Source organism: Diadema setosum, chromosome 8 (assembly GCF_964275005.1).
Source record: "Diadema setosum chromosome 8, eeDiaSeto1, whole genome shotgun sequence".
Classification (NCBI taxonomy): Eukaryota; Metazoa; Echinodermata; class Echinoidea; order Diadematoida; family Diadematidae; genus Diadema; species Diadema setosum.
The window spans coordinates 38,161,609-38,233,697 of record NC_092692.1 but is presented as its reverse complement, the minus strand read 5'-3'; the positions used below and the strand labels follow the sequence as shown (position 1 = coordinate 38,233,697).

General features: G+C 36.7%; 1 protein-coding gene across 1 annotated transcript; it reads right to left on the bottom strand.

Annotated features, from left to right (window-relative positions):
• Positions 1 to 22,274: 22,274 nt before the first annotated feature.
• LOC140231655 (FAD-dependent oxidoreductase domain-containing protein 2-like) lies at positions 22,275 to 66,679 on the bottom strand. The gene is made up of 11 exons (XM_072311808.1): positions 66,670 to 66,679; positions 50,924 to 51,279; positions 50,182 to 50,370; positions 30,526 to 30,777; positions 29,525 to 29,809; positions 28,361 to 28,530; positions 27,496 to 27,661; positions 26,058 to 26,185; positions 24,542 to 24,652; positions 23,265 to 23,367; positions 22,275 to 22,541 (listed from the first exon to the last, which is right to left on the bottom strand). The coding sequence occupies exons 2-11, from the start codon at positions 51,259 to 51,261 to the stop codon at positions 22,343 to 22,345; spliced, it is 1,941 nt and encodes a 646-aa protein (XP_072167909.1). The 5' UTR covers positions 51,262 to 51,279; positions 66,670 to 66,679; the 3' UTR covers positions 22,275 to 22,342.
• Positions 66,680 to 72,089: the final 5,410 nt, after the last annotated feature.

The window sequence follows — 72,089 nt, the reverse complement described above, 5'->3', positions numbered from 1 at the left end:
TAAAATATGATATAATATGATATAATATAATAATATATTATATTAATATGATATGATATGATATAATATAATATAATATAATATAATATAATATAATATAATATAATATAATATAATGTAATATAATATTATATACTAATCGTATACAACAACCGTTATATAGTATTATATATTTGTATAAAGCGCATTAAACGTTACATGTTCAAATGCGCTTTACTATGGTATGAGTTTGTAGATTTTTTTTTTCTTTTCATTGATGAGAGATATTTGGTTGCGGAGAGTATGAACGCATATTATGGACAAATATTCCACACAATGTTTTCCTTGGCTAATTTGTCCCTTGTCTTAAAAAAACAAACAACAAAACAAAACCGCCACTTATACCCAAACGGTAGACACCAAATTATCAATGGCGTAGGCGTATTCCTTCTTTTATCATTAATTATATTCATATGGTAATTATAAATCATTATTTTTTTCACGCATTACGAATGAATGACCGTGCTGAAAATATGTACATTAAGTGAGCTTGTCACGGCTCCATACATAACGAAATAGTATATGGGATTCCCGCCAGAAGCGATCCCCCGCCAAAGACATCACTATCAACCGTCTGCGCAAATCTGTCATTTCCCGATAACAAGCAGACTCGTTGGCGAATTCCTGGAAATTTACTTCGCAATGACCAAAAAGGGAATCGACATTGGCATGCTAGCTTTCCGTATTTTCGAATATAGATGTGATTCTCAGACAGTGCATTTCTTTCATTGCTTTTCTCTCTCTCTCTCTCCCTCCCTCTCTCTTTGTGACCAATTGGTGCATCCCAGCAGTAAAAAGAAGATCGAATGATCCGACCATGGCCAAGAAATGTATTCTTAAAGGGATCGTATGGTTTTGGTTAAGACCTAATTTCAGGTTTCTAACATTTTTGGTGAGATAATGAGAAACCTCTTATGAAATATGAAAGAGCATGTAAATCGATGAGGAATTCAAAGTTTACTTGATGAAAAATGGTTTTGAAATGACTGAGATGTCCAAAACAAAGCAATTCTAATAAAGTGTGGGACCCACCGTTTATTACGATCGCATTGTTTTTGGATGTTTCAGTCATTCTAAACCCGATTTTCATGGGTATCTTTTTCTTGGTATCTCTCAAAAAGTTAAAAGCCCAATTCTCATCTCCACCAATATATACTGTACCATCCCTTTAATGTGATCAGGATGAAATGACGCGATACTTGATGCATTCGGGGGAGGTGAGTCCCAGGAGAGTAGATAAGTTGAGTAGTCTTATCTATTTTTTTAAATAACTATCATTTACAAACAGATCGACATTCCGAATACATAATCATCCACATCGGCATCAAAGAGACACAGGAAAATGACGTCTTACTAAAAGCTCCTCTCTATATACATTTGTGACTTTTAAAGGAGGATGTAATATATATATATATATATATATATATATATATATATATATATTACTCAATATGTTTATTTATGTATATATTTATTTGTATATCTATCTATTTGTTTATTAATTTATTTTAAATATAAGCAATATCATGTAAGCAATTACATTTTGATGCTCAATTTTTATCAATCTGGGGATAAGAAACTAATTTAGCCGAACAGATAAAAGAATGATTATGAATATGTTATGACATCACAAGGAAAAAAGACCGAAGACACATGACCAAGACGGTGGAGGAGACAACACAAACTGAAAACAAACGTGAAAACGTCTTAAAATCGAGGTAAAAAGTCAGGTATAGAAGTGAAGTTTTTTTTTTTTTTTTATTTTGCACAAAGCTAATGTGTCAGAATCGGTCACACTCACATGCATAATAAGATTAGGCAACTATTTAAAGCCATCACCGTGCAGCTCTCTCATTTTTTTTTCACTTAAAATAACGTTATTCTAATAACTATATTTCTCATCATTTACCCATAAACCCTTTTACAAACCATCTTCCCTAAATCTTTACAAACGCTTGGAAAAAGTGATTTACCCTTTTTATTCTTGTTCTAAAGTGTGCACATCGATAATAACTATCATCCCATTTTTATATTGGTGGAAAGGAAACCAGAATCAATGTCACATGTAGTCATATAAAGAAAATTATATTTGCTGTATATTTATTACAGCTTCGGCTGTTCTTTGGTATTCGCCATTAGAATAATCTGAAATAATTATGTTGTTGTTTTTTGTTAATAAAATTCTTACGTCGAGTTTTTGTTTGATTGACAAATTGCTCTATTACAGACTACATCGACGTAAATCAGCACCAACTTAATAAGTGTTTAGTAAGCCGTGATAAAAAATCTCGGGCATATATCCTCCCGAGTATGTTTGCCTATGATTTTTTTTTTTTTTTAAATCATGGCTTCTACTACAAACACTAATCAATACGGATCAATTCAGATTTTAAGATCGGATCAATTTAGATTAAAAAAAAAATGTTTGTGCTTCCCTGTATATATCAATGTTATTTCGAAAATGTAAAATTAGAAATCAACGCTCTGTGTTCAAGGTTACGTATACATAGAAAAACCGACAATCAAATAACAGAGCGATACAAGCTTCAACAAAATCAGACACAAAAATGAGAAAGGTTTTAAATGTTGAAGCTTCTTGCTTTTACTCAAATATATTGTTTTGTCAAATTACATAGGCCTACTTATACAGATTAGATGAGATGATGTTATCATGGGCTAACAAGTCTTTCAACGATGTGTTCACAAGTCATCAAATTAATTTCACTTTTGACATTTATAATAAACAAATAGATAGTATCCTTGAAAATGGACACGTGATAATGTAGCAAAGAGAAAGTTTTCTGTAGTCATTCGTTTAACTGTAGCTATAATCGACCACTTACATGATTTCTATGGTACCTTTCATGCTCAAACTATAGGAATATATGAGTCGATGATAATATTATCATTCCCTTATTAAACGTACATCCATGCTTGCAAAATAATGATATCACTCTTTCGTGTGAGGATTTTGAATTTTACAACTTTTTTTTTTTAATTTTCACGTCCGAATGGGAGTTAAACTTCTGTAACCATTCTTCTTAGCTGTTTGAAATCTACTCCAGTGTGCAACTTAAATTGGCCATAGGCTGACATTTAATTTGAAGCGAATATAATGACATGCAGACTTGTAATATGCACTATACATTTGCTAAACTTCTAAGATAGGTGTGTGGGTAGAGAGAGAAGAGACGCAGGCAGTCGATCGTTTCGAATTTTAACACAGCTGAATTCATTTTGCGCTGTTTTGGTGAATCCATTATACAAAAAACTGTAAAGAATACTGCTGAAAGTATGACAGTTTAATATACAAGCATAAATCGTGCACGGTCTCGAATGGATTGCATTGAATTACAAGTGTACATGTACTCTAAGTGCATAAGTACAGCTTCATTCATCTCGGTCCGGACCGGTGAAACAAGGCTGAACGAAACTGAACGTAACTATATAATGCTCTTTACGTGCATGTGGTCCATATTATGTTATGTTGAATGACAGAGTACACATTATTTGTCATAATGATATACAATGGAGTTGATGCCAGTCTTTACATTGATTATAATGTTTTCATGGAAGAACTCATTGTTCACGTCGAATGATCGTGCACCTGAACAAAAGCAATGTTTTGCATTGTTGGAAATGAAATAAAAGAAATAAATGAATGAAAAGCAATGGAATACGATTATCACAAGCAGGGACAGACAGACAGACAGACATACATACAGACAGACAGACAGACACACACACACACACACACGCACTCCCACAATTTTCATAATGTGTAGGTCCCCTATTTAACAGTTATCTTGACATTGCGGTGCAGGTGATAGGGCCTCTATCCGGTAGTATTCAGGACAAGGAAGGATTTCATTTTATTTCATTTATTTTATCTTATTTTCTATTCTATTCTTAACCCTTTCTGAGCTAATGAATCAAATGTGCACAAATTTCACACTCAAACCGATGGACGAGTCATAGTTACACGCAGGGAGTTAAAAACTGCAGAGACGCTGCTCTTTTGAAATGTGGATCATGCAGGATGATCGGATCGAAAGCACATTTGGACAATTAGATTTCATCGAGATTCCTGCACGCAAATTCCACTGCACTTATATCCGCATAATGTGCAATGATCCAAACGTCAAGCAGGATAAATCATAATCTTGCCGTGGTTCCCTGTCGTTATGTAGACATGTTTCAGATATGTCATGTATGTTGCGAATCTTTGGAAACAAGCTTAGTGTTTTACCCCCGGCACACATGCTTAAATACATTTATTTAAATGTGCACAGAGCAGACTCATATAAGCATAAAGATATGAATCATAATAATGTGCCTGTGTGTATCTGTGTTGAACATTGGTCCACCACAACAAATCTTAAAGGGATGGTATAGTTTTGCTTGAGATGGGAGTTCAGGTTTTAACTTTTTGCGAGATGATAGAAACCATGCGTATGAAATATTGAACAACATACAGTTCTGAACGGCATGACAAGTTCATTTGCTAAAAATCGGTTTTAAAAGACTGAGAAATCCCAAAACAATGTAAAACAAAGTGATCCTAATGAAAGGTGGAAACTACCTATTATTAGGACAACTTTGTTCTTGGATATCTCTCTCCTTTTCTTTTTCTTTTTTGAGGATCGGTTTAATTTGTTCCTTCTCCTTTGTTAGGAGAATTCTTGTTCTGACTCTGACTTGACGAATAATTTGATTTTTATTGAATTTATAGTTTGGGTTCGGCAAACTTTGAAGGGGTGGGAAGGGCTCTCTTTTTTGCATGTTGTTCACTACTCATGAATAAGAGCTGTAGAATTATGTGTTATAAGCTGTATTTTTTTCTTGTCTTTGTGTTGTCGTTGTTTATTGTCGGTAATCTGCTCTCTTGTAACCCTTGCACCTTGTCTTCTCTTACTTCCCTCTCCCCCTTCTACTATTCCTACTTGATTCTTTCCGCAGCGATGCTTGCATTCTTCCGTTATCCCTTATCTTCTCTTCTTTGGGTCATCGCCTTGTGCACTCGAACGCACTCTGCATGGTTCTCGCTGAAACTGAGTTCGGTCTTGCCATTCATCCTTAATACTTTCGATGATGCGAATTGAAAACGTCGCTTTCAGTTCACTAAATAACGACGAACTTTTTGAAATGTTTCGTCAAGATCCAGTATCACATACAATTAATGACCTCCAAAATGATGAGTATTCTGCTGTTTATGATCTCGATTTTTATGAAACAGATGTAGAATTTCATGAGGATAACCATGAACAATATTTAAGTTCCAAGTGCTATACTATGAATCAGTTCAAATCTTTAACCGGAATTACTGATTGTTTTTCACTATTGCATTTGAACATAAGGAACTTGAACAAGAATTTTGATAATTTTTGTTTTTTTCTGGACAATACTCATGACATATCTTTTTCTATAATAGGTCTTACTGAAACATGGATTGCTCAGGATTCATCATTTTACCACAGTGACGTAACAATTAATTGTATCTCTGTTGATAATTTACCTGTATCTCTTTTGCAATGTTATTCTGTTCATCGCATTGTGGTACTGATTTCCTGACATCTGTATATACGATTGTTTCATTGTATTTCTAATTATTTGTTTGTTGGAAATGAAATAAATCAACTTGAACTTGAACTTGAAGCCATTGTAAAACCGATTTTCATCAAATAAACTTATAATTCGGTTTTTAAAATAGATCTTAACATGGCTGAGTGAGATATCCAAAAACAAAGTGGTCCTAAAATAGGTAGTTTCCACCTTTATATAGAACCACTTTTGTTTACCTCGTTTTTTGATAATATCTCAGCCATTTTAAAACCGATTTTCATCAAATTAACTTTTATTTGCTCTTAGAATTGCATGCTGTGTAATAACTATTTCATACACACGATTTCCATTATCTCGCAAAAAAAAAGTTACAACCTGAATTTCTTGAAGAATGAACGATTTTATTCAATACTGAAAGAAGGCGAGACAACGTTGCTGCATTGAGTCAGAATTCATTTCATTTTCTTTTCTGCTGCGATATGATCTTTTTTTTCTAACTTTGCAACATATCAGAGCAAGAAACTACGAGGCAGATGGTTTTGAGTCTCCAGTAGGATAACTGTTAGGCACTGAACAATCCAAAGAAAGAAAGAATCCATGTTTTTCTCTTTTCCCATTGTTCTTTCCACGTGAACCATCACAAGAGGTTAAATGATGCTGAAAGTGGCAAACAATGAAACAATATTGTGTATTTGCCGAAGAAACGAGAAAGAATGAGCTACATTGTATCAAGCAGCATACTCGGAGCTAGTTTCCAAAAAGACATGTGCTGTGCAGTAGAAGGGTTTGTAGTTATGAATGAATACATCTACAGGGGATTAGAAGCGCCTTTGTAAAATGTCTAGACGAAGATTCATCAAAATTTGTTACATTCTTGGGATTCGGCAGTCTGCAGACAACAGCTGTACCAGTCCCCCATTGCTCAAACTGAAGGGAGCTTCGTGAAAGACATCGCCTGATCAGAAGTATTCCTCCTATATAAAGTGCGCAAACGAATAGACGAAACGACTTGATACCAAAATGGAGAGAAAATCACGCAAGCATGCACACATTAGGAATTTTCCCTACTCTTGTCAACAATGTCGAAATCCATTAAATGAGAAAAGTAGCTATAAATACAATGTCAGGTTTTGAATAATGTAAGTGCTCTGAGTCAAAAGAGAAGAGCTCACAAATTTGTCATTGGTTGTGTTTTTTTGTGTTTTTTCTGCGAGCTCCAAAAATGTTTCTGTTCTGAAGATCTATTACTTAGCGAATTTGGGAAGCAACAATTCGATATTGTCAAGTTTTGGACGAAATGAAAAATTAACATACATATATATATATATATATATATATATATATATATATATATACATGTATATATGTATATATATATATATATATATATATATATATATATATATATATATATATATATATATAGAGAGAGAGAGAGAGAGAGAGAGAGAGAGAGAGAGAGAAAGGTCCACTCATCTAGTTTTTTCCCTCTGGTTTAATCTGAAATATTGGTGGTCTGGTAAAAAAAAAAAAAAAAAAAATGTAGTGGCCCTACATACATTCTTATTGGCCTCTGGCCATCAGACCTCCATGCTTTCATGTTATTGATTTTATATATGAACATACATTTTCGTAATAGTTTTCACAAAATCCTTAAACAATATGAAAAAGAATACTTTTGTTCTTGTTTTCCTTGTTCTTTCTCATTTGATTTCATGTAAATATAGTTGACCGGCAAACAGATGATTATATGGATATATAGGCCTACATGGAGTGAGATTAGTTTGTTTGCACGGATGTTCAAATGTTCAAGTTATGGAATAAAATCAGTGCTGATGAATACAATTATTGTGAATATATTGAAGAATCGATCATTTCAATGTCATTATTACTGCAGAAACAATATAATTGTTAATACTGAATTGGTAATTTTGGTTAATTTCGACCAGAGACAAGCAGAAAGTGACCATGAGGAAAAGCAAGCCGCATGAACATCGGTTTATGATGTAATACACATTATAGGACGTTGCTTTTAGACTTTTAGACTTTTTGAATATTGAAGTCGTTGAGTGTTTTTAGATGAATTAAAAGGCTAATTACTCCATGAAGAGAAGGGAAATTCCGAGGAATTGTAATCAGTCAACTAACCTGCAGTGCTCCCCTCCCACCCGCACACACACACACACACACACACACACACACACACACACACACACACATTCATACACACAAATCAAGCCAGTAAAACCTTTGAATACATCAGCAATCTGAGCCCTGAACAGCTCTATAGCTCCAGACGACATGCGCAATTTAAGTCGTGAATCTATCGTTTTGATTTCATAAATTTCTGCAAAACAACTGCATACACATTAAAAAATAATAATCATCGCCCAGTAGCAATATCTGTCTCGCAGTGTCTTTTTCTTGTCGATTTGCACTTGCTTAGACACGACGGGTCAGAAATACAAAGCTTGGCCTAAACAACAGTTACCAAAACGCATGGAGATTATCTGTCACTGATCAATATCAGTGTAACTATACAGACACATATTCTTTAAATCTATCCACAGCTAAGACAGTATACTAGTAGTTGTAAGACGCAGTTAAACCTTATGTAAGTGCACGCGTAAGCATGTGCCCTTGGGTGTGTGTATAATATGTGTAAAAGCTGCCAGCATATTATTCATAAAGAGGTGACAACTGTCGTTCAAATGGACGCAGTGCAGAACACATTATTTTTAGCTAAAAAATATCTGACCCTGTTCGAGATCCTCGATGCAACGTCAAAATTTCACTTCACGCATTCTGCATGATTGGCGTTTACCTCATATTTCGAGTACTCGCTCGGTAACAAAGGTCAGGGTTAGGATTTGAGAACAATGCCCACTGCGCCTGCGCTCAAACTGGGGACAAAGGGCAACGAAAGCGAGGCTAAACCACGCGTTGGCCTTGGATCAGTTCCATCATTAATACATGCTCTTTGTTAATTCCCCCACCTCCATTTTTTTTCCTGTTCTTCATAAGAGGGGCGGGGAGGTCATTAACTTCCACAATTATTTTCCACATCTCATACATAACCTACCACCGTAATATACAGAGCACAAGCTACCTTGAAACAACAACAACAAAAAGAAGACAATAGTAATCATTGTAATGGTGGAAAAAAAAACCATCAAAAGAAAAGATACGTTTCCTCTAAAATCAAGCGAAAAATGGAAGTTGTATCAATAAAAGGTGTAACTTTGTGGTAAATAATAATTTTAATTGCTTTGATGGCATGACGTGCACGTATACGTGTAAGACAGGGGGAGGAGAGTAAAACTATATTATTCGATGTGTCTATATTCGATTGATTAGTACTTTTATTTTCTTATTAATTTCCGGAGGAATTTACTAAAAGCTATAAAGCTGGAAGCCTGGGATTGTTCAAGGAATAAGGGACCTCCAAAAATACAAAAAATAGAGCGAATGAAAGTAAGGAAGTGGAATGAAAATGTCTTGAACACAAACAAGTACTCATACACGTTTATTACATTCCCAACAATACAGTACACCACGATTTAAACTTGATCGAATCATGGCGTGTGAATAAGTCGTGTTGTTAAGCACATAGTGAATTCATTCGAATTAATTTTGTGTATGTAATCAATTTTCACTAATTTCCTAAAATCAGCAAAGTATCCCGAGGAACAGAATTAAATCAAGTGACAGCCAATTGTGGCAAATATAGTGAATATGGCAACTGCATGCACAGTGACAGGTGTAGAGACATTGTTAAAACGAATCTTGGTAATCTGCGAACTCAAACTCAATGAAGATCCCCAAGTACAAAATATCATAATCATAATGATACAATATTCGTTGTGTAGACAATACTGCAGGACATTCAGGACAGCTCCTTACCAAAATTGTTAATCTGCATGTGCACCAGAGAATATTCAGTCCAGACCTCCTATCATAACATCAGAGTATGATTTGCAATAGACTTTTACTATTTGATCTCTTCAACCAACCAAGACACAACATATTTGCGTTCTGGTGCTGTTTCTTTCTTTCAGTATTTTTGCAATTCATCATAAATTTAAAGGTATATAGAAAAAGCGGTTACTGTTCATTGTTTCGATGTTTCGTCAATCCGAAAATGAAATAAGGTTTGTAATCCCGAAGGTTTGTTATTCCGAAACACACAAATCTCATGCAATGCCCAGATGTTCGTTAATCTAAAAATGAAAAGAGTTCGTTACAACGAATCTTCGCAATTACGAATCTTATTTCGTTTCCGGATTAAGGAACCACTTTTCTTTTGGATTAGAGAACCTTCGGAATAACATCTGTAACCGAAGAAACAATAGCTTCTTTCTTCTTGAGCCCTCTTTCGTTCATTCAATTAATACGTTTATGTGCTGTGGTTGTATAAATTTCAAAGCTATTTTTTTTTTTGTAATACTTAATTCGACATTTCAAATTGAAAAAAAAAACAAAACAAAACAATGCAGAATATGATAAAGTTTCTACTTTACTCTAAATTGGCAAAGCGCGGCTGACTTCCTTTTTTAACCTTGCACAAATTTCATGATTTTAACCAATTTCATTTGATATCTCTCTAAACACGCATTGAAATTACGAGTTGTCAAAATTGATATGATGAATACAAGTTGATATTTTTTTTTTTTTCTGGCAAAACTTTCTTCGACATTTTGGCGGATTAGCGGATGTTTACATGAAATTCCGGATTTCTTACATCAGAATTCGAGTTTCATTCAAAAGTTGCGGTTAGGCAGCGATATAGGCTTGGTCTCATATTGATGGATTAAGTCATCGTGTTCATATTTTCTCAAATTACATTTTGATTAAAAAAAAATACAAAGCTGAGATGATTTTAAACGTCGAATGCTATTGAGCTGCACTGTATTGTTTGTAGAATACGACACGTCAGACTAATAGGTTGTCAGACAGAATGGATAGCATATGGTTTTATTTTTCACTTTATGTAGATATTCTTGCGGCATTGTCAAGCACAAATTATAATTATGATACTAAAATCTGCAGGAGAACATAAACACATACATGCTGTGTTTCCTTTATAAGTGGTGCAGCGGATTTGAGTTTCCTCATTCGCTTTACCAAATCTTTCACTTAATTTCTACAAGTTTCTGATTATTCTGAACAGCTTGTGTGTGTGTGTGTGTGTGTGTGTTTTCAGCTGACAGCTATAAAAAGGTAGGGCTTAATGTTATTTGACTATCAACAAATTAACGACATCAAAACGAAACCGATGACATTAAAAAAACCCCCAAAACTAAGTTCTCCCTAAACATGCCCAATACCATGTGCAATACGAAATTCGTAATTAAAAAGTTTAATATTCATATTTTCGCAAAGTCAGGATATACTCTGGACAAAATTAAGCCCTTTCATTTCAGTAAATCATTGTCTTGTAATTACCTTCAGTTTACCCCCATGTTCCTTTTTCCACTGGCATAACATGTTTTGTGACTGCCATTGTGCCATGCTCGTACGAGAAAAATGATTATTCAGAGTTGATTCTAGCATTGTTTCATATCATTTTTCACTGTAATCCTTGATCTCAGTCAAGACATCTTAACTAGGATCAACATGCAATTTATATATTTTGGTTGTGATACCTCTATAACCTATATGGAGGTATATATCTGGTATAAGCGACCCCACACTTCTAAGGTGGAAGTTAGTTTTTATTACAGTTTTATTATTATTATTACTATTATTGTTATTATCACTATTATTATTATTATTATTATTATCATTATTATTATTATTATTATTATTATCATTATTATTATTATTATCATTATTATTATTATTATTATTATTATTATTGTTATTGTTATTATTTTCATCATCATCTATTATGGAAGCAACAGATTGCTAAACTTCCGCAGGACACCCTGCCGACAAGAAAATATGATATCTTCTTCCTAAACGAATTAAAATATCTCCACAAATCAAAACTTATATCACATGTATGATAGTATTTAGGAAGTACATTAATGAATAGGTTAGGAACGATTTTTTTTTTTCGATTGAAAGGTAACATACTTTTATTGTCATTTTCTCTAGCGCTCTGTATGCATTCATCATTTATCATTTTATAGATAATCATGGTACATGTATATCATTGTATATTGATATCAATTACTAACTACCACTATACGGAAAGGCTCTTTTGCTACCCATCATATTTCATATCCTACATTTTGAAAAAAACAAACAAACAAACAAACAAATAATAACGGCAACTTCTTTGTGAAAGCTAATGTCAATGAATGACTTCAAAATATTAGAATGACTTGCTACCAACCCCCGCCTCTCTTCCAATTTTGATTAGATGACGAAAAGATGATGAAAAAAAAAAGCTAACTAGGTTAGCATTTTCATCAACGTTCTTTCATCAGTGAGCCCTGCCATTACTATTATCCCAGCGCTTCTATTACCTAATCGTCAGATTCCCGGGTGAGTTAAACATCACACAGCCCAGAGACGTACGCAATAGCAAGGACTCGAACCTCATACATGATTATGTCATGTTAAGAGCGAAGAGCCTTGAATATCCACTGCACCACAAACATAATCCCAGATGCTTCGTTGTATTTCAGTCGATACTAAAGATTAATCCTGAGTTTTGTGTTTGTTTGTTTGTTTGTTTGTTTGTTTGCTTGTTTGTTTGTTTGTTTGTTTGTTTATTTATTTATTTGTTTGTGCTTTTCACTTGTTTGTTGAATACTGTTTGTGGTTGACTTCCGTGGCCGGCTTCACTCAAGGACGCGGCAATTCTGAGTCGCTTTTCGTCGGGTTTTTTAAATCATACACGGTTCAGCTTCTGAGATTGACCATCCCCACTGTCTGTCCTGAAATGCAAGTATGAATTTAAGGGGCGGCATTCCAGACGATTTATATAATTTCACATCGGGTAATGTATAAATTAATAGTGCCATGTGTAGGTATAGATTTGTGGAATTCATTGTGGTCCTTGAGCAGATAAGCCAATAGTCTGCTATTAAAAAACAAACAAACAAACAAACAAACAAGCAAACATAAAAACCCCACACACTAAAACTTCACCGAACAAGGGTAATAAAGGAGACTCACATAATATTGCAGTAATGTAGCAAAATTGCAATTCCATTAAAACACCATTTGCTCAACAGTATTCACCTGTGTAGAATTTATGCATGCTTTCTTTCTTTTTGTGTTTTTTCTTTCTTAAACAACCAATCATCGTGATCGTGCACTAATATGTGAAGGTGCCTAGTCATCCTTGTTCCTTGTGATTTGTTATGAATTTGGAAAACATTCTCTGTACTAAGTATCATGCACACGTGCAAAAACGCACAAGTCTGAAAATCATCCGGAAGTCTCCTTTACTATGAAGAAACAAACAACGCCAAAATAAACCCAGTTTAATTCAATTCTTGACGGTCGATCTGTGCTAATTTTTATGAATCTGTGATTAAAATTCCATAAAATTATATTTAAAAAAAAGAAAATAATTCAGATTTCTACGTAAAGTACGCAATTAAAAGACAATCATGGAAAATAGGTTTTACAATAAAATATAGAGTTCGTATTTTCCCTCACAGAAACTGTTTTTCACTGTACCATGATCAAAGTGGTGTCTCTTTAAACTTTTAGTAGCATGCAAATGCAACATACTGCCTGCAACTTGCTTTCCCATTTTATTATTTCCTCACTGAGATCATGAAATGAAACAGCAGCTATGCTTTATTTACGATTTTTAAGACAATTTTCTTAATATTTCCGGAAATGCAACTAAAAATTATAACTTTTACTGGTGCATGCAAATGTAATTTCTTTGGTCTGTTCGTTGAGTGGTCGGCAAGTGCAAAGTCAATGTATGGGGATCTCTCTCTCTCTCTCTCTCTACCTCCTCTTGTTATAGTTTTGTAGTTTTAATTCATGTGTATAAGCTATACAGGCTGTTTTAAAAGATATCTTCCATCACCGTCATGAAATGATACATTGTAAGATTACACTGAATAACTTCTTTACCGTAACGACGCTTTGCAATCTTATGCCCATTCCGTCATCTACATGCCCTACAAGAGTTAGTGGGAGGAATATCAAACGCACACACACCCACACACACACACACATACGACACGCGCACTCATAATATAATTACAATTGTACCATTAAAATAACGAGATTGGGTAAGGTTATGATTCCTTTAAGAAACATTAAAGTAAAATCAGCTTCGTCCTTTCGTATTCTTTTCTTTCGTTACCTTGACTTGATTTTTTTTTTCTGACGCAGACTTGCGGATTAATGAATAATGAAACAAGGAAGAAAGAATACTGTACAAATTTTATTTTTCTTATAATTTTTAGTTTCTTTATTCCCAGCCACCAACACAGACGACAAAACCAAATGTTAAACATTATCACTGTGGCCAATGATACCACAGAACTTCAACTAACATTGAACATAAGCGCGCCTTGTTCGGACGTAACAACAATCACTGCTAACAATATTAAGTAAAATGAACTTTGGGCACAAGGAACAACTTGATTTTTAAGAAGGCTCAACGGATATTTCATAAGTAAAGGAATGAAGGGATCAATAACATGAAAAAAATACCCGTGATTAAGTATACAAAATACAGAAATGAAGCAGTAGATACGGGAATTTTTGTTGGGTAAAACTGGAACCTTCCAAAGATGAAAGATTATGTAATGCAAGTTGATGATCACATCGGTGAAATTATTTGACATCTATGTCACTTGATAAGCCGCTTGTGATTTGTCCTTAACATTGTGTTGTTATTCTGCTGTACCTTTCTCGACAGCTAAATTGTTGGTAAATAGCAAATTATACGAGTGGTAAAATATTATCATCTCTAATTTTATAAGGTTTTGTGCAGGATTCAATCTTCATTTAAAAATTGATACAAGAAATATTTTTCACTTGCGAAATCAGCCGTAAAGGTAATCCACAGACATTATGCACATACACAAACGACATTGATAACTGCATCAACTCTAATTCTAGGCAACAATTCGCAGGAAAAGAAACAAAAATCGTTATATCTTTTCATCAAAAACAGAAAAAAAACACACACCCCAGATTAACCATGCAATGAGAGGGTGAAAAGATTGCATGTCTTCCACAGATATCGCAGTAGGCAATGGATAATAAATGTATTCTCGCTGAAGGCATTGTCCACAATCGTTTCCTTTTCACGTAGTACTGATGAGGATGATGGTAGATTGGGGAAAAATGCCCAGTGCAAAAGCATGTCCGCTCGTATCTGTGTGAATAAAGTACAGATTTCTTTTTTTCTTCCCCGGAGTGTGCGCATGTGTGTATAGTTTGAGGAAGTTTAGGAAGCAGTGGCGTATCTAGGGGGGGGGGGCAAGGGGGACACGTGCCCCGGGCGCCACTCCTTGGGGGCGCAAAAAAAAAAGAAAAAAAAACGAAGAAGAAGAAGAAAAAAGAAGAAGAAGAAGAAGAAGAAGAAGAAGAAGAAATGAAAAAAAAGAAAAAAAAAACTCGCCCGGAAGGGGGGAGGGAGAATGGTGTGTGTGTGTGTGTGTGTGTGGGGGGGGGGGGGGCAGAAAACCAAATCAGACAGGATAAAAACAAACATGATGATGACGCGGACAAAATTACAATGTTTATTGTGTTCACACAAAAATTCCATGTTCTGTGAGCTGAAATACAAAAATTTTCGGCTCGCTCGCTGCGCTCGCTCGCCAGAATTTATATAAAAAAGAAGGTAAGATCAAAACGTGATGATGACAAAATGACAGTGTCTATTGTGTTCACACATGTCATTTTATATCTAGCAGGGAAAATGTTTCACGGAGCAGCGGCTGCAATTTCTTTCGTTCTGAAGCGATTGCCAATTGGATCAAAAGAAGGCGCCAACAGGGGGGGGGGGGCGCAAAAAAAAAAACCCAAATCAAACAAGATAATAACAAAACGTAATGATGACGCAGAAACATACAAATTTCGGCTCACTCGCTCGTACTAATTTAGAGTATTTTTTCAAGTCCTCAGTCTGCTGGTATAAATCGTCATCTAGAAGGTCGTCACTATAATTGTGAGATTTAATAAGCAAAAAAAATTACAAGAATTCCATGTTTTGTAAGCTGAAATACAAAAATTTTCGGCTCGCTCGCTGCGCTCGCTCGCCAAAATTTATAAAAAAAAAGGATAAGAACAACACGTGATGATGACGAGGACAAATACAAATTTCAGCTCACTCGCGCGCACTAATTTTGAGTATCTTTTAAAGTCCTCAGTTTTTGGGTATAAATCGTTATCTATAAGGCCGTCACTATATCTTGATTAGAATTGTAAGATTTGGTAAGCAAAAAATTACAAGAATTCCATATTTGTAAGCTGAAATACAAAAATTTTTCGGCTCGCTCGCTGCGCTCGCTCGCCAAAATCTATCAAAATTCATTACATTTAAATCACCCTCAAAAGATCCCTTTTAAGTGCTTGAAAAAGCATCATGTGGACTTAAAGTCCCTACCGGGATGGGGATGGGGTTGAACACTTTTTCAGAAATTGGGGGCGCAATTTTCGTGCTTGCCCCGGGCGCCGTTTTCCCCAGATACGCCACTGTTAGGAAGGGCCATGTCTAGTTTCAAAACAGCCCGGCAAACTGCCACATCGAGCGTGAAATTAATTACCAACGCCATCTTAACAGAACAAGGGGAAAATTAAAACAAGATCATCGTCCATAGCCAGAATAAATACTTTTAAATCATCAAACTATGAAACGGAGACAGCAACAGAATAATATAATATCATATCTGAACAGTAGTCAACGCTTCAAATCCCCATCACTACTCTAAAATGCGTTTATACAAAACAAACTTAAAACAAACACATTGAATGAAAGCAAGAGATAATCTAGCAGAGGGGTGAAGATAGTATGAGGTATGAGTTCTCTTCAATCTGTCTGCCTTCTGTACAAATGAAATAAGATCGTAACTGTTGATCTACGTTTTAACAAACATGTCGGAAATAACGAACAAGTGGCAATCGAACCTGTCATCTACTGCTTTCCGGGCAGCGACACTACCACCAGGTTATCCCTGGTTGACTGCAGTGACACGATGAACTTGGAACAAATACCTAAGCCCCGAAATCCCGACATTGTTACGTTAAGTAGCAGAAGGCTAACAAGGCATATGAAATGATAATAAGAGATGACCGCTTCGATACCAGCTGGTTCCTTTTTTCCGACATGTTTGTCAAAAACGAAATGTAGATCAACAGTTGGGATCTTATAAATTGAACAAGCACATTGTATGTGGATGTCAAGAACTCAGAAAAAAACACCATCCACACCTCATAATAGGTCATAACAATGCGATAATGATCTAGTGAGAAAAATGTAATTGCTTCCTTACGAAATCACTAAAATCAGGACAATTTTGCAAAGATTTTGTGTCCAAGATATAATTGCGAGTCTTGCGGGGCCCTTGACATCATGAAACTACTGGCCTACAAAATATCTTTATTCTTTTATGTATACACACAAAATGATGACGTACACAGCACGAGAGTGAAGTTAAACGGGCAAAGGCATGGTTTCATTCGTTAGTGTACATGATTTTTGTAGAGATAAAAGAGTACGCTTTAATGATAAGAAGAGAGAGAGAGAGAGAGAGAGAGAGAGAGAGAGAGAGTTTGCTACTCTAATACGTGAAGTGACAGAAAAGCACACAATCGTATGTGCAAAGCGAAAATATGCATTTCGTCCTCAGAGACTGCAACGTCCGTCAATACCAAGACACATGAGCCGAAACGGAGAAAAATCCTTCGGGCCAAGAAGCAATTAGCTGAAGGTCCGACATGACGCTTAATAAATCTCGAACTTTGCGAGACGGTAATAGAGTCTCGCAATTAAACCTCAGAGACACATTCGAACTAAATGAGCGACAATGTAAACTCTACAACACGGCTTTTCACCACCCTTAGGGTAAAAATCGCCCTCAAGTTCATTACACGCTGATGTCCCATCGCTGCATTATAAATATACACGACCGCAAAAACCATGATTACATTATCCGCCGAAACTCATGTCAACGACGAGCATTCGACAGCACTTTCGGTAAAAAAAAAACAAAAAAAAAAAACAAAAAAAAAAAAACCAAGATTGACAATAAATAATGATAATAAATCAATAAATTTATCAAATAAAGAAAAATGATTAAACAATACAACCCGTATTTACGAAACTTAATCTGTTATGCATATCACAGCAACTCGTCAGAATTAAAAAAACAAAAACAAAAACCAAACCTACTAAACAGGGGAAAAATAAACATAGTACGCTCTATTTCCTTGTTTGCATTTCACTTAGGAAAAGCTCAAAATATGTAGGGTAAATTCCTTTCAACGAACACATTAGATACAGAGAGCATCGATCGTGCAGCATCATTCTGATTGTAGAATTGTTAGTTCTTCGTAACCTGCCATCAAAATGAAAGCATACTAGTATTCGTCTTCAAACTATTTCATCTTTCATAAATAGATTCACTCTAATATGATAAAAACACACAAAAACTAACCAACCAAACAAAGAAAAAAAAAATATCCCGCCGATTCTGCACAACCACGCCATTTGATTTGATTTTCTTGTACACATATACATGACTACTACCACATGCTCATGTGCATACAAAAAACAAAAGCAGTACTGATTACAATAATTTGTTGTATTCACATATATATATATATATATATATATGACATATTCCAAATAGTTCACTTCGATAATAGCACATGGACCTCATAAAAGGTAATGTCTGTGCTCGATTGAAAGGCCGTGCTGCCATTCTAAGAATAATCATACATTATTTGACTCTTCAAACAAAACATGCATAACAAAGGAAACAAAGCATATACGAGTCACTATTACGTATGCAAACATAGTGCAGAATTCAAGCCAGATATGTTGTTCTGTTTCACTGCGATAGGTTTGGATAAAATCGACGCTAAACGTCAATTCATGCAATACAAAAAGAAGAAGAAGAAGAAGAAGAACATAACAGGTTTCATGATGCTCATAATAAATTGTTTACCTCACAGGAGCTAACTCATTTTCTTTCATGTAAATGTCTTTCTACCCAAACAGAGTGAAAGTAAACTCATGATTTCCACTATGCCATTCAAACAGCCCAGAATATAACTTATGAGTCTGACATGTAATTAAGAGAACTGTGCCACAACTTTGCAACCAAATCTGCTCCTGATCCAGTATTCCATAATTTTCTTGCTCACAGGATAGCATTGTCAAAGGCAAAAACACTGAATGACACTGTAATACCTAATGGTAAATGAAGCCATACAACCTTAGCCCAAAACACAGCTAATTGGCTACTGCCCGGTTTATTAGCTGATTTTCTAGGACGTTACCTGGCTGCCATGTCTTAATTCTTCTTTGTATCTTTGAATTGATTTCAGAACATCAACCACTTACATCAAGGTCTATTCTGCAAAACAAGACGTTTGCCACAAACAAGACTACACAGAAAGAAATATATGTCTTCAAAACTGAATCCACACACACACACACACACACACACACACACACACACACACACAATAAATATGCCAGATTGTAACAATTGTAAACAACAAGATCTAGGAATTAATGAATGACTTGTCGCAACGATGTTATTAAAGACAAATAACAACAAAAACAGTGACACATAGAAACCTAAATGATGATGCATGAAGTTTACAGGATTGGATCACTGTTTCCTTTCTGATTTCATCTTTTCATCTTTTTTTTTTTTTTTTTTTTTTTTTTTATAGAGGGGAAAAATGAAGGATGCAAAATGTTACGAGTACGGCCTACAGGATATTGATATAGGGCCTAATGGAGTATTGTCTGAAACAACATTTCCTTCTGAATGAAAATACGTGCATAAGAGAGAAAAAGAGAGACAGAAAACAATACACTTATATAAGCCAAAAACCAAGTATTTAGAGGTTTGGTATATAGTCATAGCACTGTGCAAGTTAAAAAGAATTCCATTGTTGGATTTGGGAAATGAAGATTTCTGCATCATAGGAAAACTACTGTATAGACTATAACAGACTCATGTAAATTCATGGATATTTCATTGTAAATTCTGTTTATTAACCAATCGTAATGGCAGAGTAGAGATGCTGCTAGTCATGGCAAATGAGTTTAAAATCCAAACACAGCAGTCTCACTAGGCTTATATAGCGATTGTCATGCTACCTAGTATGATTTCAGAAGGTTTCATCTGAAAGGAAAGAAATCTTTCAAAGCTAGTTGTTTGTGGAATACCCATAAATTCATCTCAGTTCACATGACTTTTGTTCAACTGATTCCAAGAGATTAATGAACAAAAACCAGAAAAGAAAATTCAAAGGTTTCCGGCAGTGTCACCATGAAAATATGAGTGCTTTGCTTTCCAGCAAAATTCATGCATTCTAAAAATGATTTCACATTATACAACAGGCATGACTGTCAATTTAAGACGGCTACATCAGGGGGCCAATCTTTGCCTGTACATCATCAAAATGACATATAGAAGCCATTCTTTGGCTTAAAAATACCTCCCTGGTTCATATCACGCTAGCTTCCTTCATCTACTAACTAACACAAGATGCACAGTGCATGGGCTGCTCAACATCCTTTTTCTTTAGCACAATACACATAAAAATGACATTAGAACACATCCTTTCTTTTTTTTTTTTACACACAAGCTGGCTTTTGTCACTAAAATGACACATTTGCCCACTCCCTCATTAACACATAAACGTGGCTTTCATCACTAAAATGACACATATACCCATCCTCTCTTTCAAACACGATCTTGCTTTCATCAAAATATGCCTGAAAGTCAGCATACAGAGTGTCTGGTCTACAAAGCCCTGACATTTCTCACACAATGGCCTTCTTGCACAGCAAATTTCAGGCACTTCAAAGTTGAGTTTTCTGGGTAGGACACTGAAAAAGTGTCATTATAAACTCACTTGTATAAAGAAGTGTACTGAATTGAGTAAGTGGGCGTGAAATGGAATGAATACAAGGGTTAAAGTGAGTTAGATAGGCAAGATAGGGGCATGATTATATCTATTTGTAATGCTGACTAATGGCATGATAGATTTGTGCTGATTAAATATGTAGATTATTTGATACTTTATGAAAAATATACAATATCTCTATTTGGCACTTTGAGTTGTGACTTCTTTTTCATTCTAAAATATCTTTCATCAACACTTTGCGTATAAGAGCAAAGTATCACAAGGCTTTTCAAAAATATCATTACTCATAACTACTTTCTGTATATAATTTAAAAAAAAAAAGACAAAGGCATCACTTCTATAAAGGCTTCTATTGAATGATAGAAATTCATGATTCTCATGATACACCTATATGCACTTCACTATAAAGACTGTAAACAAAAATCAACAAGTTGGGGGTAAGTAGCCAAGGCTGATTTATCAAACACAGAAGCAGAAATTGTGTCAAAGCAGTCAGAATATTACTCCCTTCCATTTCAGACTGTAGCAATTTGGTAAATGTCAGTACATAATCTAGTCACTTAAATTCAACAGAGAAGATACGAGCAGAGGACACAGACCCAAAAATGTACATTTCACAAAGACATCATTCAATTCATTCATTTCAAAGCTATTTTTATTTCATTTTCCCCTCTTAAAAGCTATCACTACCTGCATTTCATGTTCTGGAGACTGATTTCCACCTGCCACCATCTCATACAGCCTGCAATTATACAGGAACATGATTTTAAGTGTCGTCAGGTATATAATGTAACCTTGGCTGTCTGTGTCAAAGCTGCAGCATTGATAGACTCTTTGCACTGGTAGCATCATACCCCATAGAGGCATCGTGAGAGCCACGGTCTTTGATAGCTGCCATGATGAGGCAAGTTTGAAATGACTCTTCAACACAGACATGACACAATGTCTCCTACACTTCACATTTTCCCTGACTGAGGTAAAAAAACAAACAAAACAAACATGTTGGACACACCCCTCTCATAATTCATCTCTCCTTACATAAGTCAGCCAAAGCTTTTAGTACATCATTTTTTATAGATTCACTGACTCTAAACCACAATGCCTCACAGCAACATCAATTGCATGTGAGAATGCAATTAATTAATAAAATTTTGATCACAATGACTCTACACACGTATGTCGGAGAAAGCATCTAAATCTACGCACAGAGCCAACACGGAAGCACTACTAACAAAAGCCTCTTTCAAGGACAGTGCTGCATCCACACGGTTTGCTCTGCAAAGGCCCAAGAGAAACAGAGCTATTGTCATTTGAGAATGGGAAGGATGCTCGCACCTGTCAGCTTCTCAACTAATCATATTGACACAGCTCATGATTTGTATCCCATTGAAGGCCATTCCCCAAGAATTCTCAGATAGGTCTCTATGGGAAATGTGTTATGGCAAAATATTAAGTAGTCCTCAAAAGGTTAAAAAATATATTCACTTTGATCGTGGCTGTTGCAGTAGCTTTAAAATTGCACAGACCCCTTAGGAGACGACTTCATCATCGATGGAGAACCATCAAATTTTTGCGACTTTTTTTTAGAATCGAAGGAAATCTAGCGATGAAGCACACATTAACCCTTTCACACTCGCCGCTTCAAAGCGCCATTAAAGCTGTTGGCAACATGTGCTGATGACAATAATGGCTCAATTTAAAAGAACTTCATGTGGTCTACACTCTCAAGCATGGCTTCAGTGGCGGGCAGTCCCTGACCACTGGCCCAGTAGTGCTGGCAGGCTAGGGGCAGTGTGGTGTGGGTCATCGCAAGGTCAAAGCAGTGCTGGTCAAAGAAGTAGCGTAGGTCAGTGTCAAGGGCGTGCTCCAAGAAACGGCGAAACACCAGTATGTGGCTGTTACAAAGACAAATTAAAAACGAAAGGAAGAAAGAAAGAGAAATAAAGAAATCATGATTATTATATTAGAGTACCAGTGATTTCTACTCTTTGCTACAGAATATGGAAATAGCATAAGTATGACAAAAAGAGAAATCGAAACAGTTCTGTAAATAATTGAACAGGAAGAGGGGAGGTGAAGGATCATTTCTCACACACTTCAAAAACAATGATCCTCTTTATAATCCACAAAATTACTGCATAGCTTCATTTATATTTCATACACACAAGAAAGGCAGCAGCACCTAATAGTGCTGAAGTGAATATTTGACATAGAAGCTGTGTAAGAGTAATATTTCCACATTAAAATTTTTCATAGCATCCATTTGAAACTAAAATATTGTGGTTATCATCACATATCCTCACAAGTCCAATCTATGGCTTTTTCTTGTTTTTAGCTTAAATCAATGGGATCCAAACGAAGTTTAACAACACGATGTTCTTTTCTACTCAATTCTATTTTCGTCTCACATAAGCAGTAGCATAATGATGCCATTAAAAGATCTTTCAGTGATTCTTCCTATGGCTGTTTCACTTGAAAAGGACACCAAATGCCAACTCACAATTCTGCCCCAACACAAATAATTATTGAATGCAGTAGTTAGAGAGCCATAAACACTAAGGGGGGGGGGGGGGGCGGGCGGCTCAGAAATGGATAATTCTATTGCATGTCACCCTTACCTTGTAGGAGCAGTCCAGTCTGTGAGGAAATCCTCAACAAAGTGATGAAGGGCATCTGGTCGGGGCAGTGTCTCTGTCTTCCTGCGATTTTGCATGTCTTCCACTGCATGGATGAGGGAGGATAGAGTCCCGTGAAAAACGGTAGTCTATGATTTTTAAGAATGATCTCAGTGAGTATAAATCATCTTTATTCCATAAGACCAAAGAAAAGATATTTCAGGTCTGTCTTCATATATCTCACAATGTTCACCTTAGTATTAAAAAAATAAAGAAAATTAGACCCAGAAATTCTGCATCAAATTTACAATTCCTCACACAATACACCCAAGGAAAACCCTTCCATAATGAGTTTCTGAATTTTTCTTAGATGTCATCTACTGATAATGTTGCAAAATTATTTTTTTTTTTAAAAACTTGAATTTGAATATTAGCACGTTGAGGACGGGATGATTTTGCTACACCATGCATTTCCCATAGACCCTTGCCCGAGTATACTCGGGACTCATCCTCAACGGGATAATACAGTCATACAGTTATCATTCCTCATTGTTTGAAATAAACAGCTTGACAATGGGGAAACTTGAGAAGGATAAACAGTACTACATATATTCATACTCAACCACACTTCTACCTCGGGATCACACTTTATCTATCCCACAGACACCTGCTAAAAGACACCTGAGACTATTACTCTAGTCTTCAAGAGGATAAGATCACTATATCATGTAATTTTCATTGATGAACAGGCATATATATTGTAGTAAAGGTACAGGTTTGTATACCACAGGTTATATCATATATATCAGGGCCCAACAATAGTAGTGGCCTTGTGGCCCGAGGCCACTAAAAATTGATGTTCGGCCACCAAATTTCTTTTGGTGGCGCGAGCAGGCAGCTAAAATTCACAATGAAATTCTATATTTCCTTCTATTTTGGGCAACAACACTTCTTTTTTGGGCTACACTGTAAGTAGATTGGTTGCATGGTGACACAACATAGTGACAATCACTCCATTGTTATTTTCACCAAGGACTTAGGGCTAGGGTTAAGGTTGTGATAAGGTTTTAGGTTTAGTTTGTTGGAAGGATTTATAGGATTTGTGTTAGGGTTATGTTTGTGAGTAGAACTTGTTTGGCTCAGCATGCAGATATTTTTATGGGAGCATTTGTCACAGGAGCAAATGTCATGGAACCTGGTTGCATATCAGGGCAGAACATGGTTTTGTTGAGCAATATCCAATGTTAGGCTAGTACAGAAAGGGTCAACACCGGTCCCACCTGTTGGGAGTTGCTTGTAGTAGTAAATGACGGGGTGTAGGAAGTTTGAGAGGTGTGCCTCCTCGGGGTCCCCCACTGCCCGGTCTTGCCTGAAGATGTCCTTTCCTGCACCTGGTTGCCATGGTTACGGTGGAGAGATAAATTGAAAATGATATGTTGCGAAGTTGGTCCCTTTTATACTTGGCCCTTCAAATTGCCAAAACATTCTAAAGGAGAGATGGCTAGACTTTGGCAGGTATGGGTACTCCAAGATTTGTTAGGACAATCACAAAATGTTTTCAGAATGCACTTTTAGTCAGATGTTTGTTAAAGGATAAGTTCACCTTAATATATTAGTGGATTGAGTGAATGCAGCACTATTAGTATAACACATCAGTGAAAGCTTGAGGAAAATTGGACAATTTGTTCAAAAGTTATGAATTTTTGAAGTTTTAATGGTGCCATCGCTGGATGAGAAGACTGCAACAGTTTGTGATGTCACATGCATAGAACAATATAAAGGAAATATATTATCGAAAAAAATTTAAATTTCTTCACTTTTCTCGCACAATAAATGAGCACCTGACTTTCCTCTTTCAGAAGGCAGTGGGAATAACATTATTGACATCTGTTAGCTACAGAAGTATAACAAAACAAGGCACTGAATACAATCAGAAATGATGTAAACTTATAAATATGAAGTTGATAATGAAAAAAAAATATATATATTAAAACCCATCTCCCTAACTCCCCCCCCCAAAAAAAAAAATCAACAACATTGTTTCAACAGTAAAATTCCCTCACAATGCATGAAAATACAACATGATGCACTAAAATCATCCACATGATGTCACACACATACTACAAGAGGGACCCACATACTACAAGCTCTGTCTTTTTAGTGGGTCCCTCCATTTTTCGCATTTAAAACAACGGTATACATGTATTTTGCTTTGATCACTTATGTTTCTTTCTTGCAATACAATGTATGATTACTTTAGGTCCTCAATTGTTATAATCTTTTTATTTCACTATGTTCTACTTACCTTATTTTCTGTTACAAAATGAAGTGAAACATATGTTTTTTGCTGAAAAATGAAATAAACTTTGAACTTGAACTTGAACATACACACACACAAAAACCCTTACCCGTTAAAAAATTAACCATGGGACACAATATGCCTCTATCATTACCAGTGATATAACTTGAACAGTGCCATCTAGTGAGCGAATCATATACAGTCTCACATATTGTTTTTTGGAACAAGTCTTTACCGATGACAGCTGGCTACAGCTAATTGCACAGAGAATAAGAGACTGGGTTGTCTTTAGAATAGATGAAGGAAAATACTGAGCACTTCTTGCACAAAGACACATCTCAAGGAGTAGACCATTACATGCCAAAGCTCTTGGATATAGAATACATTCATATTCACAATGATGATCATTTGGTGATTCCATTCCATCACGGCACGGGAACAAAAAAAGACACACACAAAAAAATCACTTCAAATCCTGCTCACACCTCTCATCTTACCGGAGTAATTCTTGCCATACTCCATCACCATGACGAGAAGCTCGGTGTGGTTATGACCAGATGCCTGCTGTAACCATGGTAACATGAGAATGGGGAACTCCTCAAGATACTCAAATTCCATGGTATCTCTGAAAGGTGAGACACAGAAAACAACATACACACAGAAAAAAATGACAAATGAAGAATACACACCCATGCTTTTCTACATTACTGCTGGCAGTGCTACATCAACTGGGCTACTTCAGTCCCCTAAGTTTAATATCATAAGAAATATTTAACCCATCTCTTACTTACTGAAACTGAAACTGAAACATAATACATTTCTCCTTCCATTACTTTTACTACAAAAGTGGATATTTTCGTGTGAGTATTTTGTTTTGCACTGGGCCAAGTAAGACAAGTTTCACATGCTTTCAATTCCGTGGAATCAAGACATATGGCAAGCAAAATATTTGTGTGCTTTTATTTTTGTGTTAGTTCCTGGTTGCATGAAATGTGTGAAAATTTCAACTTTTACCGTACTGCCCTCTGGTATAAAGGGGACAAAATTATTCTATACAATGTCCTCACTGCAATTGAATTGAGGTCCTTATGATTTGGGGTGTATCTATTTAAGAATACAATCAGTAATCTCTGGACTAATGTTTGGCATCACCTCAAGGGCTGCCTTATCTACCCTTGCTTAGCTGTAGGACCAGTCAATTCCACGACAGGTGGAGGAGAAGAGGACGGAGAAGAAGATGACCATGATGACAAAATAACAAAGAAAAAGATGACAGCGGCAGAAGACGGAGAAAACCCAAACGATAAAGCAGGGAATAACTTTACTTCTCAAATTTGATTAGCAGTTCTGATCAATGGGAAAATACTGTACACAAAGATCTGTACCATCCGATGTGAAAGACTTGTTACACACAAGAAATTTTGTATAGGAGTTATATAAAAAAAAAAAAGTATAGCAAATTGCGATGCGATATCAGGAAAATTATTCCCTGATACAGTGGAAGTGGAAAAAGAGGCTGAAGAAGAAGAAAACAATGACAACAATATACAAGGTGATGAAGAAGAAAATGAAGAACAGAAAAAAAAATGAGAAGAGAATGAAAACCACAAAGAAGTAGAAGAAGGAGAAGAAGAAGAAGAAGAAGAGGAGGAGAGGAACTAGGAGAAGAAGAAGCAGAAAAGAGGAAGGGGAGAGGAAAAGAATGATAATGGTGATAGGAAAAATTTTACCCCCAAAATATGACTTGACCATCCGAGTATGTATGCCCATGAATTTTTATCATCATGGCTATTCTTGAGACACTGAAGAATTGATCACCATGTTTAATTATGTTGATGAAGGGCAATTTGTCAATCAGTTGCAATAAAAAGATCTTGACAAAATAATCATCAATTTGCATGAATGTGACTTTCAACAGTTTGCCGATGCACTTACTTATGGAGAAGAACTATGTCTCCAAGTACATAGAACATCTGGTACAAGCCCGAAGCCTCATTCAAACGTCTGACAAAGTGGTCTAGCAGCTCTGTGATTGGGAGCCTCAATGCTGGCCATGCCTCCCTGTGGTAACGCCACTCCAGGAGATAATGCAATGCCCTTGCTGTTTTACGAAAAAAAAAAAAATGAATCCTTCATACAGACTGAAGAGAAAAACTTGTTTAAGGGACACTATACAGGCTTTTTTATACACCACTACAACAGTTCTTTCTGCAGTGATCCAGAGGGGGGCACACCGGGTTTGCGCTCCCTCTTTATTTTTTAATAAAACAATAGAAATAAAAAGGAAAAATGGGGGGTGTGTGCGCCCCCCTTTAATTTTGCAAAGATGCCTCCCCTTTACAAAATTCCTGGATCCGCCCCTGTTTCTGTATCAGTTGTTTCAAATAAACTGCAAAGCTTATGCGATATAATTTATTTTATCCAAACACAGAAATAAAGTTACTATAACCTGGTATTGAAGATTCTTTTCAAATGAAGTCCATATTGAAGGTACAATCTTTCGTAAGAAAAAGAAAATGAAACGTGGCATATGAGACGGTGGGGGAGGGGAGGGGGAGCCTCATTAATAAAATTAATTCGATTATAAATGCGGTCATTGCATCATCAGAAGGGATTGGCACTATAACTCTTTCGTAGGCAGTCTTCTTCAGTTGCACATTCAATTGTCCAGAGCAAAAGTCAACCACAACCTCTCCTCATGCTTGGCTGGACATGCAGTTTTGATTCACAAGGACAAAACAAACATAACATGGGGGAGGGAGAAATGACAGTCAAGGGCCCTTGGCCTGCAGCTACTTACTTGTGTATCTAAAGCCGTGAATGAAACCCCCGGCGGATTTCTTGAAGTCGATGGAGTGTGAGTTGGTTCCTGCGAAAAACATTCCCGGAATTCCCGCGGCTTCGTAGTTTGCCTTCACGTGTGGGAATTTCTTTGTTTTTTTTGTTTGCCCTTGTTCAGGTTTTGAGGTGCTGCATACAAAAACACAAATACACATACAAACAAAATGATGTGAACGCATGCACAATGAGATTCTAGTTTTAAAACACTGGTCTACAAAAAACTGTTTGAAGACCGGACTAGTTTTACGTAAAAATGAGATTGCTTCTCCACTAAATTACAGCAAATCGGAAACCTAAAATTGCTGATTCAAAACAAACATTTTCAGGTGCATTGGGAAAGTGACTCTGGGTTTTGTGGTGCAAGACCACATGTGCACAGGCAATCAAAAACATGTGGAAATCAGCCTTGATGATAAGCAAGTTGGACGAACACAATTATGTCATGACCTTACCTTGAGCTTTATAAACAGGGAGGGGCATGTGATTAGCATCTAACAAATAGGCCATGAAATACTAACATTTCACTGACCACATGCTGCGGAAGATTTCAATGGCAGTTCAGTTTAAATTCATAGGGTGCATTTTTACACCAGCCTCCCACCTTGGCATTAAGATATTATTCACTGTATTTCCTTTGTTGTCTTATTCTCAGTTCTGACAGCTTTTTTGGGTTTTCCTTTCTTTTTTTCATCATGAATACCAAGAATCTGAAGGTTCTAAGTTTCATACTACACACGTACATAAATGTTTTACAATGAACGCTACCGTATTAAAGTTAGTTTTACCAATTCCATCATGAAAGCTAATACACATATAAAGACTCACTGAAAAACAGCCCAGAGGCTGATAGTGGGTTTTTTAAAACCGTACTGAAATAAAACAAACGAACGAACAAACAAACACACACAGAGCTCTTTTCAAATCAATAACTACATCATACAATCTAGGAAGCAGTATTGCATGAAGATACTGTAGTTTGATGGCTCTTGTTATCATTTTTCTTCCCTATAAAATCTGAAGTCATTACCACGGTTACTGATAATCAGATGACACAAAAAAGTTTGAAAAGAAATAATCAAACAAAAAAAAGAACATGAGGTGCTCTCGGCTGCCAAATTCTCACTTTTTGAAGATGCTGAAATCGAAAGTGAAGCCGAGGCATCGAATGACCTTGTCGTAGGGGTCCCTCAGGGCAAAGTTGTCCACCTCCAGCGGGTTGTCAAGCGGAATCTGCAACCGACGCCCACCCTCGTCTCCGTCCTCCTCTTCTTCCTCCTCCGCATCTCCTGGGATGAGCTGCAGACGCCCGTCCTGCCGCTTGTACAGCCGAAGCTCGGACATGTCGGCCTCGAGCAGGCCGTCCAGGGACTTCAGCTGGTAGGTGTCCAGGAGACCATTATTAACTGCCCTGAGGAGAGAGGAGAACAAACATCATCCTTCATTAGGCATGGGACCAAGGAGAAACTGCCTCTACTTATCATCTATAATCACCAGAGCATGGGAGCTTTGCATCTTTCATAACTATGTACACTTTTCAAGACGAATCACATAAGCATATCCGGCTGCCAACTGCACAAAAAAATAAATAAAATAAAATAAAAATAAAGTGTCTTCCATGAAATATTAGTTTGACAGATAATGGAAATCCTGCAAAGAGAATGACATAGCACAAATGATACAATAGACTCTACAGAGTTATCTTGATGTTCTGCATTTCTTATTCATTCCTTTGAACATGACTTTGATATCAGCATCTTATATTTTTGCTAGATTTGACATTACATTTCCTGGAAAACTTTCACTTTTGTGACAAAAAAAAAAAAGGAATCACATTACCTATGACATTCTGATGCAAGATCCTCAATGACTTTTTTAGTTCTTTTTTACTAATTTTTCATCACACTGAATAGTAAAAGTGAAAGGAAAGCTATGTTGAAAAATTCTCTTTACAGGAAAGAATTCTAAGTGTGTGTGTTTTTTTTAAAAATCATGATATGCATATAAATATCATAAATGATATTTCTATATCGGAAAAAACCCATCAAACTTTATTTCTAAAACAAGGTCACCAAGACCGTGACAGCAAACTTGGAAATGTCAACACTTTGAAGAAGATTACCGTACCTGAGATCGCCCACATAATGTGTTTCCCAGGCCATCTTCACCCTTGACCTTGCCACTAGGTGAATGAGGTTCGTCGAGCCAAGGATGTGGTCAGCGGTCTCGAAGGCTGAGTTGCCCCGACCGAGTATCAGGACGTTTTTGCCCTCGTAGTCATCGAGGTCAAGGGACATATCCTCATAGCCGTCAGTGTACTCCAGGCCAGCAAAGTTGGGAATGTTTGGCTTGTGCATTCCGGTACATATTATCATCACTCTGAAAACAAAAACAAAAACAAAAGCAGAAGAAAAGAAAGGTAAGAAAGGTTCTTGTTGAAAGACACGAACTACCTACTGTAAAAGTGGGAATTGTTCCAGTGTGAAAATGTTTTATGAATTTCATGCGACCACAAACTAGTGAAGAAATCAAAGCACACAAATATTTTTGCTTACATGTAACACTACTGGTAATCAATTTCTTGATTCTGTGGTATCAAAAACACATAAAATTCATCTTACCCGCCACACGCAAATTACTTTAACACAGGTGTGTTTATACCTACTTTCACAGTATTTTGTCCTTGCTACAGTATATGCTTGCCTATTCACTGTCCTCTTTGACAAGAGGAAAAAGAATGGATGATCTATGTTTAATTGTAAACATTAGATGAAGATTTTGTTTGCTCTTGTAAACCCAGATCCCAGCTTAATGTTTGTTACATACATAACTCATAGAAAACTGTATTTAGGCATATATGCAAGAACCCTTGACAATACAAGGGAAGGTGCATATACCATAATCACATCTGTCCAACAAAAAGAGAGAAGAAACAACAACATATTCACAGCAAACATTTTATTTGAAGAAAGGAGTATGAAGACGTTACCTTCATCTCAAATCACTACACAAGCATTGCATGAAAGCTTCATCAAAATGTACCATCTGCACAACAACATATGTTTCACTTTTCAAAGCACGCCTGTAGCCTCAGGAGCTTGCACCAGAATTGACTTCCCTCTGCGTGTGACAACATTCTTGACACTCTGCAGATCGTGCCATCCTCACACAGAAGATGCCCTTGCATCCTCTAAAGTTTCATCTTGATTTGATTTGATTTGAGCCATCCTTTGTGTCATCCTCACAAAGAAGACGCCCTTGCATCCTCTAAAGTTTCATCTTCTCAAATTCATGCCGAGTTTAACCCGTTGAAGACGAGTCCCAAGTATACTCGAGCAAGTGTCTATGGGAAATGTGTGTTACAGAAAAATCAGCTCGTCCTCAATGGATTTAGACAAGGTGAGTTTTGTCCTTCCCTGTACTGCATGTTAGCAACACACAAACAAGGCTTTAACTCTTTTATTTGCCATGGTGGAAACTCCCTGTGTGCCACGTTATTCTGAGCCACGAAATGGGTCATGCTTTGAGAAAGAATTCTGTTTTTCCAATCTATATAACTTCTACAAATTTCTGTTAAGCTGGACATAATAGTGAGCAAAGTTGAAGAGGAATGCCAAACTTTGCTTTGATATGAATTGTATGACAGATCTATTTCTATTTATTTCTTAATGACCAGTTGCTACATTACTGTAAAGGCATGACTTTTGCACATGAAACCATGAGAGAAACTGAATTTACACGCAAATTTAGTTGGGAACACCACTTGATAGTCAATCACCACAAAGAATGCAAGCTGTATGTAAAAGGAACAAAAGTGCGAGAAAAGCTTTCATTGTACTGCAGGATTAGGCGATTTATCGATCGGTTAAAGCGGATTAGTGTGTCTGAGCGGAATATGCGAAGTTGGCACGCCGTCGACTGAGTGGGACGTGTGAATGTGGCACATACAAGGCTTTAAAAAGAAAAGTCTCCCTTTCATCTTGTTTTTGATACCATTGCCAACTACTCTACATGCATTGAAGGTACTGTTTACCATCGGGAGCAGTGATTTTAAAAATGTTGGAGTTATCACATTTGATGCATATGTGTAAGTCTGTTGTGTCACAAAACATCCTACCATGTAAAAATTTGCAATAAAGCCTAAAATATAAGGAGATTTCAATATTCTTCTAAATAAACTATAACTGTCTATGGTTAATTCTGGAAATCAGTTTTATCATTACTATTGTCCATTTTCTAAATATATATCAACAACACTTAAACAGTGATTATACTGATTACCATTTTGAAAATGGTTGTTTCTAACCCTAACTCACATTTTAGAAACTATTTTGAAGCACTAAAGCTGGGTATTTGTTTCGTCTGCATATATGGTAAATTTAATGCCTTTAACAATGCTTTTTCAAAGAAATAATTCTGAATCTGAGAGCAAACAAGAGACAGGGAATGCCTCCCCTGCCACCTTCTCCTCAATATGTAATATTCCCTCAAGCAAGATTTCCACAGAAAGAAAATTAGATTTCATGACAGGTTGCACTGGAAATGCCATGAAGAAGTGGATAATGTGATCATATACAGTTGTTTGAACTCTTGGGGGTGGGGGGGGGGGGGGTAGGAGAGAGATAGAGGGAGAGAGAAGAGAGAAAGCACAAGTGTGATTATAAAACCTGACTTGAGTGAAAGTTACAGCATAGCAAGCACAAAACAGATTGAGAGAAAAGAAGAAGAGAGTAAGAAAGTGGAAGGGAGAGATAAGGAAAAGGCAAGAACCGTATAAGACACAAAGACAAAACTGCCTACAGGTACAAAATAATACATGCATGTACATGTAAACTGTCCATATACATACTTTAAAGGAATGATTTACCATTTGCAGATAAACCAGAAATCCCACTGTTAAGTATTGATACAAATAGTGAACAATAGTTATAATAAAATGTTTCCAGATCGAACCATCTACAGTTATGGTTTAATAAGAAAAATAGTAATATCTCCTTATATTTTAAGCTTTATTGCAAACATATTATGTGGTAAGAAGTTTTGTGACACAACTGACCTACACATACATGTATACATTAATAAATGGGATATCTCGAACATTTTTAAATCACTGCTCCCTAAAGGTAAACAGCACCTTTAAAGAGAGAGATCAAAGGAGGGGTGAGAATGAGAGAAATACGCAGACTGCCACAGGAAAAAAAATAACAAGAACAAAACAAACAAAGTGATGATTCCTGTGTTGAATAAGAGAGGCATAAACAGAGGTACAGAGATCGTGCTTCCATCTCCCTAGAAATCATAGCATATCAAGTTAACTCATTGAAGAGTAGTCCTGAATATACTCGGGCAGATGTCAATGGAAAATGCGTGTTGTAGCAATATCAGCTCGTCCTCAATGGGTTGAACAACCACCGCAACAAAACAGTTTCAAAATCAGAAATTAAGATAGCAAAACATTAGAACACATCAGAATGGACAGGAAAGCATGATGGTACAGTGTATACTTTTGCTTGAGATGGGGCTTCAGGTTTCAAACTTGTTTTTTTTTTTGTGAGATACAAGTAATGATAAGTGTCTTGGATATATTAAAGGTACTAGCCCACATTTGCAAACCCACGAAAATCAAAACTGCATAAAACAGGTCCAATATGACTTCAAGTACAAGTTATAACAGTAACATACCTCACCTGTTGCTCTTTGTCTATACCATTTGATAAAAGAGAGAAAATCATCGTTTTAAAATCAATTTTCAAACGGGTCAACCCGACCCAAAATCAAATTACGAGCGCAGGCTAGCTACGCACATTAACTTTAATACACATGTATCGCATGCATGTAGTACGTGCGTGGACCGGAGCTAGCGAGCGTTTTTATACGCATGCATACGGTGCATTTTCATTTATTTTTATGAAAGTAATGGACTAATTGGAACGAAATTTTGCACAGGTGTTACTGCAATCATACCCAAACTCCATGCTAACTATGAGACCAACAATTGCTGCAGGTTTACAAATGTGGGCTAATACCTTTAAAGGGGATGGCTAGTAACCGATCAGTGGGAATCAGTGGGAATGCTGAGGGATGACTGTTCCAATCCTTGTGGGATTCATTTAAGAGTACATTATATATCTATTGTTGTGTGAAAATTATTTGCTTCAGAACGGTCTCATATTATGCACGCCAGATATTGAACTCATCACGGTAGGACTACGGCCCTTCTATCTCCCCCGTGAGTTTCCACTGATCTTTGTAACAGTAGTGTACATACAACCACGAGCTGATGTTACTGTAGCGAGCGAATGCTTAGCGGAAAAAGTACAACAACTGGCATCTGGGTCCCCCGATGCCCCCATTCTCATCATGGGCGACTTCAATCAGTGTCGCCTGAAAAATGTATTGCCAACTTACGACCAGTATGTTACAATTCCAACAAGGGACAACAACACACTCGATTTGTGTTACGGGAATGTGAAGAATGCATATACCGCTAAACCATGTCACCAGCTGGGGAAATCTGATCATCTTAACGTACAACTATTGCCGACCTATAAACCGAGACTGAAACGCTGCAGATCGGTTACCAAGCAACGATATGCCTGGACAGATGATGCTACTGAGAAACTCCGTGCTTCGCTTGACTGCACGGATTGGGATGTATTGTTCGATACAGCCGATTCACTGGAAGAGGCCACGGACATAATCTCCAGCTACATTAAGTTCAACGTTGATGCCATCGTGCCCCGAAAGACATTTAAGGTTTACCCAAATAATAAGCCCTGGGTAACAAAGGAACTTAGGGACCTGTTAAAGGAAAAGAATGCTGCATTAACAGGAGGTGATAAAACACGTGTAAAGGTGTTGCAAAAAGATATAAAAAGACAGATTGATAAGTGTAAGCTGTCATATAAAGAGAAGCTGGAAGGAAACTTCAGTGAAAATAACCCGGCTTTTGCATGGAGAACAATGGACATGATCACAGGGTATAAACAGAAGTCGGCTACCGTCGACTTCGAGGTCACACAAACTTTTGTAGATGATTTAAATGATTTCTTTTGCAGATTTGAGGTGGACTTCACCCTGCAGAATGAGGCTATTGTTTGTAGTTTAAGAAATGCATTAACTGAAATGGGTTCTGAAAACTATGTAAACCTCACTGAACACGAGGTTAGGGTTGTGCTTGGTTCAGTGCGTCCTAATAAGGCCCCTGGGCCTGATGGTATCAGCAACAAAATCCTTGCCCTATGTAAGAGTCATTAGACCATGGATCTATTCCCCGCCTATGGAAGATGTCATTAATCAAACCCATCCCAAAGAAAAAGAAGGCATCGGAGTTAAATGACTTCAGACCGATCTCACTTACCTGTAGCGTGATGAAGTGCTTTGAGAAGGTATTACTAAAACATCTTCTTAACTACTCTTCCTCTCAAATCGATCCCATGCAGTTCGCATACAGAGGTAAGAGGGGCGTCGAAGATGCAGTTTTAACATACTTGCACAAAATGTACTCCCACTTGGACAAAAGTAAGACGTATGTAAGATCTACCTTTGCTGACTTCTCTAGTGCATTTAACACTACTGTAACTCACCTTTTGATACAAAAATTGATTTCTTTTAATGTGCCCCCTCAAATTGTCCTTTGGATCCAAGATTTCCTCAGTAATCGACTTCAGAAGGTTATAATGGGTAATGTTCAATCTAGTATGAAAATTTTGAACACAGGAGCACCGCAAGGATGCGTCCTGTCCCCAGTACTTTTTTCATTGTACACCAGTGACTGTCGATGTTCCTCAAACCAGTGTAGCATCATAAAATACGCAGATGATACTGTCATCACAGGTTATCTTGCATCTGATGATATTGAAGCATACACCAGCACAGTTGAAAGTTTTGTAAAATGGTGTGATGATCATTTCCTACTGTTAGATGTGTCGAAAACAAAGGAGTTGATCATAGATCACAGACGTAATGCCACTGAGCATAGGGCAGTTACAATTCACGGGGTAGTAGTGGAACAAGTCCAGGAATACAAGTACTTGGGTACGACCATAAGCAACTCACTAAACTGGTCAAAAAATATTGAATTATTGCAGAAAAAAGCAAATCAGAGGCTTTACTTCGTTAGGACCCTGAAAAAGCTCCATGTGGAAGACAGACTCGTTGCTCTATTCTACAACTCCATCATTGAGAGTGTTCTAACATATAATATTGTGTGTTATTTTGCCCAAGCAACAAAATGTGATTGCAAAATGTGATTGCATTGATAAATGTGATATCTCGAACATTTTTAAATCACTGCTCCCTATCAAAGGTAAACAGCACCTTTAAAGAGAGAGATCAAAGGAGGGGTGAGAATGAGAGAAATACGCAGACTGCCACAGGAAAAAAAAATAACAAGAACAAAACAAAGTGATGATTCCTGTGTTGAATAAGAGAGGCATACTGTAAAAGTGGAAATTTTCACGGTGTTGAAATTTTCGCGCATTTCGCGCAACCAGAAACTAGCGCAAAAATAAAAACACGTGAATATTTTTGCTTGCCATACGTTCCTGTGCGTGATGTCTTGATTCCGCGGAATTAAAAACACGCGAAACTCTTCTGACCCGGCCTAGCGCGAAAAATTAGTCGCGCGAAAATATCCACTTTTACAGTAAACAGGGGTACAGAGATACGTTGTAGTGCTTCCATCTCCCTAGAAATTATAGCATATCAAGTTAACTCATTGAAGACTAGTCCTGAATATACTCGGGCAGATGTCAATGGAAAATGCGTGTTGTAGCAATATCAGCTCGTCCTCAATGGGTTAAACAACCACCGCAACAAAACAGTTTCAAAATCAGAAATTAAGATAGCAAAACATTAGAACACATCAGAATGGACAGGAAAGCATGATGGTACAGTGTATACTTTTGCTTGAAATGGGGCTTCAGGTTTCAAACTTTTTTTTTTTGTGAGATACAAGTAATGATAAGTGTCTTGGATATATTAAAGGTACTAGCCCACATTTGCAAACCCACGAAAATCAAAACTGCATAAAACAGGTCCAATATGACTTCAAGTACAAGTTATAACAGTAACATACCTCACCTGTTGCTCTTTGTCTATACCATTTGATAAAAGAGAGAAAATCATCGTTTTAAAATCAATTTTCAAACCGGGTCAACCCGACCCAAAATCAAATTACGAGCGCAGGCTAGCTACGCACATTAACTTTAATACACATGTATCGCATGCATGTAGTACGTGCGTGGACCGGAGCTAGCGAGCGTTTTTATACGCATGCATACGGTGCATTTTCATTTATTTTTATGAAAGTAATGGACTAATTGGAACGAAATTTTGCACAGGTGTTACTGCAATCATACCCAAACTCCATGCTAACTACAATGTATGAGACCAATTGCTGCAGGTTTACAAATGTGGGCTAATACCTTTAAAGGGGATGGCTAGTAACCGATCAGTGGGAATCTGTGGGAATGCTGAGGGATGACTGTTCCAATCCTTGTGGGATTCATTTAAGAGTACATTATATATCTATTGTTGTGTGAAAATTATTTGCTTCAGAACGGTCTCATATTATGCACGCCAGATATTGAACTCATCACGGTAGGACTACGGTCCTTCTATCTCCCCCGTGAGTTTCCACTGATCTTTGTAACAGTAGTGTACATACAACCACGAGCTGATGTTACTGTAGCGAGCGAATGCTTAGCGGAAAAAGTACAACAACTGGCATCTGGGTCCCCCGATGCCCCCATTCTCATCATGGGCGACTTCAATCAGTGTCGCCTGAAAAATGTATTGCCAACTTACGACCAGTATGTTACAATTCCAACAAGGGACAACAACACACTCGATTTGTGTTACGGGAATGTGAAGAATGCATATACCGCTAAACCATGTCACTAGCTGGGGAGATCTGATCATCTTAACGTACAACTATTGCCGACCTATAAACCGAGACTGAAACGCTGCAGACCGGTTACCAAGCAACGATATGCCTGGACAGATGATGCTACTGAGAAACTCCGTGCTTCGCTTGACTGCACGGATTGGGATGTATTGTTCGATACAGCCGATTCACTGGAAGAGGCCGTGGACATAATCTCCAGCTACATTAAGTTCAACGTTGATGCCATCGTGCCCCGAAAGACATTTAAGGTTTACCCAAATAATAAGCCCTGGGTAACAAAGGAACTTAGGGACCTGTTAAAGGAAAAGAATGCTGCATTAACAGGAGGTGATAAAACATGTGTAAAGGTGTTGCAAAAAGATATAAAAAGACAGATTGATAAGTGTAAGCTGTCATATAAAGAGAAGCTGGAAGGAAACTTCAGTGAAAATAACCCGGCTTTTGCATGGAGAACAATGGACATGATCACAGGGTATAAACAGAAGTCGGCTACCGTCGACTTCGAGGTCACACAAACTTTTGTAGATGATTTAAATGATTTCTTTTGCAGATTTGAGGTGGACTTCACCCTGCAGAATGAGGCTATTGTTTGTAGTTTAAGAAATGCATTAACTGAAATGGGTTCTGAAAACTATGTAAACCTCACTGAACACGAGGTTAGGGTTGTGCTTGGTTCAGTGCGTCCTAATAAGGCCCCTGGGCCTGATGGTATCAGCAACAAAATCCTTGCCCTATGTAAGAGTCATTAGACCATGGATCTATTCCCCGCCTATGGAAGATGTCATTAATCAAACCCATCCCAAAGAAAAAGAAGGCATCGGAGTTAAATGACTTCAGACCGATCTCACTTACCTGTAGCGTGATGAAGTGCTTTGAGAAGGTAGTACTAAAACATCTTCTTAACTACTCTTCCTCTCAAATCGATTCCATGCAGTTCGCATACAGAGGTAAGAGGGGCGTCGAAGATGCAGTTTTAACATACTTGCACAAAATGTACTCCCACTTGGACAAAAGTAAGACGTATGTAAGATCTACCTTTGCTGACTTCTCTAGTGCATTTAACACTATTGTAACTCACCTTTTGATACAAAAATTGATTTCTTTTAATGTGCCCCCTCAAATTATCCTTTGGATCCAAGATTTCCTCAGTAACCGACTTCAGAAGGTTATAATGGGTAATGTTCAATCTAGTATGAAAATTTTGAACACAGGAGCACCGCAAGGATGCGTCCTGTCCCCAGTACTTTTTTCATTGTACACCAGTGACTGTCGATGTTCCTCAACCCAGTGTAGCATCATAAAATACGCAGATGATACTGTCATCACAGGTTATCTTGCATCTGATGATATTGAAGCATACACCAGCACAGTTGAAAGTTTTGTAAAATGGTGTGATGATCATTTCCTACTGTTAAATGTGTCAAAAACAAAGGAGTTGATCATAGATCACAGACGTAATGCCACTGAGCATAGGGCAGTTACAATTCACGGGGTAGTAGTGGAACAAGTCCAGGAATACAAGTACTTGGGTACGACCATAAGCAACTCACTAAACTGGTCAAAAAATATTGAATTATTGCAGAAAAAAGCAAATCAGAGGCTTTACTTCGTTAGGACCCTGAAAAAGCTCCATGCGGAAGACAGACTCGTTGCTCTATTCTACAACTCCATCATTGAGAGTGTTCTAACTTATAATATTGTGTGTTATTTTGCCCAAGCAACAAAATGTGATTTGAAGAAGCTAAATCGTCCCAGAAAAATAGTCCAACGCTTATTAGGGCTAGACTTCCCATCCCCCGATTATGTCTATCAAGAGAGAGTTGCTTCCATACTGCGGAAGATTATGCAGGACCCCACCCACCCACTCAACGAAAATTTTACCTTCAACCGTTCAGGTATTCGCCTGTGTGTTCCACGTACTCAGAAAACCTGTTTCAGGCAGTCGTTCATCCCTAACGCCATACATCTCTACAATGCGCAAGTCCGAAGGTCTGTGTTACACCCGTCATGAATACCTTACCCAGATATCAATTGATTGTAATAATTATGGATAATCTCATTTTTCTTTTGGTGTATCAGATGTAACATTGATGTAAAATTACATTGATGACGTAATTCTGAAATATTTGTGTGTAAGAAGAATTTACTCACACAAACACACACACACACGCGCGCACCCATACACACACTCACACATACAAAATACATACCACCCTTACTCACACTATATCTCATACTCTCAAATGCTATTGCACACACATACATCTCACCATATATATATATATTTTTGTAACTTAAACTCATATGTTGTAATTAAAGATCATTATATTGTTTTTTTTTTCTTTAAACGAAAACATTAATGAGCAATTATTGAAAGTTTTCTTTTCATGACTTATATGATACAGAACTTTTTGACCAAAATTGATTTACAAGACAGTTGTATATTATCCAGACTTGGTCTATTTCATATGCTATCCTTATGTATACATGCACATTGGGCAAGCAGAATTATATGTTATGCAATATGTACCTTTGAACTATGATGAATTTGTCAATTTGTAATATGTAATTGTAATTTTTTGTCTTGTTCACTATGTGGACTACATGCATGTTAAAAACCAGTGAAAAGAGAATTTCCTGTATGGACAATAAAGTAATTCATTCATTCATTCATTCATATTCAAGTAATGTGCAGATTAATGCCCAGTCACTGACCAAGCATGCTAACCTGGAAACATTAAACTGCACATTACTTGAATATGAGACCATTCTGAAGCAAATAATTTTCACACAATAGATATATGAATCCCACAAGGATTGGAACAATCATCCTCCAGCATTCCCACTGATCAGTTACTAGCCATCCCCTTTAAAGAGCATACAATTCTAAGAGGAATTTAAAATTTATTTGATGAAAATTGGTTTTGAAATGGATGAGATATCCAGGAATGAAAGGTGGGACCTACCTTTTATTAGGACCACTTTGTTTTACTTCTGTCTTTCTTTCTTTTTTGATATCTCAATCATTTCAAAACCAATTTTCATCACATAAACTTTGAATTCCTCTAGAATTGTATGTTCTTTAACATTTCATGGAGTAGTTTCTAAGTATCCCACAACAAGTTAAAAGCTGAATCCTCACCTCAACCAACACTATACCATCCCTTTTAAGGAAGGAGGACTTGATTGCACACAGCAATCATTCTTTGATATCCCTCATGGAGCTTCTTGATCCCACACAGTGTACATCCATTGCAAATTAGTTTTTCCATACTGTCTCTCCATCTATTAGCGCAGTTTCCTGCTTCCTTCGTGATGAATTACCCCACTCACTTTGTATGAAATGTTTTATTCATTGGAATATTCTGAAGTGGAACAGCAACCAAAGCAAATAAAATAGAATAAAAAGATAGGGAAGCCAAATCCTGGGTTCATACACATTAGAAGTCAATTTAAATTCACACTAAGGTCCATGGAGCACACACAGATAACCCTGGAGCTATGAAATCAACATGAAAAGGGCAGATAAAACATTATGTTCAGAAGAGACGGGGAAAAAAGTATATCAAATGGCAGACAGGGGTCACAATCTAAATATAGCCTGAACTTTGCAGATATACGTAACTCGCTCCGAATGCGCTTCGCACATGATGCAAACTGTGCAAAAATGCAATAAATATGTGAATTTGCTCGCGCTGCTCAATTTAGCTTAAACGGCAGTCCGGCATCTCCAGCTGCAGGCTCAGGCTTGGGCTGGGCGAACAATGGCGATTTAGAGGAGCACAGCGGGAGATCGGACCTTACACACAGGCGACATATTAAAGCAGGAAGCAAATTTGTTGTAATCAATGTGGCTACAACCAGACGCACTATTGACATAATAAAGAGGGCCAGAGAAAGAGAGAACGCTCTGGGAAAGAAAAAAAAAAAAAAGGCAAGACAACGCAGAGACAGGAAAAAGGCAGAGGAGTGGACAAAGGAAGGTTTGCCTTTATGCAACAATTGATATAGCGAGTAAAAAGAGATCTTGATGGAGAAAGCCATCAATGGCACAACAGTTAAAAGTACAAGTGAATAACTCAAATAGGTATTTTGTTTTTAAATCTTGTGTTTTAAGTATTGTATGCATCTGAAAATAAACCCTTTCATGAGATTAGTTGAGTGTATGAGGTCAAAACATACAGAGTGCTGAATGTGGTCACAGCATTTTAGACAGAAGCTAACACAAATCAAGCTTTTTTTTTCCAATTCAAATAATTAAAAAAAACCACCTCATTTTACTGAATAATCTGAGGAATATGTAAATTGATTTTCCTCATGAAATATATAATATGTTGGCTGTACACCTGTAAGCTGTTTTTAGTGGTATGCTAGTATCTGATGGACATCTCAGTGTGGCATTGTCTGTGATATGCCTATGACATCACCTGTGAACTACCTACCAGTACTTAAAGTGTTCCAATACCCTGGAAATTAAATTTGTGTACAGCTAGAATTCATTAGAAAAACAGCCGTAATTCAAGGATAGCCCTTGAAAGTATACATGTTTCCATAAATTAGATCATAACTCTATGTAAACAATTTGGCACTTGTGCTCCACATGTTTAAGTTCTGCCCCGTAAGCACCATTACTGATGTGTGCATGTTTTAGCTATGAGCGTATCGATACGTTTTTACAAATCACATTGAGATTCCATGTCAATCTGTTAGCTGATCACACACACGCATTGCATATCAGTATTGTTCAAGACATGTTTGGAAAAAAATATTGTTAGTACAGTCATTAAATTGAAAGAATCTGGCAATCGGCTAGTCTATTTCAAGTTGGTTTTGTTTTTGTCTACTCTTTAAAATTTACATTTAAACCCCAATAAATAAAAATCAGAGACAAAGAATTCTAATATTGTGCAGAGGGCATGCCTCAAGTACTGTAAAAGTGGAAATTTTCGCGCATTTCGCGCAGCCAGAGCCTAGCGCGAAAATAAAAGCACGCAAATTTTTTTGCATGCCATATGTCCCAGTAGTTGGTGCCTTGATTCTGTGGAATTAAAAACATGCAAAACTCTTTACCCGGCCAAGCGCGAAAAATTAGTCGCGCAAAAATATCTACTTTTACAGTATATTCTACAAATAGCAAATATGATATCCTCAGGGTATTGGTATACTTATCATTCTCACCAAAAACACTTTATGATATCTTTGTAGCCATATGAAATACAAAACCTGTCAGAACATGACATGACAGTATATAAAGTATGCGTACATGTGAGTATTCAAATCCATCTACATCAAGACCCGTAGCATACAATAGGCTATTAGAGCACAATGGTAGCAACTACAAACTAAATATTCCTCGAAGTTGTGAATCACAAACTGTAAAGGCATAATCTACCTTTTGCAGATGAAACAAAAACCAATCTTTAGTGCTTTAAAATAGTTTTGGAAATGTGAGTTAGGGATAGAAACAAGCAATGTAAAAATTTGAATCAATATGATTAAGGTTAAGTATTGTTAAATTTACAAAATGTGAACAATACAGGCCCATAAATAGGATTTTTATGGGGGGGGGGGTTCAGAATTGGAAATAGTGGACCTTTCTGAGGGAGTTAAGCAACCAAGCGGGATAGGGTCTCACTCTGGGAGGGGTATATTTTTTGTTCACCTGAGCCCCCCCCCCCCCCCCCCCCACTAGTTACCGGCCTGACAATAGTTATAACTGTTGAAAGTCGCCTGATTTCCCAATATAGAACCTTTGTTACGTCATAGACCCTCAGCTGCGCAGCGTGCCTTACCTTGGCAGAAACTAGAGCACGCACTATAGTGCGTGCATGCAAACCTCAAATACGCGCATCCTGAACTCCCAAGTTCATTGACCCTTCCTGCCAAAATATCAAAAATCCTTCATAAATTCCCCCAAAATTCTCTGATCACTACGAAAATTTAATCATCTGTTACTAGTGTCATTCTCAACCTTTCCTGCAAGTTTCATCCAAATCCGTGCACAACTTTTTGAGTTATTTTGCACACGGACAAACTAACAAACAAACAAACAAACGGTTACGAAAACATAACCTTCCCCCTTGGCGGAGGTAATGAAAATGTTTCAGACGAGACCGTCTACAGTTATGGTTTATTGAGAAACATAGTGATATCTCCTTATATTTTAGGCTTTATTGCAAAATGTTTACATGGTGGGATGTTTTGTGATACAACTGACTTTATGTATGCATCAAATGTGATATCTCAAACATTTTTAAAATCACTGCTCCCAATAGTAAACACTACCTTTAAGGTAGATTGAGCTTGTGATGGATCAAGGGTCAATGCTAAACTCCCCCCTCCCCCTCCCCTCCCCTTTTAATGGGCTGGGGGCGGAACCCTCTGAAAGTCACAAGTTTTTTAAAGTATTTTTTAAATCATTTCTGGGTGATACAGGGTCATTTTGTTGAAATGGTATATGTATGCCTTCTCCGTGATGTAGAGCAAAGGGGTGGAGGTATCTGATAACGTGAACTTTGGCAGCATCCGTCTTGGAAGGAGAGTGTGGAGGAATGTGACTTCCACAGAATCAATTTAAAAAAAAAATACAAAAATGTTGGCTGGTTCACGGGAAGCCAACAAAACTCGAGCACAAATCGAGAAATGGCATTTTCTCTCAAAAAGTCATTTGTGTATTTGAGTGTGTGTCTATGTGTGTGTGTACGTCTATGTTACAGAAAGAGCAGAGAAGTATACAGGTTGAAAACTGAGAAGGAATTTTACTACTCGAGAAACCTATAAAAAGTTAAATGATCATTTGACACCAAATTAAAGTATGCAAATGTACTACTTGAGGTAATTCTTGAAGAAGTTACATCAAAATGCAAGTTCAGATCTAGAAAAGCTGTGGATATTCAAAGATAACCATGTTTTGATGAAATCAAATTATCCTTTGATGAAATCTCATTATCTCACCAAAAAATATTAGAACCTGAAGTTACGTCTCAACCAAAACTGTATGCTCCCTTTAAGCATCTTCCAATCTAGCAGTAATCATTGCTTAGTTATAATTTGTAATGAGACAAAATCTAATGCAGAGGAGAAAAGTTGAAATTGCATGTATAATTTCAAGTTAAAAAAGAAGTTTGATCAATATTTGTGTGTAGATGAATGGGACTCTAGTGAGGCCATAAAACACAGTATTGCTTATTTCCATCACACTTGCAACTGACATTACTGTTTACTGCAAAAACATGAAATTCAATACAAAAGCCTTTTCAGGTAAAAAAAAAAAATTGATGAAAATTCTAATGTTCTTTAATCCTGTTTTTCCCCTGGGAGAGGGGGTGGTGGGGGGGGGGGTGGATGGGAGAGGGGGAGAGCTTGCCTTTATTCTATTAACTGAAGCCAGCCTGAACATGGAGTGAATGGCTAATAGCTCTATCTGTGTGTTGGACAAAGGCAAAGGGATCCAACCTCCAAGAGCTGAAAGAATATTAGGCTATCTCGAGAAATGCATGCCACAGTGAAAGGATATTTCCATTCATCCTTTTGAGCATTCAATTCTCACCTTACACAGACCCTCCCAAAATACAAGGTGCTACATCTCAATAGAAATCATGGTTTCCTTTTCAACAGCCCTCCTGATCATTGAAAAACAAAAGTATCTTTAATGCTAGCTCAGCATCAGAATATGAGGCGCCAAAGTAGGACTCAAATTATCACCATCCAGGGCATTTGATATTCATGCCATGCTCATATCCCTTAATTAATTCCCTTGTTACCTTAGAATACCAACGACACTTCCCAAGTCCTCATGGGAACACAGTTTGTATCAATGTTGCATTACCATTCAAAACTAACTGTGATGCGATATGCGTACTATGTGAAAATTCCAAATATAAAGCCGCGCTGGTTAAACAATCAATTCCCGTGGCTGACAAGGTGAGTCCCAACAAATCTTCATTCTTCACTGCAGTCTGGTTCAATTAAGAGATGAATTATTCTCGAAAGGCCTTGTTCAGCACAAGTTCCACACCACTGATTTATGCACTCAAACTGGAAAGTCCCTCATTTGTACAGTAGGGACTATTCAAGTTTATGAAAACTGCAACAATAGGCAGAGCATCACTATTCAGTATACAGTCTGTTTGAGTCAAAGCTCATCAGTATTGGTACTTCATCTGAATTTGGTGTTACACCTTCTATTTCAATACACACTTTATTTACCTCTGGAATTTTCAGGTGTCAATGCTACAGCCTTCGCCTGACCCGCTCTGATCTCCACCTTGAATCTTGATCATGTGACGATCAATACGTGTATAAAGCGGGTCATAGACTTTCAGAAGTTGACAGCTAAAAATCCTAGAGGCAAATAGCTTGTATTGAGATCAAAAGTTTAACACCAACTTCAGACTATGTAGTATGTTGTGAACATGGCTACATGGAAGATGAACACTACATTACTTGTTCAAGTACTAGAATTATGCTAGTCTCATCTAGGACTGATATTTTTCAGTCATACATTTCCTTCCAATCTTAGATATTAGATTTCTTTATCTCAGCACATGTTCACATACAGTTGGTAATTCTGTATAATGAATATCATAGGGTAGATTTCAAATAGCTGATACTATATTTGAAGTCACCATTTAAAGTCATATCCTGTCTCAAAATGTACAAAAAAAAAAATCAAAGTGGTAACGTTTTCCCCCTAAGCATTAAATCACCAAGTTGGAATACCTGTAATATTATGTTTTACAGAAAACAAAAAGCAAGCAAGCACACACACACACACACACACACACACATACATCAAAATAATCAGGAAGAAAAAACCCCCCCAAAAAACGTACTGGTGTATACTATCAAATTAAAAGAACTTTTCACCAGAACAGATGACATACAATCATCTGCTCCATTTTGCTCTCGTTGATAACTGAATTATCTATATTAAAAAAAAAGAATGAAATGATGAAATTAGCAATTGGCTTGCTCTGTTATCTTAACCCACATCAATCAGCCACCATCTGGTTTAATACTTTTCAGTATCAACACTCCGCCTAAAATTAAATTTGTCTACAAACCTTGGGCTTGTCAAACTCAGTGATGTATCGTGGTAAGTGTTTCCTGGTATGAAAAGTATATTGGCTGTTTCCAAAGAACTGCTCATGGCATAGAAAGTCATTGTGTTTACTTTACACAGTCAGTTTACCCCATTCGTTACTGAAACGCCTGAAACCGCATGTCAGATTTACTTCAGTGACACACCTTTCTCTTGGTAAAGTCTTGATAGGATTTCAAATTTAAACATACATTATAATAGACAAAAAAATAAACATGCAGTGAGCTACTTTACATCATTTAGAAAGTTGTTGAAAAGACAGAAATATTGCTGTAAATTCCAGGGAACCATAGGCCATTATGTACAGCTGTACTTAATCTTCAATTGCTAAAGGGTTAAAATATCAAAACAATTCTTTGAAATACTACACCTATAACTTACTCAGGGTCCAATTTTGATGTAACTTCTACCATTCTGTTCGCCTTGTTTTATGCTACAATATCAGAGCCAACTTAATAATGATGAGGTGGAATTGTGTGTTTTAAATCTATGAACACACAAGCTTTATTACCTACAGGACACGGAGCAATGTAATTACAGCTATAGTGCGGCAGCTGAAAACCACATTCTAAGATTTGAGTGTAATATTATACAAACGAAGCAATCAAATAAAAAGCTCATTCTAAAAGTGGGTAGATGATATTCAATAAAGCATTGTTCCAAATATCGGGTAAATACAATGTACGTACGCACCCTTGTGGTTTTGCTTTTACAGATTTGACTGAAAAATCAAATTAATCTAAAATTGACAACATAATGTAGAGGAAATCAAGCTGGACAACATGATATGATACCAATAATGCAATACCCCCTAAACCCCCCCCCCCCAAAAAAAAAAAAAAAAAAAAAATGATAATGCCCCTCTGGTTCTCAGCTGTATTGCAGCAGTATTTAATGAATAGTATTGTTGTCCTACAAAGATCTATGATCTAGAGAGTCTAAAGAATGAAGTCATTCCAAGCAATTAAATCTTTCCTCACATTTCTTCACATTTATCCCACAAGACAATCTGATAAATTCCATTTATATAATCCCAAAACAGTGATGGCTCTGAAATCTGTCAGACAAACCGGACCCGATGTTTGGAATTCTCTTCCTTCTGAAATTTGAAGTTTAAAGTCCCTGTACTCTTTTAGGAAAGCTGTAAAAACAATGTTGCTTTCTGGATATCAGTAATTCCATTGTCATTGTTAATGTACATGTATTACACACAAAATTCTTTTGCAGAAATATTGATGCATTTAATTTATAACGTAATTATGTAACCGAAAATGACCTGTATTAACTGTTCACCTGTACCTCGGTAAGAAAATATTTTGTCATGCTTTGCTAATCAGTGATACAGGTGATCTTACTTTGTATAAACCTTTAGTGAAAGCAGACAGACCTCTCCTTTTCCTTTCTCCTTTCAACTATCCTATCTCTTTGCAAGTCATCCCTCCCTCCTTTTCTCCTTCCGATGTGTATTATATGTGTGTACGGGGCTGCACGCAAATCGCGCCATGCTTTATATGCTGTATCCCCACTGTATTATTCATTGTTGTATGTTTGTTGTGCGTTTTGCTGTACATTGTGCAAAAGCAATGAAGAAAAAAAATATTCTGTGAACAACTTATATTTATGTATGTACATGAATGTGCATGTACAATGATGATACAGAAACCAATAAATGAAATCAAAACAAAATCAAATTTGTGTGTTTATTTTAATATACCACATTCAAGAGAAATGTGAGAACATTGACCTGGCAAAAACCAGGCTGAACATACCTCACTGTGTTTGAGCAAAAAAACAAAAAACAAAAACAAAAACACCAAAAATCGAACAGTCATGCTCTAATGCTAACCATTAATCACTGACAGGAGGGTGGGGGAGGATCCCTGTAGATGGCGTGTCAAATGTTGCTGATTAGATTGTGAGAGGGATCACAGGATTAAAAGATTCTGCCCTTGGTTTCCAATACAACCATTGATAGGTGCACAAAAATTTATGGTGATATACCACAGTTTGTATTTCAATCACTAAATTACAATATCTTGCACCGTGATTTGTAAATGTGAATGCAAATATACCATGAAACACATCAAGAAATATTATTTCATGGTGGTAATTCAAACTCCAGATAATTGTCTCAGTCACATGATTCTGTGATGAGAAGTGTAAACAAAACATCAGACATTTGTATGGACAAAGATGAAAAGGACAACAAAAGTTGAAATGTGGTTTGACTCCTTGTGGGAGCTACTTTATCCATTAGAAACCATTATCACAACCGCCAACCACGAAATTGAAAATTAATAAAGAAGGAAGAAATGGGAGCAAATATGGCAAAAATAGGAATTTTCATCCATTTCCCAAACATTGCTTTACTATGTTAAAGCAGAAGTTCACAAAATTAGGAATGCAAGGGTGAATAAGGCTAGAGCTTTTGTTTTTTTCTGAAAGTACCGGAATGTTCCTATGTGATAGAATACAGATTACTGTAAAACAAGGAATTTTCGCGTGCATCTTAATTTCGCGAATTTCACGAGCGCCAAGATTCACGCAAATTAAAATGCACACGAAAGTTCTTGTTTACACTATATGCATTTAATGCCAGTGGCAGTTCATGAATATTTCATGCCGCAAAAAAGGCTGTCGGCTCCAATTCGCGAAAAATTCAAGCCGCGAATATATCATGTTTTACAGTATATTATGTTGTTGGCACATGTCATGCACACATCATTTGAAAAAAAAAATGCAATTTGAATCTCTGTGAAAACCAGCTCACCTGCACTGGTATAGGGTGCCATGCTGGTCATGCATTGTGAAGTACTGACCGCTAATGCTGGCCAGCTCATGCCGCTCTATATTGAAGATTTCTGTGTCGTACTGGACGTTGAGACCAAGGCGAGTCGTGTAGTCATTTAAATACCGCACATACGAGTCTGCATCAGGGAAGAACTCTTTGGAGTAGTGCCTATGAAAACACACACAAATATACATGTATATTAAGAAATATTTTTTCTCTCTTTGCTCTTCACAAACTTCCTATATGACCTTTTTTTCTCCATAACCACGTCCATATATTTGAGTAATCTTTTAACTTTCAACAAACAGTAGCAGTTTTCAAAGAGATATTGTCATGTTGAATCATACTCAATGACTTTCCCAAAATCTACATGTATTTGTGAGTATTTTTTAGATCAATCATTGATGGCACAGTAGTATTCTCAACCCTACCAGACCCAAATTGATTTAAGGGCATCACAATGAAACGGTTTAATGTGATACAAGGACAAAACATTAATTAGTAGGTGGTAAGAGCCACGACAAGAAGAACAAAACTTCATTTGCACCCAGCTCCTGATAGAGAGTGGGAAAAGTGTTATACACTGTAAATAAGGCTTTAATGCAGATTGACTTTATTACCCCCTTCACCCAATAAAGAAATTAACCTATTAATAATTGATGTGTTCAAAACTCACTTTTCCAGGGCAGATACAAAGGAAAGACATTTGGAATGAACTCACCTCATTAGCAAGCTCTCATCGTCGCTGAGCAGTGAATTCCAGTCATGTCTCATATTGAACTCCTTGTTGGTCTTCCCCGTGTACCTCTTATTAATACTGATTAGCTTCCGATGACGAGGGTATTTGGTAAAGAACGCCCCGCTCATGTTCGCCTTCTCAAAGATGACGTAGTCGCGACCGGCCCGCTCCAGAAAGTAGCCCATCTGGAGGCCTGCTGGGCCCGCCCCGACGATGCAGTAGTTCCACTTCTGGGATGAAGGGTCCTCGGTGTGGTAGGCGGGGACATGAAAGGCAAGGAGCACAAGGAAGAGGACAATCAAAACTCCAGAGAGTTCCATCTTGATGCTCTGAGCTCCCTAGAGGAAGAGAAGATTTAATGGTATTAATCAAATTAGGCCCATAAAAGGAGTACCATGTTGCATCCATTCACAGAACACTTGCCTACCATTTGTACATAAAGAACATATATGTTTTAGTGTGATCTATTTACAAGTGTATAACAAAAAATAATAGTACAGGCAGCAGTTATCTTGTGTCAGGATGATGTTGTAATGACGTTTTTCCTACCAGTAACTTTAAAAAGATGAAGGAAAGAGGCGATTTCTGTTCCGTAATGGGGAGAGAAGGTCAAATTGGTGAAAGATGCTGACTTGCAATGCTGAGCTGAGTATGATCAAGGAGGCAGTAAGTGCATGTTGCACACAGTCCTACAAATAAACGTTTCCCGCTCATATTACCTCACCAAGCAGAGTCAAACTCTCCCAATCCAATCTGCTGCACAAATCGGCTCGGCCACTGCGCATGCCCGGCATCATATGCTTACAGAGAGAGTGTTTCAATTTACCCGCTCTCGTGAGCATGAAATGCATCTTGTCGTCTCGGTTCCCGAGGCGGGAGGATTTCGCTGTCATCAATAATGGATGACGTGGGACCATGCGCCACCCCAGGTGAGCGTTGCGTAAACCTGTCCCCACTGAAGGGAGCGTGGGAGGGGGGTGGGGGGGGGGAATGCAGTGGGAGCATCAACACAATTACTACTGGAGACAGAGGATGCATAATTCATTTCCACTGTGTGCTGAGGATGACATCTCAATGTGCGAATGCTGGAGGGGAAATGAGTGGTCTCCATGGCGATATTGTACGGAGCATCTCAACTTCATTCAACAATCATCCTTTTAACAGATTTCATGTTTCCTCTTCTCGCCCCCAAACCAATTCACACTGACAATTTTGCATTCAATCCACTCTTTTCAACTATTCTTCCACTACTTTTCTCATTTCTCTCTCATCAACCTATCAAAAAAAAAGTCCGTAGAGAGGAGTGGTTATTAAGATGGCGGAAAAGAAGAGTGAAAATACAAACGATACATTGACAAACAAAAAAGAGTAGTGGCTGAAGATGAGTAGAAGGAAGATTAAAGAGATGTGAGGTGAGGGTATGAAGGAGGAAGTTTGGTAAACAAGAGGAAGGATGTAACAAGAAAACACATGGAGATTAAATGAAATTGTAAGATATTAGGGCTCAGCTCACATGGGACAGGAACTGTCACTGATTGTAAATTTGTTCAACACAAAGTTACACACTGATATCTATAATTAAATCAGATTCCTCAAAACCTTTACAAATGTGGTCTCAGAACAGAGTAGAGAATATTACAGGAAAAAAACATCAACAAAGAAATATGGGTTGAAATAAAAAAATGCTTGTGTGACAGAAATCACATGTACATGACAATATCACAACAAAACTTGAAAAAAAAAGCATGGATAAAAATGACAAAGATTTTCAGCTGGCATCTCTGACATGATGCCAATCCCCTTGAATTTTTACAACTAGAAGAAAATATCAATTTTACTCTCCCACCCAGTGAAAATCCAGTATTCTAGCCAAAGTACTGTATTAAATAAATTCCAGTTGGATATGCAGGAAATTGCTACATATTGTGAAAACTATCTAAACAAAGTAAACGATGGACAAACATTGTTTTGACCCTGCATCAATATTTGATGTCTTGAGGTGTGAAGGGTTAATAATCCCATACCCGCCTCCCTCCTTCTGCTGATGCAGAATCTGCGTGACAACCACGATGATGTCTTAATTCAATTCTCTTGAATAAATGCAACACCCACAGCAGCCACCTGCTCCATTTTGACAGCTACTGCGCCAGAACGTCCTACCTTGCTTTCACACATACCGGGGGTGCTTAATTTGAATGCTGAAATATGAACATGATTGCAATTACGAGCGGAATCATCGTTTGTTTTACATGACGGAGAAAGGCTTCATGGATTCTGCAGTTTTCAATTTCAGAGCAAGGGGGGAAGTTTGGCTTCTTTACAAGTTCTCATAATACCTCTCTTGAACCGTAAGTAGTACGCGCTTTGACTACACTGCGAGCATTTGAGGAGCGCAGTTTTTCTGCAGAAGTGGTTGAAAGGTCATCGTAAACTCCACCCCCCAAAACACCACTGGAGGTCAATTACATTCACCCAGTCGTTTTGCTACTTAATTCTGATGAAACATGATCGGAAAACACCTCCTGAGTGCCATTTGAAACACGATGGCAATCACGATTAAAATCACCCTATTCCAGTTTGCATTCACACAACAAGAATGTTTTTTAAAATTGAAACATGATTCAACTGATACAATGATGTCATTACAATCTAAAAGCACTCTTGGTACAATTTGTAAGTGTGAAAGCAAGGTTAGTAGAGTTCAAAAAGAAACAAACAAAACAAATTATTGTCCACAGAAGAGCTCTGGCTGTCTAGTAGCTGTTATTATCTTCATGATGAAGTCATGTACATATCTCATGATATCATATCATGTATTACAGGCTTTACACATTCAAGTGTCCCAGTAGAAATCTCAAATTCCTATGATCTCATGCAAGCAAGATGCTATTAACCCATTGAGGATGAGTCCTGAGTATACTCAGGCAGATGTCTATGGAAAATGCGTGTTGTAGCAAAATAAGTCCGTCCTAAACGGGTTAAAAGAGAGTATCTCTGTCACAACAGTTCAAAATGCAAGTTCACCTGTTATATTGACCTTTAAATAACTCGTCAAGGACAAGTTGATTTAGTCAAAATTGATGGGGGGGGGGGGTGGAGAAGCACTGTCAAATATCGGAGAATTCAAACAACATGTGTATTGATTGCTCTCTTCTGACATCACTGCCCAAAAAATATTCTGCAAAGCGCATCATGACTGCTGCTCTTTGCAGGAAATGATATTAGCACCTTTTATCCTGATTTTGGCACCAAGGTAATGAACTGCAATTCAATGCTGTTGTATTATAGACACTTGAGTTGGACCACTGGATTGGCTATCACTTCAAGAAGGATTTAGCTTTTGTTTTAACTACTGTACATGTTACAAACATAATACATTTTGTATGTACATAGTATATTCCAGATGCCTTGTGCACCTCATGTGCGGCTCATTCATTCAACCAGCCAGTGTATCACACACATACATGTATAAACATGCCTTCTCTGTTTTGAATCAGGCCGATTTAATTTGACGCAGTTAATCACATTACTCTCCACTTCGCTTGGCTCATGTTGTGGTTTCAAAAGCACTACATGGAATAACTGAACTACAGTCAAAAACATACATCTCTCAGTAATATCATAATGAACGCCATTACAAATAGTACATTAAAAATGTCAGCTATGATACTTAGCAATTTGAGTTGACATAAAAAAAGTTACAATACTTCATCAAACAAGGAACAGACAAATTTAAAACAAAAGGTTACTTTTCTCGTTCATGTCCAAATCGATCCAAAGCAGTTACAATTCTAGGAAGCTCCTACTGTTTTGCTCTTCCTTTTTATATTGTCCCCCCTTCATTTGGTATTCGGTGACAGTCTGGCTGATAGAATGGGAATGGATTCACTTTGCCTAAAAGCAATCAGCAGATGGTCGCTACTCTGCATCCAAACTGTGTTTCAACCACCGCAGATTGATATTAAGTGAGAGGCTAGTGACTAGAATCGGACAACTTGTACACAGACTGCAATCTCTTTGTGAGATGAAAAGGTCAGTTTTAAACTTCTTCTCTGAGAAATAGACATCATGTATACAAATAAACGAACAACAAACAGACCCTTGCATATATATTAGATCGACCTTTATTGATACTGCTGCACTAAATATAATTGAATGACATGTTGCCCCTTACTTTTACAGGGTGTGCACAGTTCTGGTTGAGGTGAGGATCTAGCTTTTAACGTTTTGTGAGATATTCAGAAACCGCGCGAGCTATAAGATGTCAAAGAGCATGCAATACTATTAAAGGGGTATCAAAAGTTTATTTGATGAAAATCTGTTTTCAAATGGCAGAGGTTCCAAAAACAAGGTGAAACAAAGAGATCCTAAAAAAAGGCGTGGCCTGTCGCCTTTAATCATTATCACTTTTTTGGATATCTCAGCCATTTGAAAACCAATTTTCATCAAGTAAACTTTGAATCCTTCTTAAAATTACATGCTCTTTCATATTTCATAAGAGGTGTCTCATTATCTCACTTAGGAATGTTCACAACATAAATCCCCACCTCAACCAGTACTGTACAGTCCCTTTAACCCATTGCTGGTGGGAACATGGTGGACTGTCTATAAATTCTATGGGAATATCAGAATTTTGTGAATACAATCCAACCTCGGTTGTTCACCCATCACTCCCCCCAGGCTCTCTATTATCCAGATATGGATTGGCACATGATTGTCTTTGCTTGGGAAATGGGAGAGTCGGGACATAAATATTGCATGTTATGATACTATACCAACCAAAGCGCTGCACTGCTACTACAGTACATGTATGTCCCAAAAAAATTACAATCAGATTTTTGCATTGATATCACCCAATATGATTAAATTGTCTAAATGCTACCTCAGGGTCTTAAAATATAACATTTTGGCTCTATTTTGCAGAAAACCCCATTCGATTTGGTTAAGCAGTCACAGAGAAATGCGTATTGTTCTAAAGCATGTCATAAGTCTGATTCTGCCAAGTTTAGCACTTCGATGATCTTGTGTGTGAATACAATAGACTGAACTTGGAGGGAAGAGATTCCCGACATCCTCTACAAAATTCCTCATTTCTCTTTAACCACTGAAGCAAATCGAATGGGATTTTCTGTAAAATGTGGGCAATGAGTTATAGTTTCATACCCTGAATTTGTATTTAGATTACATATAATTCAATATCTTTAAAGATATCATTGCGGAGGGTCCCATTGTAATTTTATTGGGGGGGGGGGACATACGGTATACATAAATAGAAGGCATTAAGACCAAGAGGAAGGTGTATTCCACTCATATTCCATGTCATTTCCACATTATTTGAGTTATGAGACAGGTAAATATCATGTAAATCATATATGAGTGAATGGTAAATTAACAATGCAATAAGCTGTTATTTTCGTGTACAGATATTTTCGCGAATTAGAAGGTTACAGACATTTTCGCGAGCTGCTGTTTTCGCGAATTGACACCAATGCTATCTTGCATGCATTGTTACTCTAGTGTATGGCGACACTTTCGTGTGTTGTTAAATTCGCGATCCAACTGTGATTTGTGAAATTCGCAAAAATTAAACCCTCGCAAAAATAACCACTTATACAGTACACATCTACTGTATACACAAATGTAACTTGTGTTTTGACCATCTCTCTTTTAATATCTTATAAACTGCGTTTACATGGTTAGTCATGTAGCTTCTATTACTAATTATGTAAAGCGCTATCACTCTTTATTCAGTAATTAGCTCCACATAAATAGGCCTATTAAAGTATCATCACTTTTCATAAAAATCACACTTTATACTGAAACACTGAAGTTTAGACAAGAACAGGTCCTTTGACTGTTCAAGAGGAAGTAAAATTGACTTCACTACAGGAAGTTTTGTCCATATAAAACCTCACTTCCTCTCAAACGGTGTGTTTCTACTAAACAACAAAAATTTGAGGTGGTGCGTAGTGATGCAGAGTGATGTGGAGTGATACACAGTGATGCACAATGATGTGGGTAACACCTCAAATTTTTCCTCAGTAGAAACACATGGGTAGCGGGTAACGCAAGGTAATGCAACGTGTTCCCTTGTCCATTTTTCTAGGTGGTTGATACAAGGTGATGCAAGGGACGATTTTCAGTAGAAACAGCAAGGATAAGGAAATTTGTGGTGTGTTATTGGAAGTCTCAAATCTTTATTACCTGTAGGTGATTTAGTAGATTTTATTATTATTTATTTCATTATTTATATTTATTTTATTATTAGATTTTATTGGGTGATTTATTATTGATTTATTACACTGTAGGTGCGCATTATTCAGTTAATCATTAGGCAGTGTATGTGAACATGACCTGACTACCAATGACTTCCCTTTCTGGTTCAACACAATTTGCATGTTCCCTGACATCACCACATCGTATTGCTCAGTAGAAATGATGCAGGTTGCAGTATAAAATACAAGGTAATCCAGGAAATGAACATTTGTGATGATGCAAGATGATAAGAGGTGTCTAGAAGAAACATGCACGAGACGGTATTTGGTATCAGAAGTGCATACATACATGTGCATGTGTATAATGTGTCACATGTAGTTTTGTAAAGTGAACGTTGTCGACTTTGGATCCTGCGCTGTAAGAAGGAACAAACTCCACAAACTCCTAATAAAGACTTGTATTCATAATGTAAAATGCCTAACAAGGGTGAATTCCAAGAGTTTAACACTCTGAACAAAACTGTACAATATGCTGCTATTGCTGCAGCACAGTTGTATATAATGCAAGCTGCTGATATGAAATATTTTGTATGCCATGCATAACTGCATACCACATTATAGATCTCATAACCTTGCACTTGGTGAATGGTAATCATACATCAGTAGGCCCAAACAAGTACTACTTGTGTACAATGTACATTGTGAGAGTTCTACTAGATTTCCCCATACACAGGCAGCCCATATACCGATGCACTCGAAATTGGGACTGTATGCATTTAATGACAGGTATTACTATATGTTCACTATTGACAGAAAAAAATGCATAATTTACCCCTTTGTTTTTCATCCTTGTGATGCTGCCCAGCAATAATGACAGTGCCAGAAAAATGATAACAAAAATATTAATTAAATATTAAATGATAATAATGATTATTTTTATGATAACGATGATGATAAAATACATGAAAATTATTCATAATGATGTATAATAACAAAAATGACAAAACTTTCAGGTGTAATTGCAAAATGGGTATGCTGAACAGATATTTGGCTTGTAGTTTCATAAACATGGCTATTGCCCTCAAGAATCATTAGAAATCAATCTAGATCTATTCAGTTCTTGTACATAATACATTGTACACACAATTGTACGGCTCTGTAGAAAAAGTGATGAAATATTACAAAAATGTGGCAAATGACAAATTTATGTTGAATGTTTATAGCTGAGCAAGGATAGCTCTAAGACTGATTTTGCAACAACATGCACTTCCCATCTAGGCACTTGCACGAGTATTCTCATCCTCGATGGGTTTTAATAAACTATCTGCTCTTGTTTTTTAACTATAACAAGAGTAGAACACTGCATTTTAAATGAAAATTCTGGACAACACACAAAGCTTGGCCTTTAATTCATTCTGTATACAGGGAAATCAACAAAACAAATATTCATATTTCAAAAGAATGGAAATGAAGGAAAGTTAATCGTACAACACAATTTGTGAAGCATCTCTGCGGATTGATTACTGCACAGCATTATGCGTGTCGATAATATATTGCATTTTAATACTGTACATTCATTATCATGTTTCCATTCTTTGTATCTATATAGTGTGGTAATACCAAAACAAATGTAAAGTTAACTTTACACAACTGCAAAAGACTTTCCCTGACTGGACGGTTGAATTTTCACTGCTGGAAATGGAACACCTGCTGGTGAACAAATGAAGGGCAATCAATAGCACTATTGATGTGCGTCTCTTATGCCAAGGCCTTGGCCGAGTGAGATGATCAAAAGAACTGACTTTATTCTCTCTCTTCTCTCTCTTTTAAAGTCAGGATATGAATGACAGTATTGCTAATTAAACTCAGCTCAACTCTTTCACAGATGCTGCCGTTCACATATTATTATCATTATTGTTATTATTATAATCATCATTATTATTATCATTATTATCATTATTATTATTGCAGTCATATTAGAAATTTGTGCCATTCATTTCTGTGGTAATTTGAATTTTATGCCCTGTATTTACCGCAGTACAGTGTATCATTTATTTCTTGATGATTAGAATGCATCATGGTATTTTTGTTTATCACCTAAAAAATCTACATGTCTTTGGCAACACCTACAATCTACCGAGAACACTTAAAATTTTGTAGTGATTTTTTTTTTTTTTTTTATTGATTTATAAGAAATGCTTGTGAATCATGAATCAGGGTTTTTTTTTTCAATCTACTCTACAAATTCATGACTTCGGAAAGCAGTGAAATAAAGAGAATTTCATCACAAATTCAGCTTCAAACAACCTTTGTATCTGATTGACTGACCTTTATACAGTTGTAAAACTACTCCACACTTTATCAAGACAAATGATTTCACTGTTAATGTATGATGTCGTCGTTGAGCTACTAAGAGCTAATGTATCAATACTGCTATGAATTTGTAAAAAAAAATCACTTACAATGTACATATTGTATCCATGCAGTTTTTAGTGAGCAGTTTGAGTTTTACAATAGCACAAAGGGGACACCGTCCAAGGTACATGCTCTACCATACAAGTAGTTTCCACTTAATGTCACCCCAGTGACCTCTAGACCTACATTACATGTTATACCAGTTGGTTTTGATTTTCTTGAATGGGGAGGATCTACATTGTTGATTTAGAATACTATCATGATTTACATGGTATATTGTGTGAGGCATAAACCAGGATATGGATGAAATGATCAACTGACTCTAGGATACTGCATGGCAATATATCTGACAAGAAAGTATGTACATGTACATGTATGACACATCAGAATCCATCCTTGACTAAATTGTGCATTAATTTTTTATTAAGCGCTGCAAAGACCAAGCAGGAGATTTTGATTCCAACATTCACTGGCAGGCAGACAATACCAATAGAAAACTGGAAACCAAGGAGGTGGCATTCCATGTTCCTGGAATAACAATAAAACATATCAAATCAAATTGTGTTCAGTACAGTATTTATCATGGAAACCTACAGAAAACTGTCCATCAGTCAGAGCTGAAGAAGTGACTCCAATGGGTTCTCTGCATGATTTTTGTGTTTTATTTGACGAGAGCTGACATATTCAACTTTTTGCACATACTGGGTATAACTGCACTTGTATGTGAAATTGAACCGTACTACATGTACATCTGAAGTTTTTGAAAATACCTTAAAGGGGATGGCTAGTAACTGATCAGTGGGAATGCTGGGGGATGATTGTTCCAATCCTTGTGGGATTCATTTAAGAGTACTCCCGTACATTATATATCTATTGTTTCCTGGTTAGCATGCCTGTACAGTGATGGGGCATTAAACTGCACATTATTTGAATATGAGACCGTTCTGAGGCAAACAATTTTCACACAACAATAGATATATAATGTACTCTTTAATGAATCCCACAAGGATTGGAACAATCATCCTCCAGCCTTCCCACTGATTCCCATTGGTCAATTACTAGCCATCCCCTTTAAACATGATTTCTCAAATGTATCTAAACATCAAATTTTCAATATTAGGCAAACATTCTCTTTAGTGATCTTTGCATGATCTGTCTGACATCCCTCCCCATCATATTTTCTTACATCATCGATGTATCATATCATTTTTTGCAAAACAGGCAACATCTTTGCCTGTATCAAAAAATTCAGAGCTGCTGAAACTGCTTATCCAATAGTGGTGAGCCAGTGGCATGAAATGGAGCAAAAAGGGGGCCTGGTAGCTCTCAATCTTACAAGAAACTTTGTCTGAGGCAAACATGACCTGTCATTTTACCACTGAGTCTGACAAAGATTCTGCTAGGATTGAGAGTTTATCATGCCCCTTTTGACCCCAACACTCTTGCCCATACCCTACAGTACAGTGCACTCCCGTTATAACGAAATGCTCGGGACCGGCAGTTTTCTTTCGTTATAACGAAATTTCGTTATAACCGAACAAATACAATATATAACGAAAACAAGAAAACCACGTATATATATCATATTATGTTTGCTGAATACTCATCATACACTGGAAAGCTATGTGTAATGTGATGGGATAACTGTATCACAATAATAAATGCAAGTTCCCCTCAGAAACTGTGCGTGACACAAAGAGCGAACACACAGTGGTGTGAAGCGTTCACCCATGCAGAGAAGCTATAAATGCTTGTTCCGCTACGAATTTTCGAAAGCAATTCGCATTTCGTTATAACGGAGCACATTTCTTTTGTTTTTCTTTGTCTATGGCGCTCGGAAAAGACTTCGTTATAACGGAAATTTCGCTATAACCGTGTTCGTTATAAGCGAATCTTTTACCATAGACTTTTATGGTGATTATTTTGGGACCAGAAGATTTACTTCGTTATAACGAAATTTCGTTATAACCGTGTTCGTTATAACGGGAGTGCACTGTATTGCACATTTGTGTGTTTGCATACAATTAGAGCTCATCTCTTAAATGTAATTTGTATTATGTTCATGGTTCTAACACTATACACACAGTCACAGAGATACCGATACCATCAGGCAGGGAGCTACTTATCCATTAGCTCACAGTAACTTTAATCAATACTTCCTGGCAAGTAAAACATTCCCCATGACTGAGTACCTCTTTACATGATTAAGTACACAGAGCTTTACTCTTCTGAGACAGATGAACCTCAATCATATGGAAGATGAGAAAGAAAATGAATGGATCTAAACTGCTATTGCAGCCCTTGCCTCATAAATGACCCTTTTTGGCAAGTGGAAGAATTATTGCGATGGCATGCCCTGGACAATACTGTAAAAGTGGATATTTTCGCGCAACTAATTTTTCGCGCTTGGCCGGGTCAGAAGAGTTTCGCGTGTTTTTAATTCCGTGGAATCAAGCCATCACGCACAGAAATTATGGCAAGCAAAAATATTCGCATGCTTTTATTTTCGCACTAGTTTCTGGTTGCGCGAAATGCACGAAAATTTCAACACCGCAAAAATTTCCACTTTTACAGTACACTGTAACTGGAGGCACAGAAAGATAAAATCAAAAGCATAGATAATAATAATAATAATAATGATAATAAAATTATTATTATTATTATTATTATTATTATTATTATTATTATTATTATTATTATTACTATCATGATATAATATAATAAAAATGGTGTATTTCGTACAAAAAAAAATATTCTAGCATCATAAGTGCAATATCTCAGCATTCAGGAGAACAAGTGGGACAAATTATAGGCAATCTATGACCTACAACCCTAGATGGACTATACGGGTTGTTTTACAATCAGGGTACGCACTTCAGATTTGGACATTATCAGCGTCCAGCAAAAAAACAGTGTACATTAATACAAAATCTGGTATGGCATGTTATTAGGCCTAGTTACCTCAACCTTAAACAGCGAAAAAATTTTTGATAAAGCTTACAAAATTTTCAAAATATGTCAAAATGAGCCAATTTGGGCAGTTTTTGCAGTCTCATTTGATTTTTTCAAAATTTGAGAATGAACATCTATGAAACCAATGACCATAACACAGAAATAGAATATCAGAATGAGCAAATGAAATGTGGATATTAAAAACTGTGTGTGTCATGATATCTACGACACAGTTTAAAAATTTGGGTTTGAAGCATGATTGATATGCATATTCCGTCCAAAAATGTCCTCTCCGAAAACAGTTTAATAACTTTTTTGAAGACTTCAGAACTCAAACAATTACATACCCTCTGCAGAGTCTCACTCATACCCTACACATACAGGGTATTTGTGTAACCCACACTCATTTAATTTTCAGGCAGTGCACATTTGAATTTTGATGGTTTCAATTCCGTCCAAAAGCGTCCTCTCCGAAAAATGACATATTTGTTCAGTACTCCACAGGAATATGTAAGTTTTAAATCCTAGTTGTGTTATTATCAGTGCTAATAGTTGTCTATCATTTACATGTATCAAGACTTATTCATATGCTTTTCTTCATTTATTTAACTCATGTCAAACAAAAAATGTCCTCTCCGAATGGTAGTTACACATGAATGAAAATGAGAATTAAATGTAACAAACTTACAAACTATTGCTAAAAAGTGAGTTATGATTTATTGAAAACATTTTACAATATTGCCCCCATATTTCATAATATGAATGCTTTAGAATGAAAATGCCCCTTTGACTTATAATATCATTTTAAACTCCCATTGATGAAACTGCAAATAAAAAAAGAAGAAGTGAGGAACATTCAGCATTCTTTGTTTTCTATTAGTATGTATATCATATTTAATGATGTTCATCACACACTGAACATAACCAGAGTCCTTCGGTTTGCTGTACAGACATTTATATTCACAGAATCAATCATTTCGGAGAGGACAATTGCTTTGACACATTCACCATATGAATGGAATATAAACAAGAAAAATGAATGAAAACACACAGTCACCAAGATTTATGCACAAGCACACAGAAAACACATTACTATGGTTATGGTTTAATTACCCTATCCCCCCAACAAAACAGATGAATCATAAATAAACTCCACATGTGTAAATGCATAATACTCTGCATTGCAGCACAATGTAGTGTGCTTCCAAAAACGAAAATGTACTGGGTATGATCCATGCGATATAAAATCTGAAAGAAAAGCTCCTGTAATAGGTTACATTATTTCACATTGCAAACAACTTGAATTGAGAATTCTGCCCTCATAGTGCATTAGGAGCCCTTCTGCCTTAACAACCATATAAATATTAGAAGCAAAATGTTATTCTGTGGAAACTGGTCCAAAAACATTTTGGATTTTGGGCCTATTTGATTATTCTTATTTGTAATACATGTTGATTTAATTCAAAGACTTACTACATGTGTAATTAGACATAAAAAAAATGCTTTTATCACACACGCACACACAAAGAATGCCTAGATAATGAAACAAAAATGCCTTCCCCTGTTACTTGTTCATGCAGGCATCTCAAATAATTGATATATCAAGAGTATTACAAGTTGCTTGTTCATGTAAAAAACTGTTTGGATTTCAAAAAGTATAAGAGAAGTCAGCTTGGAACACACCATACAATGTTAATTTACACTATGTGAACATGTTTTACCACGATAGGGTTTAATTTGTAATGTGATGCAATATGATAATCAAGAAAGTCATAAGCATCACTTTTTACTGACACTTTGTAAACTGCAGATAACAATGAAGAGCCACACCTGCACCCATTCTCTATGTATACATCTATCTTGAGCACAATTTTTGTGAATGTCAATAATATGTCCTCTTTGAGAAGATTTGTATACTCTCCAAAGTGACATTTTAAATGCTTTTAGTAAACATTATGCCACAGTGCATTTAAGATTTGCATACAAAAACACCTCTGGTGCTACACAACATTATTATACTTTACCTGAGATACAAACTTTTTAAAACTTTCGCCTCTTTGAGGATTTACAGGACTTGTAATTTATGTAGCCCAATCTAAGTATTCTTCAGGGATTCTCAGTATCATCAAATTCTTTGATTTTTATTGAAATTCATAGAAAAAAAATATTGAAAATATGTCCTTGTTGTTGAATAAATAATGCTACTTTTCATATATTGAAAATGGGAAAGAGTATCATGTTTTCATACAGTATCTTTATGTGTCAAAAAAGTCCTCTCCGAATGATGTACACGTATACACAATGTACATTGGTCTTCTAATATCTCATTTACCACTTATCAAAGGACATTCAAAGATTACATGTAAAACAACTCTTTAAAAGTGTTGTGAAGTCCAATAAATCTGGCACAACTGCATGTCTAAATTATGGGTTGCGCTTCTCTTTTCTTTTCTTTTTCTTTGTCACAACCTTTATGGGGGTGTTGGTATGGCTTGTTTATCACATGATGTGAAATTGCTCTACATTTCGATAAAATGTATCAAAGGAAATGTTCTTTTTGAACTTGACAATCATAATTTTCATCAATCATTTAAAGGGCTAAACATTTTAAAAGTATTTGTTATGTTGTTATCTATATGTCAAAAAAATATGTCCTCTCCGAAAAAAAAATGTCCTCTCCGAATGATTTTTTTGACACTACTTACCTCGGCAACCATTAACCACAGGGCATTCAAACTTTGCCTGTAAAAGCACCCTTGATATGCCTATCGGGGATACACAACAAATCTGGTATAACTGATTTGTGGAGTTTAGGATCATTAATTCTTCAATGTCATGGTGACTGCCTTGGGGATTTTTCTATGAAAATCATGAATTTTCAAGAACAAAAGTGTTTAAAACTTAAAAACATGACTTGCTTTCATATTCACCATCCTTCAATTATCAAAAAATGTGTTAATTTTTCACCTGAAGTTGTAATTTCTAGTCAGGGTGTGGTAAGATGGTATCAGAGGTCTGAGGGCTAGAGTTTTATCACCACTGGCATGTTTCATGCAATAAAAAGAAAAGTTGAAGACTTTAAGCTCCAATTTTTTAGATTATTTAAATTTAACTATCCTACAATGCAGCGACAAAAAATCAGGGAATACGAAAAAACTTTTTTTTTCACCCCCGTGAGACAGAAGTGCGTACCCTGATTGTAAAACAACCCATACCGTCAACAGACTCAAGACTCTAAACCCAGTCCTGGATTTTACTTCCAGGATCACCTTTTTTATTGTTAATATTATACAATTTTTCACTGTCACCTACTCTTACTTCTAACACTTTCACCTTCTGTTGCAAACCCATCCCAGTTAAGCTTTATGGACAAGCTGCTATCGCCACATCGTGATGAATATTTCAAGGTTCAAGTCTCTTAGTATTCTATATCATGGTCCTGAAACAAAAGGTCACTTGATTTACTTGGTACCAACGTAATGATAAGCATGGCATATAACAACTGTCATTTGCAGTTCAGATCATAGAGCAAACATTCAAACTTCAAAATAGGAAATCAAGCACATAAAATACATCATTGTCATTGACAACCGTACAATGCAAATCTGGATATAGGCCTAGTGGTGCTGATTAATACAAAAGATGGTGATCAATCTGGGTGAATAAAATGCCCTTTAAAACTTCTCAAGAGTGCATTGATCTCCAAGAAAGTGGATATTGTCACGCTTTATGTAAATAAGTACAATATTAAGTACATTGATTGGCTGTACTGACTTTTCTACACTGTATTAATAGTGTACTGCTGGTGAAGAAGTCACGAAGACAGTCTCAGAATGTGTGCGGGAAATGCCCCGAACCTGTTCCGTACGCGAAGCCGATTCGCTCCCCGAGGCCGTAGCTTCCCCATCAACAAGCAGTAGGAGACTGTATAGAACACTAGTGTAAGAAGCCTTCAATTCCAACCTCAATAATACTAGTATCATCAGTAATCTGGCATAATATGTTGTACATCGTTCGGTCTGCTTTCGCAGGACTGTACTCAGTCAATTCTCCCGCTGAAACGTCACATTTCTGGTGATCATATACAGCAGTGTAACCAGAAACGAAAATGAAAGTTCATAGCAATCAGTGTGTTTCCGTACTCACCAATCGGGTAGCTGCTGGCTATAAAACGGTGGCGACTCACACTGATTTGGGTTTTATTGTAGCACTTGCTACTTGTAGGCAAGGTTATGTGACAAGTCAACGATGTTTCACCTTCTAAATCACTCAGCTCCACATCAAAACAGCAAAAACGTCAACTAATGCCACATTTGTAGAAGCAGTTGTGACTGGTGCACTGTGAGAACAACAAGTGTACAGCAGCAGTGAAGATAGGAATTTGTCGGTTTACGCAACTTCTGATCGTCTGCTGTTTACTGTCGGTCGCTGCGATGTGCTCAGCTAGCTGCACTACGCGCTGCTGACCTGCCTGCTGCATATCGACTCTATGCATTCATATCATGCGAGAACTTCACATGTACACGGGGGGGATCGGCACGGAGTGTGATAAAAAACAAACAAACAAGAAGAAGATGAAAAAGAAGAAGAAAAAGTACGCTATCTATCTATCTACCTACCTACCTACTAATATCTATATAAAGTATTTATCTATCTATCTATCTATCTATCTATCTATCTATCTATCTATCTATCTACCTATCTATCTCTCTATCTCTCTATCTATCTATCTCTCTATCTATCTATCTCTCTATCTATCTATCTATCTATCTATCTATCTATCTATCTATCTATCTATCTATCTATCTTTCTTTCTAGCTAACTAACTAGCTATATATCTACCTATAATATCTATCTATAACAATCAATCATTTCCATTTCATTTGAAGAGAGCCCTCTTGCAGAACCAAAGATTGAGATTGGCAGGGGTTGGATAGCCAAGATCCGAGGGATCGACAGTTTTCGAGCAGCTGCTTGGTTCCCGCAGTGATTCCTGTGCAAACCCTGATCCCACTTGAAAAACTGACACTTATTTAATACGTGAAAATAAGATTAGCCCATCTACGATCAATCTCGTCATTCCAATTAAAACGTCTGTCTGCTGCCCTGTATTCACACGGTTGGTATATAAAGTTGACAAAGTTTGATTACTCGGGAGATTTCGAGCAGGATGTTTGTTCCCTGTGTAAACACTTAGCTTTCCCATTCCAAAGACTATGTTCTCATAAAAAGACAAAGCTACGTTTGTTTAAAGTTCAGTCACCAAGTGTCCCATAAAAGGAGAAGGAAAAGAAAGAAAGACAAGAAAAGAAGAAGAAAAAAGAAGGAGAAGAAGAGGAAATTAAAAATGGAACACCAGGTAAGTGCATAACAACATGATCTTCTCTAATATCACTATTATTTCGGTGACAATCATACGTGTATTGTTGCAGGGGCGGATCCAGGAATTCCGTAAAGGGGAGGCGCCTTAAAATTATACAAACTTAAAGGGGCGCACTCCCATTCTTCTTGTTTATTTCTTTTGTTTCAAAAAAAAAAATCAATAAATAAAGAGGGGCGCGCGCTCGGTGCCCCCCCCCCCCCTCTGGATCCGCCACTGTTTGTTAATAAGTACATGTATTTCATTTTACTTGATATTCCTTTTCCGGATTTTTTGTCTAATTCGGCAATGCTGTTTACAAAATGAGCATTGTAAAGTATTCCTCAAGAAATGCATGCAGAAACTCACATAACAAGCAGTTTACACTATAACGGTGTTGCTGTTTGTTTGTTTGTTTGCTTTTGTGTTTTGTTGTTTTTATCTGTTTCTTTTTTTTTTTCTAGCTTCTCATGCAGCATCAAGACATCCTTGCCGTTAGGTTGGGGAAGAGCAACGCGATATAGCCTACTCGTAACTTAAGGTTTTAGGTAAGATTTTATTTTTGACTTTGCGTACGGTCGTTTGTCACTTTCTTCTTCTTTTTTTTTTCTTTTAATAATACGTGTATAAGTTGTTGTATTTATGAGGCAGTGTCTTAACATTTGGATTGATGCTTGTAGATTTGCCAGGATTATTTCATGTTTAAGCAATAATGGGTGCAATGTGGATCTGGATCTGGATGTAGTACAGTGCATGACCTTTCGGTATTAAAAGGCACCGGGTGAGAGAGGGTGCAGGTACTTCAGTCGAATAGAAGATTGCTGTACTTTTCTCAATCTTTGCTTTGAATACTTAGTCGGGTGATTGTGATTGTGTCTTTGTCTGCGTGTGTGTGCTCTCGTGTATTGTAATGGAGTTAATGGCGTATGGAAAACTCTGTAAAAGTGGATATTTTCGCGCGACTAATTTTTCGCGCTTAGCCAGACGAAAAGAATTTCGCGTGTTTTTAATTCCGCGGAATCAAGGTATCAACCACTGGAACAATACGGCATGCAAAAATATTCGCGTGCTTTTATTTTCGCGCTTGTTTCTGGTTGCTCGAAATGCGTGAAAATTTCAACACCGCGAAAATTTCCACTTTTACAGCATTACATGATATGGTGCAACAGAAACGAGGAGCATGGATTCGACAACTGTTCTTTGTGGGATGGTCGGAAATTAATTTTGAATATTTTGTAATTGATGTTTAAATAACTATGTCATATTTATCTAAGAAATAACGACGTTTTGTCATCATTTTTTTTTTTTTGAGAATGTAGGAAGACATAAATTCAGCTAACAGAAGGGGGCAATTAGGTGAGCATTTATCAAAACGGAAATACTAAAAGTAGAGGTATACGACAAAGATTAGTAATGCTAGTTTATAAATGTTTGAGATTGTGTTTTTTGTTTTTAATTTTGTTTGTTTGTGTTTTTTTTTTTTTTTCATATCGAGCACCAACGTCCAACATGTTAGGAATTGGAAACGAATTTATTAAGGATATTTCCATAGATTGCTTTTTTTTTTTCTTTTTCAATATAATTTTATAATCTATATCATCGAAAGGACTGGCCTCGACTAGCCTGCACGCTATGCCGGTTCTTTTTTTGCCAAAACTGTACTTTAACTCTTTGACTGTTTTTGACTATGTTGACAATGTTTGTTTGGTATATAAATTTCATTTCATTTCATTTCATTTCATTTCATTTCATTTCATTTCATTTCATTTCATAATCGATGTGAGCAAGGAACCATGGAAATTGAGGGGGGGGGGTGGTCACGTTATGGGATTAATTAAGGTTTCCAAGAGAGTAGTGGAAAGAAGGTGTTGGGGAAGGGGTATATGTCATGTCTTTGCTTTACAACCTTGTGGATTTTGCTATATTTTGCCGTATGTGTGCATATATCTATGTATGTATATGCAGGGCTCCACACTAACTTTTATTTTTGGTGGCCCAAAGGCAAACATCCGACCTTTTTTGGTGGCCCAATCAGGCCACCAAATTCTTAATTTCTGAAATTTTGTTTTCCCGACGTGCGTTTTGGTGGCCCCGGGCCACCGCTAGTGTCGAGCCCTGGGTATATATATATATATATAAACATTTAGGACTTAGAATATAAATATATAAAAATAAAAATATGAATATAAATGTTCAAAAATGAATGAAGCTTTAAAAATGTGTGTTATATATATATATATATATATATATATATATATATATATATATATATATACATATACATACATATATACATATACATACATATATACATAATATTTTTGAAATCTTCATTCCTGTTTTGTACATTAATATATTTTTGCTTAAAATGAAAATGAATACTTGACATGAAATGAAACAAGGGTTCTTGTTTTCAATGTTTGTTTGTTTGTTTTTTTCCATTATATTTTATTCAGTGTATTGTCTTGACGTGGCAGATATTCATCAACGAATTCTTCTAGGGATAATAATAATAGTAGACATTTGTAGAGCGCCTTTTCCACTAGATACAAAGCGCTAAATAGACACCAACTACAGCCACATACATACAGACACACACACACAACCCACATCACACTATAGCATACACCCTCTTACACACACACACACACACACATACACACACTCTAACGCACATACTAATTTTCACATCAACCTGCATGCAAAAAAAAAAAAATTCCATACAAAACTGCCTAATATGTTTTAAAATCTCTGCGAACTGTTAGTTTGTTTCTTTGTTGTTGTTCTTGTTGTTTTCTCTTGTGATTGATTTTTTAAAGATTGATAATAGAATTAACAGGGCTTAATACAAGTCTGATATAATAGCATGTATCATGCCTATTTCACATCATCCATCTGCCTCACATCCAGCTGCCCCTTTGGAAGACCAGCTAGTGCAGCTTAATAAACTATCCAGCCATCTTCTCAGATGGAAAATGAAACAAAGACAGAAAGAACTAGAAATGTCGCTATGGCAACTGATGCCTCCGCCATAATGCATGATTCTCCCAATAGGCATATAGTACAATGTCTTCACAATGTGTGATCCATGACAGTTTCACATAACTGGCAAAATATTGAAATGACAGGTTTGTCAGAAATGTCTTGCACCGGGTTTGCTATAATTTTCTAAGAGTGCAGGTACATTTGTACACACTGGCATATTTGGGGAATTTTGGGGAAGTTTATGCATTGAGTAATTTCCAAGGTACGAAGAAAGAGTGTGATGACGGTACAAAATAGATTTTTTTTTTTTTTTTTTTTTTTTGGGGGGGGGGGGGGCATTGAAACCTGGCCTTTGACTCTTAACCTTTGACCTTTGACCTTCTGGCAGGAAATTTCCCGGAGAATCTCCATTAGGTAATGCATGTATTAAGTTTTGAAACTAATAATGCAAGCATTGCATATACTAGTATATGAGGGAAATAGTAAAATCTTGAGGAGTTGACCATGACCTTTGACCCATGACTATTGACCCATGACCCCTAAATTCCCTAGATAATCCCTGCCAGACAGTACATGCATATGTACCAAGTTCCACGAAGATACATTGAACCATTTGCGAGAAAAGTAATATTGCAACATTTTCACCTAACCTTTGACCTTTTGACCGTTGACCTTATGACATGAAACTCTCTCTGGAGAATCTTTACGCAGTAGTATATGTCCACACCAAGTTTCAAGAAAATACCTTCGTGCATTGCATAGATATGGGGGAAATTGCAACATTTGTAGCATTTGACCTTGACCTTTTGACCTTTGACCTCTTGCCAATGTCACTAAAATCTACTCAACTAATTGTCCCATCATACATCATCCTTGGACCAAGTTTGGTGAAAGCTGCTTCATCCAGTTTTGAGTTATCATGTAAACAGATAAATTTTAAGATTTGACCTTGATCTTTGACCTTTGACCTCTGTCCGATTTCACTGAAAAACTAATCAAGTAATTGTCCCATCAATCATCATCCTCCAACAAATTTTGGTGAAATTTGCTCCATCCAGTCTTGAGTTATCGCGTAAACGGATACAATTTCATGATTTGACCTTGACCTTTGACCTTTAGCCGATTTCACCCAATATCTAATCAAATAATTGCCCCATCATACTTCATACTTGGACCAAGTTTGGTAAAATTCCAGTAAATATTACTCAAGTTATCGCGTAAA

Bases quoted from the DNA above. Each gene is read 5' to 3' on its own strand.
- LOC140231655 (XM_072311808.1), bottom strand. From the start codon at position 51,261: ATGGAACTCTCTGGAGTTTTGATTGTCCTCTTCCTTGTGCTCCTTGCC. The intron at 29,810-30,525 runs GTACGGTAATCT...CTCTCTCCTCAG, and splicing joins CATTATGTGGGCGATCTCAG to GGCAGTTAATAATGGTCTCC. The intron at 26,186-27,495 runs GTAAGTGCATCG...CTCACCTTTCAG, and splicing joins GACATAGTTCTTCTCCATAA to AGATACCATGGAATTTGAGT.